Here is a 72,089-nt window from a genome sequence, read left to right on the forward strand (position 1 = left end):
TCATTTTGTTGTGTTGAGATGTGACACTGAGGAGAAAGTTTATGAGATGTGGCATTGAAGAAGGTTGTAAGTTGTAAGGGTCTGTATTAGCTTCAGCTTCTTGCTACTTGACTAATTTACTATTATTGGGATGATCCATTTTTGATGAATAAACTCTTTAATCTATCCAACATCACTATTGAAGTCCATCATCTATACATACATACATACATACATATGTATGTATATATGTATGTATATATGTATGTATATATGTATGTATATATGTATGTATATATGTATGTATATATGTATGTATATATGTATGTATATATGTATATATGTATGTATGTATGTATGTATGTATGTAGGAGAACGTACGAAAAAAAACAACAACAGACGAGGACAGGTGGTGTAAACAACAAAAGGATGTATTAGTATGACGCTCGGGAATACGGAAAGTCTTTAACGTTTCGAGCTATGCTCTTCAACAGAAAGAATACGGAGACAAGGAGAAAAACACGAGAAAAAAAATTGAATGGTGTTGGTCAATGGTCAATCATAGCTTGTGAAACAGTTCATAGCCTGCTTCCAATCCAATTGATGACAGGAAATGAGAAATTTTGCATAGCTTGGCCAATGTTGCAAACTCATGCAGGCATGCATAGCAGTCTGCTTGCCTGAATGTCTGTCTGCTTGCTTGTCTGGTTGCCTCTCTGTCCATCTGCCTATCTGCTGCTTGTCTTTCTGTCTCTTTATCTGCCTCTCTACCTGTCTCCCGCCTGTCTGTCTGTCTCTCTGGCTGCCTGTCTGTCTTTCCGTCTCTGTCTACCTCTCCACCTGTCTGTCTGTCTGTCTGCCTGCCTAACTTCCTAAGCCTTCTTCCCTTCCTCTCCCCCCAGTATAGTACCCTCCCCCCACTCTTCACTATATCAATATTACACACATGTTATCTTCGTCTGTTGATGTCACATAGAATGCACTGGTGCTGGTGCCATACAAAAAAGCATCCAATACAGTCTGTAGAGTGGCTGATGTTAGGAAGGGCGTTCCAGCTGTGGAAACCAAGCCAGAATAGGCAATGGAGCCTGGTGCTGCCCCTGGCCTTTACCAGCTCTGGTCAAACCATCCACTCCATTTCAGCATGGAAAAACGGACGCTAAATGAAGACGACGATCAGTCTGAACCTTTTATTAACATCTTTAGTTTCCACCTTTCATTGGCCATTCTGTAATCTTCTGTTATCCATAATGGATTAATAGTGGATTAATGATTTTCTCTTTTTTTTTCCCATAACTCCATCCAGATCTTTCAGTCTTTCATTGATATTTGCAATCTTCCTCCTCATTTTCAAGTTTCTTCATCATCATTTTGGTTACTAATGAAGGTCATGTGACTGAAGACCAACAAAGTATCTCTCAGCAGAATCTCTTACTCCCCACACACTGTGTCCTCTCACTGCCTGTTCTATATCTACTACAATGACCTCTGTTGCTCAGAATTAACACCTCCTAAGCCAACCTCAAGTACTCATCTCTTCTGCTCTGTCCCACTTCACAAACCACTCAGTCCAATCCTTCCTCTATTTCCTCCCACCTAATTTTTTACTCCTGACATATTACCACAAGAGTCTGTGCAGTCTTGGAGGTTACAGTGTATTTTCCTGACCAATTTCTGTCCCTACCATCCAGCCACAGTGAGGTCACTTTCTGTTATTGGTTATGTTTGTGGAAAATCTACAGAAACGACTCCTTCATCACAATTCCACCATTTTATCTTTATCCTACTGGCCACACCACTTAGTTCTTCAGTTCTCGCCACCACCACGTCTTAAGGATCTTACCTTATCATAACATTGTCTTCATCAAGGATACAACATATTACCAGTCGAGGAATTGAACCTGCAATCTTAGGATTGTAAGCTTAACACTCTAACCACAAAACCTATGTTCCTTTATCCTGAAGTAAGAACTTACAGTCCAAGTCAGTTCCTTTTGAGAGCCACTATTCTCATAGACTGGGACTTTTACATGTCTGTTTTGGCATAGTTCCTATGACCAGATGCCCTTCCTATCACCAACCACTTTACAGAGTGGTATGGCTGCATTTTCTTGTGGTGCCAGCACTAGAGAGGTTGACAGGCTTCTGTATACTTTGTCAACCAAATTTCACTGCCAAGGTTTTCTTCAACTTGATAGGGTTTTTATGATAGAAACCCTTGACCCCAATGGCACCCACTGGGATTGAACTTGGAATCGCTTTGATGTCTTGCTTGTCTCTGTATAGTGTCATAAACCCATTTCTTGTTTGATGTTAATGTCCTTGTGAAAGAAATGACTTGGCTTTCATAGTATCTATTTTTCTGATTTTAAAACCTCCAACTTCACACCTGTACAAATAATCGCAGACAGCCATCAGAAAATTGATTTTCTAAATAAAAGAATAAACAAACAAATAAGTTAAAAACGTCTTTTTTTGAATTTTTTTGTGTTTCAGTTTTCTAGTCCATTGTTTGAGAACAATTTCAATTGTGAGAATTCTTACCCGTTACCTGCTGTCTCCGATAATCTGCCAGTTGGTAGCATCCATGGCATTTTCAATATGTTTATTTATATTGGTAAGACTTTCATACATTTTATTACATTGTATTACAATATTTCTTTAACTCTTCAACTATCAAAGTTGTCTTTTGTTTTGTTTGTTTGTTTGTTTTTTCTTCCGGTTTTTGTATTTGTCTTGCAAGTGACTTGATCTGAGATCTTGGATTAACCCTGAGCAAACTGCATCATGGAAGAACCATTTCAGCCATTTAATAACATATAAAACTCTTAAAGACACTTTAGATTTAAATATATCATCATCATCACCATCATCATTTAACATCTGTTTTCCATGCTGGCATGGGTTGGACAGTTTGACAGGAGCTAGCAAGTCTGAGAGCTGCCCCAGGCTCCACTTGTCCGTTTTGGCATGTTGCAAAATTGCTAGAATGGCTCTTCCACGCAATAAATGTTATCTTTGCTGCTGCTGCTGCTGCTGCTGCTCCCATTGATCCTCAGTATCATCATTCACACCACTACCACCACCATCACCAACAGAAGCAGTGTGCTTACCTTTGCATTGTGCCAGATGGAAGGACTAGACTGCTACAGACATTAATTCCTTCTAATTGTTAACACAGAGTAGTAATGGTGTGTGTGACTGAAGACTACAGTGACATCTACCAGAAGTATATCAAATCTAATAAGAGTACTGCACCACATACTGTACTCTACTTTACAAAACTGTTACTGAAGTACATTCCATTCCACTGGAAATACCTTGCTGCACTCTGCTATACACTGTGGCCCTACACTGTATGACAACAGACTGAATGGCACCACATTGCATATGTCATCGTCATCATCTGTCCATTTTCCATGGGTTGGATGGTTTGACCAGAGCTGGCAGGGCCAGGGGCCACAGCAGGTTCCATCCATTGTCTCACACTGTATAACACTTCACTACACCACTCTAATAAAATGTATTATACTAAACTACATCACACGACACTGCTTCATACCACTTCACCAGATCTATGTCACACCATTTGGCATTTTCCCAGACCAATTTACACTTCATTACTGATTCCTTCTCTATTGTCTGGAAGAAAGGGACATTGGGTGTGACCTTTTATGGCCCCTTCAAGGTATGGTGCAGTTAGTTCTGAGATAAGGAGATAGTGACCCTCAGTATTTCACTGGTACCTTATACATTGTTTTTGGGAGGATGTAAGGCAGTGTTGACCTTGGAGAGATTTGAACTCAGAATGTTGAGAACAAGAACAAGAAGCCAGGTTGAGCAGAACCACTGAGATGGGTTTCATTGGACACTGTCTGAATTGCAGTAGCAAATCCATTTCCTGCCTATTTCAGCCCATTTGTTTCTCTTCAGGATTGCTCTTTGCCAAATGTCTGAGATGGTGGTTGTGTTTATTGTGAAAAAATTGCTGCTAACAGCAAATCCCATCAGTTTGCAAAGCATGAGACACTGACAAAGATTTGTTTGACTTTCTCACAAGTCTACATATGGATTGCTTTTATAATTAAATTAGTGTCGACATATTTAATTCAGTGATTATACAAAGCTAACAAGAAATAGTGTTGTATTAATTAACTGACTAATAACAATGTTACATTAATTAGCTACCAAATAATAATGTTATGTTAATTAGCTAACTAGAAATAAATTTTGCAATGTTGGTATTTGTGTTCTTGAGGCAGACATGGAATATATGCAAAGTATTATTTTGAGATTGAGTCACTATTAGAGATGCTAGTTTCACATGATGAACTTTTGGTAATCAGCCTGATGGAGCCCAGTCTCCACTTCCAGCTTTTTCCCCACTGGTGGAGACAAACCCAGTAGAAGAGATAAAATGTTACTGCTCACCATTTTAATGTCCACTTTTCCGTGTTTGCAAAGGATCGACACGATTTATTGAGGCAGATTTTTCTATGGTTGGATGTCCTTTCTGTCACCAACACTCCCTTTTCTGTTTCCAATCAAGGCACTATTTCCCCTCCATGGCCATATAGGTCTGTGCAGAATATTGGAGATAAATGACATTGCTCAGATGATGGTGACAACCATTTTACATGATGTCATGGCAAGGGGACACTCACACCCACACCCACACACCCACCCACACACACACATTTTAGTTTCCCTTGTACCAAATCCACTCATCAGGCTTTGCGCTCTAGTAGAAGACCCTTGGCCAAAGTGCTACACAGTGGGATTGAACCTGGAACCCTGTGGTTGGAAAGCAAACTTCTTAACCACACAGCCACATCTGTGCCCATTGTTACAGTAATAAGCTGTTACCTTGTGCAACCCATTTACAGCCATATGGACTGGGCTGTGTCATGTGATGTCCTGTTCTCTCTCAGTTGATTGTCCAATAATCTTACTCCTTTTTGTTACCATGTTTCTGCTGAAATATTTCCTCTTTATTTCAGTTTATTTAAAAAATAATGAAGGATGGAATCAAATGCCTTTGTCGTTATTTAAGCTGGTGTCTGGAGCATAAAGGAACCCCAGGTTTTCCTGGGAACTTTTAATATTGATCCCTTTCAAACAGGAAGTTTGTATCATAGAATTAGGGGTGGCTTTGGGCAGGTTAGTATCAAACAGGTTCAAGTGAAACAAGGAATAAAAACCAGGTCATGGGGTCCATTTCTGTTCTGTGATGCTTCCTTGTTTAATTAGGAACCTGTTATTTATGCCACCACCACCATGACCACCTCCACCATGACCATCTCCTCTACCACAATGACCACCTCCTCTACCACCATGATCACCTCCACCACCACTGCAAATGCTCTTTGTAAAATGTATTTAGTAAAAGTAAAGAAAGTTGACTTTAACATAATCTTTTTTTTTATATTTATTAAATTTTTTTTTTTGTCTTTTTAGCTCGTTATGTGTACCATATCCCAGAATGGTTCCATCATCTACTTATTATGTTCCGAATGCTGTTGAAACGCACCATAGAGAGTTATGTACAGTATTATATTCAACAGAAATGTTTCCAGATCTGTCAGGAGCATCGGTTGGCTTATTATATCAACATTATTAAAAGTAGGTCTATTGATTACAGTTTTACACAGAGAAATTGTCAAATTACTCTCTCATATACTATTTAATTATATACCATTGTATTAATCAAGTTTCGAAATATAGCAGCCATATTTATTTATTAGGATTATTTTTTTTGTTTATTGTTTTTCTTTTTATCTTTTATTGTTTTCATTTTCTTGTTTTTTTTTTTTTTTTTTTGTTCTTTCCATTAGTTTTGTTTCGAGAACATCTTCGGTTTCTGCAGGAAATCAATATAAATGGATAGATTTAATGACAACTTAGTCTTATCTCTAATGAATGTGGTAAATAAGAAACTAGACTTGTCATTTCTATATTATGTATGAAGAAGATGAAGAAGAAGAAGAAGAAGAAGCTGTGTATATATTTTGTAATTGTAGTCGATAGATATAAAGGAATTGTAACGGTCGAGTGAGGAAGGTGTTGTTTGCTTCTGGCCTGAACACAAGTCACTTTTCTACCATTATTGGCACTTAGCTGCATCTTCTTCTTCTTTAAGTACAACATTGATCTCCATTGATCTCCATTGATCTCCACCACACCAGACCCTTACTCCCCACTTCAGAACAACCAACAAAAGAGCTCACTGGGCGGGGCATTCCACTCTTTGGAACTTACTGTGTACTTCTGTAGTTTGTTGTGGCTTAATGGAATCTTCTCAAATGATTTGGATAATTTCTTTTGAATAAACCCAAGGTCAAAATGTTGCAGGGAAATTAAAAAAAGAACTATTTTTATATCCTGCAACATTCACAGCCAGGAATTGGACACCTTTGTTCTGCCGATGCTGGTTCCCTGCTTTCATAGAGGATTAGTTAATTGTGTGCACTTGTGCACATGCATGTTTTTGTGTGTGTGTGTGTGTGTGTGTGTGTGTTTTCTTTTGTTTTTAAGTTTCTTAATTCTTCCCTTGAGAAAGGAACTGGTTTCTAACAAAGATATAAAGCTCCATCATTGGAATGGGGATAACAAAAACATCACATTTTAAACCTGAGAAAAGTCTTGCATATATTTACTGTTCCACTTACAAATTGTATTTGTAATGTGTGAGTTAGTTGGCTGATTTCCTTTTCCTGAAGATCCAAGCTTATCCAGATTGTCACTGAGGCATTTGCTCACAAAACCAAGCACAACAATCATTATTGGTTTAAATGTGAATTTATAATCTGGACTGCCAAATCAGATTGGAGCCTGGTGCAGCCTTCTGGCTTGCCAGTTCTCAGTCAAATCATCCAACCCATGCTAGCATGGAAAGCAGATGTTAAACGACGATGATGATGATGATGATGATACAGAAACTGGAGGTTTTGAAACAGTTGTCCATAGTTGTCCTCTTTCTCTTTCATTTTCAAAGAGATATTTACATGAGTTGGGCATCTGACATCTAAGGCAGTTCATACTTTTCCTCCTCTTTCCCAAACAACAATATCCAACCTGTTATATTCACACTTGACCAATATTCCTTGTGCTGATATTTGTGTATATATCCAATAATAGTGGGGATTCTCTGTATTTATTCCAGGACAGTTTTTTTTTCTGAATGATATTGTATATTGTTTTTGCAAGAAAGAACTGTCAACAGTCCAGGGTAAGCAGCAGTTCACTGTGACCTATTGGCAGAGAGCGTTTAACCCAATGTAACAGGAATTGTATTGCATCTTATGAATACTTTCTTTCGCCCTGCCTCGTTAAATTATTTATTGAACACCAGAATATAAAAGGTTACATCTTGGTGTACCAAGGGCTTCACTGTCTCGTTTGTTTGTTGTGTGTACGTATGTGTTTATATTGATACATGTCTATGTTTCCTTTCTTCCAGATCTTTTGTTCTTCGACACTGATCCACCGAGGTAAGCCACATTCATATATTTACTTTACATATTTCAATAAAACAATATCACTAAACACAGCATCAGAGAAATGGTTTAATTAAAGGATTATAGAATTAGGGTACTCTCTCCACAGATCCTTTGGTACTCAGTTATTTGTTGGCAAGAAAACTTGATAAATTCACAGTGCTGGTCTGTTGGTCTCAAAAGTCATTTAGGCCACAGCTCTGATATTATTATCTCTGAAGATTAAAAAATCAAATTCTAAAATGTCAACAATATTATCTACTATTTTTAGCAGATGGCATGAAACCTTAACAGTTTTATGTAAAGAATTTCAGTTAGAGATGCTATCAGATATAATCAGAACTACAGTCTCTCTTTCCAGCTCTGGTAGCCATATATCTCTCCTACCGCAAGGCCCCTGTCCTTCGATCATGCATTAACTTCTCAACTCCTGGCATAAAGCCATCTCCCCACCCCCTCTGCTACAGCCCCATTCACTTGGTCTTTTCCTTTGTCTTGTGAGTTACTTGCTGATCTCACTAGTGTCAGTGCCATGAAAAATGCACACAGCACACTTTGTAAAATGGTTGGCTTCAAGAAATGCATCCAGCTGTAAAAACTGAAACCGAAAGTGGAGCTCGATGTAGTCATCTGGTTTGTTGAATCCTCTTGAACTGTCCAAACCAGAAGACGGACATTAAATGATGGATGACCAATCAGAGACAGCTTGAGGTTTTGATTTTTCAAGCCCTTTGAAAGATGAAATCTTAACTAAATTCTGGCAAGATTTGAACCAAGAACTACAAAGACTGAAACTAAACACCGTGAACTTGATGTTCACATTAATGGTTTTAGTATTTACCACCAATTGTTCCTAAAGTTCGTCAATATTTCATTGAAAAATTCTCATTATTCTGTAGCAGTAATTAAGCTGAGGCAGCAACAATAAATTATAAGTTGAATTAAATTAACGATTTATGTTTCTAGACTTATTGTTAAAGAAATCTCTCTAGACTGATAAATACTGAAAGGAAATTTTTAAAAGTAATTTCAATAGTTTCAGACCTGTGTTTCTAGTCTTCAGCACGACCATTTATTCTGTGATTATTTCTCTGGGTTTTAACAATTCTTTTAAACTCAAATGTATTGAAATTGCCACAAATATGGAATGGCTGATTAATTACTTTCAGTATTTAATTTCATGCTTTATAGATCTTAGTTTTGTTCTCATTATCATCACCATTGTTATTTAATGTCTACTTTTCCATGCTTGTATGGGTCAGACAGAATTTATTCAGGAAAATATTCTGCCTCTGGATACCCGGCCTGTCATCAACCCTTATCTGTTTCCGAGCAAAATAACTTTTTTCTTTCGCCAGACATGTTTTTCACGGAAGACTGGAAATGAGTCACATTGTTTAGATCAGGGGTTTTCAAACTGTGGTCCGTGGACCACAGGGGGTCCGCAAAGACAAGACTGGGGGTCTGTAGACAGCAAATACTTTTTATGGGCAATTTGATTTTATATAATGTTTTTTAATCGAAATCTTTTAATTGACAATAAACCTATTTGTTAAATACTGTTAAATAAATAAATGTTAAAATATGTTATTTTAAGCAAATATTTATGTATAAATTTCATAAGTGTTTATAAGGAAATCAGACTAAAAAACAGGTGTAACACTAATGGACAAATAGTAAACAGTATGCTAATGTTAATCGAAGTAATTATTTTCTTTTAAGGGTGATGATACACCATCATCATTGTAATCTGTTTTAAGTACGTCTGCTCCATTATCTCTTCTGTATAATTCTTTAGGGAGTTCAAAGAATAATGGTGCTGTGTGGGGACCAGCATGTCAAAGAATTGATCCAACGTTTCCTTTGTATGTTGTAAAAGGTGACCAAAAGGGGTTGAAGTATGATTTGCACTCTGACCTCTTGTAAATTCCCTCATCAGCAATGACCACCCCCAAACACACCCATGGATTGGAGGCTTGTGGCCTGAGTGGTGCAAAGGTGTCATCCACCCGGGGTGGTGACTCACCAACTAATGGTGGATGCAGTGATGTCATTCATGTGCCATGCCGTCAGTCATCTACTATACCATCACTCATTACTATACCATCACTCATTACAATAGCATCAGTCAATCGTAGTCACTCTCCTTTCTTCTCAATATTGGACCATTCATTCACCATTGTTGTTGCCATCATTGTTTTTACATTCACCTTTCCATGTTGTCATGTGATTGACATCTATTTAATGGAGCATCTCACCACATGTTGTAGTCCTTCTTGGATTCCATCTTTGTGACATCAAACATCACTGCTTCTTCTTAACTTTCTTCTTGCTTCCTCTTAACTTTCTTCTTGCTTCCTCTTCTGCAGGCTCCTCCTCCTCCTCTCAGTTTCATTGGTTCACATTTTTTCATCCCTCCATCATCATACTACTACTACTACTACTACTACTACTACTACTACTACTACTACTACTACTACTGTCATGGCAAGTTAACAATAGTGGTGGGGGAAGAGGGTTTTATGTGTGTCATTATGTAAATCAGAGGACAAGATACCAAATGAGAAATCAATAGATCAGATGAAACAATTGAGGAATTTTTCCTTTCATTTGTGACACTATTCTTGCTATCCACCCCACCCCTTTCTCAATCCCTAATTCTTTGTCCTCCTGCTTTATCTGTCTCCTTCTCTCAACTTCCTTTCTCACTATCCTTTCTTCTTTCTATTCTGATATCCTCCTCCCCCTACACCCCACAGCTCTTCTTTCCTTCATCAATGGCTAATGATGATATTTAAAATTCTTCATTTCCCATTTTCTCTTCCTGCATCAGACACACACTCTTTACTTCCTTTTTTGTCTTGCATTGTTTCAACCATAAAAGAAGTCCACAAGCTGGCAGAATCTTTGGCACATTGGACAAAGGGCTTAGCAGCATTTCTTCTGACTCACTCAAATACTGCTGAGGTCAGTTTTGCTGGTCATCCTTATGGGGTCACTAAAATAAGTACTAGTGAAGTTACTGGGGGTTTATATTTGGTGTATGCAATTGAAACCACATAAAATGAAATTGCCATCTGTGTATCATACTAAACGTATACACACTATTAAAGGGAATGATGCTGTGGAATTGCTTGAGATAAAAATCTCTTCATGGACTCGTTCTGCCAAAAAACGCAATATATATGTGGGAGTGGGATGAACATCATTGCTTCAATGCCTCACCAAGAACAACAGATGCATTTCGTATTCCTTGAGGCTTCTCAGTGCTATCAACTTAGAGATTTTTTTTCTACTGTCTGGCAAGCTTCTGTAATACCAGTGAATTCTTTATTCATTATATCCTACATATATTCTTTTCTAGTCTAGGCACAAGGCCTGAAATTTTGGGGGAGAAAGCCAGTCAATTAGATCGTTCCCAGTACGCAACTGGTACTTAATTTATTGACCCTGAAAAGACAAAATGCAAAGTCGACTTCGGCGGAATTTGAACTCAGAACATAAAGACAGATGAAATATCACTAAACATTTCTCCCAGTGTGCTAACGTTTCTTATTTCTTTATTGCCCACAAGGGGCTAAACATAGAGGGGACAAACAAGGACAGACAAAGAGGTTAAGTTGATTACATTGACTCCAGTGCGTAACTGTTACTTAATTTATCAACCCCGAAAAGGCGAAATGCAAAGTCGACTTTGGCGGAACTTGAACTCAGAACGTAAAGACAGATGAAATACCGCTAAGCATTTCGCCCAGTGTGCTAACGTTTCTGCCAGTTCGCCACTTTGTATGTTCCATGAGTCTTGTGGAAAGCGCTGTTGGATGGAATGTCATTTCTTAAATGTTTTTTCCTTCATTTTAAATCAACTGATTAAATTTCACCGTTGCTAGTTGACATAGGGTGATGAAACTATTGCCAGCAGAATATATCCTACATATATTGAAGCATGAAATTCATTGAAGCAGACGACAATCGAGTGCACGGCATTGACAAGCCTCAAGAAGAACAAAAATGCCTCTGTTGTTCTCATGATTCAATGCAACAATGATGTTTGTCTGGCTTTGATATATGTTGTGCTTTTAGCAATGAAAGTCTATGAAGGAATTTTATCACAGACAATTCTACAGCATCATGCCTTTAAATGGTGTGTATACATTTAGTATGATGCACAGGTGATGAAGAGCACACACACACACACACCTACACATACATAAATTCACAATATTTGCAATACTTAATTCTTTTGGCACCAACCTGCTCAACACCATCTTTTTTTATGATAAAAGAAAAAAAAAATTTCCCATAAAATTATTTCTATTTAAATTAAAACTTCCCATTATAATTTTGTGCAAGAACATCTTTGTTAAATTATTCTCCAAACACCTGATTAATAATGGAAAAGTTAATTATTTGACTAAATCTTGAGTATTTTCAAATTTAATTTCAGCATGTAGCCAGTTTATTTGATTAGAAATATATTGTAAGAGTTATAATGTACTCAGAGAATAGCATCAATAATTGTTGCATAGCCATCTCAATTGTCTTTGAGTTCTTATTGGAGAGTTTTAAGTAATTCTAACAACAGCAATGGTAGTAGTAGTAGTAGTAGTTGGTGTTGTAGCCATGAAAACAGTGACAGAAATGGTAGAAGTGCCACACTAAAGTCTTTGAATTATTTTCATCCTTTCGCCCATCATCTCTTCAGAATTAAGTACCAGTTATATAATAGTGTTGATTCGGTCAGTTATATTCCTGCCAAGTTAGCAAATCAGTGAATAGGTCACTAAATAAATAAACATTATTGTTGTTGTTGTTGATGTTATTAAGATGGTGAGCTGGCAGAATCATTAGCATGTTGGACGAGATGCTTAGTGGTATTTCACCCGTCACTATGTTCTGAGTTCGAATTCCATTGAGGTCGACTTTGCCTTTCATCCTTTCAGGGTCAATGAATTAAGTACCAGTGAAAAACTGGGGTCGATATAAGCGACTAATCCGCTCCTGACAAATTTGAGACCTTGTGCCTCCAGTAGAAGGGATTATTATTATTATTATCATTATTATCATTATTATTATTATTATGAAGGCAAGTTGACAGAATCATTTGTACACCGGGCAAAATGTTTAGTGGTATTTTGTCCGTCTTAACATTCTGAGTTCATATCTTGCTAAGGTCAACTTTGTCTTTTATCCTTTCAGGGTCAATAAAATAAGTACCAGTTGAGCACAGGGGTCGATGTAATCGACTAGTCCCTTTCCCCCAAATTTCAGACCTTGTGTCTTCAGTAGAAAGTATTATTATTATTATTATTATTATTATTATTATTGTTGTTGTTGTTGTTCTTGTTGTTATTATAGATGTCGCACAGTATACAATATCGTGATGTTGATTGAAGATATTGTGTCTACCGGGGGTGTTTGTACTGTTTGTCAAGTCACAACAAGGATCTCAGACAGACAGTACTTTACGCAATATGTGTGCAATTCCAAGTAACGTTGACTTTTGCAATACACGTCGATTTTTAGGGTATTTCTAAGCTTTCTAGATTGGGTGGTATTGAACTCAATGCTCCGATGACAATAGGGATAACCTTTATGTTTGACTCTTGTAGCTGCCACATCTTAGCGATCTCAATTCTCAGGTCTCCATATTTATCCACTTTTTCTCTTTCTTTCATGATATGTTGACTACTACTACTACTACTACTATTATTATTAGGGTGGCAAGCTGGCAGAATCGTTAGCATGCTGGACGAAATGCTTAGTGATCTTTCATCTGTCTTTATGTTCTGAGTTCAAATCCTGCTGAGGTTGACTTTGCCTTTCATCCTTTTGGGGTTAATGAACTGTATAGAGCTGTAGATGCCATTAGTAAGGTAAGGGTTAACAATGAGTATAGCAAAGACTTCCGGGTAGAAGTAGGGATTCACCAAGGATCAACCCTCAGCTCCCTCTTATTCATCAAAGTCCTTCAGGCAATAACAGAAGAATTCAAGACAGGCTGCCCCTGGGAGCTCCTCTATGCTGATGTGGAAGCAAGGTTTAGAATTGGAGGGCCTTAGAGTCAATGTTCCAAAATCCAAAGTCCTAGTAAGTAGGAAGGCGAACACATCACAAACCCCTTCAGGTAGATGGCCCTGCTCAATCTGTAGAAAAGGTGTAGGTAGAAACCCCATAAGATGTACCCAGTGTAAGCTATGGACACATAAGAGGTGCAGCAACATCAAAAGAAGGTTAATCAGGAAGATAGCTTTTGTGTGCAGATGCACAGGGGCAATAAACACCACAGATGCTCAGAAGACTGATTCCATCACATACCAGAAGGGAGAAAATAGAAGTAGTTGATAACTTCTGCTACCTAAGTGGCCAAGTCTGTAATTGGGGTAGATGCTCAGAGAGCATTGCCACTAGAATAAGAATAGCCTGGGCAAAGTTCAGAAAGCTTCTACCCCTATTGGTGACAAAGGGCCTCTTGCTCAGCGTGAAAGGTAGATTGTATGATGCATGTGTGCAAACTGTCATGCTACACAGCAGTAAAACATGGACCATGACTGCTGAAGACATGCGTCAGATGTGGCGTGCAAGAGATGACTGTGCTGGTATGGTCATGTGTTGCATATGGATGAGAAGAGCTGTGTGAAGAAATGTCACTCCTTAACAGTGGATGGACCCCGTGGAAGAGGGAAACCCAGGAAGACATGAAGCATGACCTCTGAATGTTGGGCCTCACAGAGGCAATGGCAAAAGACCGAGATATGCTTTGATTGAGAAGACCCGGCAAGGAGGGTGAGATCACAGCCATAGCCTAAATCAGTGTCACGTAACCAGCCCATTTAAAAGGTACCTTTGAATCGTTGGGTGACATTCCGTGCTTGAGGAGACTTATTGAGTCAAGTAAATCAAAATCAAATCAAATCACAATCAAATGGAAATTGTAGCTGTGGCCAATGCCAGTGCTGCCTGACTGGCTCCCATGCTGGTGGCATGCAATAAGCACCATTCATGCATGGTTTGTTGCCAGAATCACCTGACTGGATCCTTGTGCCAACAGCACGTAAAAAGCACCCACTACACTCTCAGAGTGGTTGGCATTAGGAAGGGCACCCAGCTGTAGAAACATTGCCAGATCGGATTGGAGCCTGGTGCAGCCATCTGGTTCACCAGTCCTTAGTCAAACTGTTCAACCCATGCTAGCATGGAAAGCGGACGTTAAACGATGATGAAATAAGTACCAGTTGAACACTGGGGTCAATGTAATCTTCTTAGTCCCCTCACCACAAATTCCAGGCCTTGTGCCTAAAAGTAGAGAGGGTTGTTATTATTATTATTATTATTATTATTATTATTATTATACCCTATGACTGGTGTAGCAGCATCATAGTCAACTGCTACAAAGGTAAAGGGGATGCTTTAGATACAAATAATTACAGAGGCATCAAGCTGTTAGATCAGGTTATGAAAGTTACAGAGAGGGTCATAGCCCAACTAATTAGGGAGCGAATCAATTTAGATGAGATGCAGTTTGGGTTCGTGCCAGGTAAAAGCACTACTGATGCCTTATTCCTAGTGAGACAGTTGCAGGAGAAATACCTAGCTAAGGATAAACCTCTGTACCTGGCTTTCGTTGACATGGAGAAAGCCTTTGACAGGGTCCCCCGATCCCTTATCTAGTGGTCAATGAGGAAACTTGGGATAGAAGAATGGTTAGTGAGAGCTGTGCGAGCCATGTACAGAGATGCTGCCAGTAAGGTGAGGGTTGGAAATGAGTACAGCAATGAATTCCGGGTAGAGGTAGGGGTCCACCAAGGTTCCGTCCTCAGCCCCCTATTATTTACCATAGTCCTCCAGGCAATCACAGAGGAGTTCAAGACAGGTTGCCCCTGGGAGCTCCTCTATGCTGATGACCTTGCCCTAATTGCGGAGTCACTATCAGAACTAGAGGAGAAGTTTCAGGTGTGGAAGCAAGGTCTAGAATTGAAGGGCCTTAGAGTCAACCTAGCTAAAACCAAAATCCTAATAAGTAGGAATGTAGATAAAACACAAACCCCTTCAGGTAGATGGCCCTGCTCAGTATGTAGAAAAGGAGTAGGTAGTAACTCTATAAGATGTACCCGGTGCAAGCTATGGACACATAAGAGGTGCAGCAACATCAAAGGCAGGTTAACTAGCAAGCTAGTTTTTGTTTGTGGCAGATGTTCAGGTGCAATAAAGACTGCAAACAAACAGGAAACAACTTCTATCTCATTCCAGGGTGAAAAACTAGAGGTAGTCGATAGCTTCCGCTATCTGGGCGACCAAGTTAGTAGTAGGGGTGGGTGCGCTGAAAGTGTAGCTGCTAGAATAAGAATAGCCTGGGCAAAGTTTAGAGAGCTCTTACCCCTGCTGGCGACAAAGGGACTCTCACTCAGAGTAAAAGGCAGACTGTATGACGCATGCGTACGAACAGCCATGCTACATGGCAGTGAAACATGGGCTGTAACTGCTGAGGACATACGTAAGCTCGCAAGGAAGGAAGCCAGTATGCTCCGTTGGATGTGTAATGTCAATGTGAATACCCGTCAGAGTGTAAGTATCTTGAGAGAAAAGCTGAACATTAGAAGCATCAGTTGTGGCGTGCAAGAGAGACGATTGCGCTGGTATGGACATGTGGTGAGAATGGAGGAGGATAGCTGCGTGAAAAAGTGCCACACCCTAACAGTTGAGGGAACCCGTGGAAGAGGTAGGCCCAGGAAGACCTGGGCTGAGGTGGTGAGGCAAGACCTTCGTACATTGGGCCTCACCGAGGCGATGACTACGGACCGAGACCTTTGGAAATGGGCTGTGCGTGAGAAGACCCGGCAAGCCAAGTAAGATCGTTGCCAGTGCCCCTGGACTGGTTCTTGTGCGGGTGGCACATGAGATGCACCATTTTGAGCGTGGCCGTTGCCAGTACCGCCTGACTGGCTCCTGTAGGATTTTCGAGCGAGATCGTTGCCAGTGCCCCTGGACTGGCTTGTGCGGGTGGCACATAAAAGACACCATTTCGAGCGTGGCCGTTTTCGTGCGGGTGACACGTAAAAGCACCCACTACACTCTCTGAGTGGTTGGCGTTAGGAAGGGCATCCAGCTGTAGAAACTCTGCCAAATCGGACTGGAGCCTGGTGTTGCCATCCGGTTTCACCAGTCCTCAGTCAAATCGTCCAACCCATGCTAGCATGGAAAGCGGACGTTAAACGATGATGATGATGATGATGATTGGTAGTGGTATTAAGGGTGTTATGGTTGCCAACGATAGATTGCGTGGGAAGAAAACCAGATTCTGAGAATTAGGTTTCTTTTATGTTTGTAATATTTTTAGTTTTGAAGGAGTTTAAAAGATTCAGATATTCTCAGGTTGACACTGTTTTAATAAGGATATGGGCTGGGCCCATGAGAACAATCTTTTGCAGTTCTGATTCCTTTGGTTTTCGTAGTCTTTAGCCGCAGTGTTTAAGATTTGCTTAATCAGACAAAAACAGGATTAACAATTGATTGTTTTGGTTTATCCATGATTAAGATATTAACCCGCACAATTTTTATGGATTATCAATCCATTTCTGTATAGGCGCAGCCATGGCTGTGTGGTAAGAAGCTTGCTTCCCAACCACATTGTTCCAGGTTCAGTCCCACTGCATGACACCATGAGCAAGTGTCTTCTACAATAGCCTTGGGCCGACCAAAGCCTTATGAGTGGATTTGGTAGACAGAAAATGTAAGAAGCCCATCGTGTATATGTGTGTGTGTGTATGTGTGTGTCTGTCTGTCTGTCTGTTCCCCCATCGCTTGACAACCCATGTTGGCGTTTTTACATTCCTGTAACTTTGTGCTATGGCAAACAAGACTGATAGAATAAGTATTAGGCTTACAAAGAATAAGTCATGGGTCGATATGTTTGACTAAAAGCGGTGCTCCAGCATGGCCACAGTCAAATGACTGAAACAAGAAAAAAGAATAGAAGAATAAAAGAACATGTGAACACAGTTCCTCATGCCTTTTCCTTCTCTTTATTATTTAACCCTGACCTTAAACTTTACCCTAAACTGCAATTCAAAACTGATTCCACCTTCAACTCCTCCATCCTGTACCCGGCCCCTGTTAATTCTAATCCAAACCCTAAATTCTTTTATTTCTCTCATCTTCTTCCTCTTGATATTTTATTCAATAATCTATGATTGTTTTGTTTTTCTTTTTCTGAATATCATCTTATAACTTGTTGTTATCTATATATATACATATATATATATATATATATATATATATATATATACATATATATACATATATATATATATATACATATATATATATATATATATATATATGTATGTGTATATATATATGTATGTGTATATATAATGCTACTTTATTATTTGTTTTTCGTTGTTAACAGTGATGCTGCTCTGTTTTTAGATATGGTATTGACAGTCCAAGACGACTCCACTCTATTTTTCCAATGTTTCTCCACCCTATAATAACCATATTGTGCTGCTTCCTACCAATTCCAACTGTTTCGCTCCAACATTAGTGCCATTAATGCATCATTTTCTGCCTACCCCCCCCCCCCCACACACTTAACTCCAGACAAACACTTTAAAGCCAAAGAGCATACAACAAACACCCTCTCACTCTCACACACTCTCTTCCTCTTTCTTTCTCTCTCACACATTTCCTTTCTTGCTCTCTCTCTCTCTCTCTCTCTCTCTCTCTCTCTCTCTCTCTCACATATATACACATCCTCTCGCTCTCCCACCTCTCTCTCTCTCTCTGTACATATATCTGTCTTTCTGTAGCTCCATCCAGTCTCTTCATACAATCTGTATGTCTCTAAAAAAAATCTACTTCCCTTCTTCTTATCTTCTGTCTCATTCCTGTTTCACTCATTCACTTTTCCCCATATTAATGGTAGAACTGGTTTTTCTAGAATCTATATTACAGCCTGACTAAAAATGACTTCTGTTGAAACTGTTAACCATTTCTCTTTTCTTCTAACAATTTGTTTTTGCTTTACAGTTTTGTTGTTGTTGTTTGATCTGGAGGTTGTTGGTTTTGTGCAGTTAATAGCATCAGTTCTATAAAAGCTGTTCTGCCCAATATTCTTTGTTTGGAGTTCAGTCCATCCTTAGTTTCATGAGTGAGCCCTTTTATCTTCTGTGATGGTGGGCAGGAAATGGCAACAAAAAAGATACCAGTAATATTCTGGGCTCAGTTCTATTAACTGTAACCCTCCACCACCCCCATCCCCACTGAAAGGTTTGTTTCATACTGTATCATGATGAATTATTATTTCATATACACACAACAGATTAGGCCATTGGAAAAGAAAAATTCCTAACATTAGGCTACAACAAGTAACCTTAGTTGCTGAGAACCCTCCTAAGTAACTTAGTTGTCCCTAATAACACAATTTTCTGCAGCTGCACTAATCTGGGTTTTGTGTCTCTTTCCTCTCTCCATCTTTTCAGATCTTTAGTCCCTTCCCCACAAATGTTAGGCCTTGTACCTTTGGTAGAAAAGATTTTTACTATTGTTATTGTGAAGGTGCATGGCTCAGTGGTTAGGGTGTTGGGCGCACAATTATGAGGTAGTGAGTTTGATTCCAGGACCAGGTTGTGTGTTGTGTTCTTGAGCAAGGCACTTTATCTCACATTGCTCCAGTTTACTCATCTGTAGAAATGAGTTGTACCAAGCTGTATCGGCCCCTTTGCCTTTTCCTTGGATAACATTGGTGGCGTGGAGAGGGGAGGCCGGTATGCATGGGCGAATGCTGGTCTTCCATAAACAGCCTTTCCCAGACTTGTGCCTCAGAGCGTAACTTACTGGTCGCAGTCCCATGGTCATTCATGACTGAAAGGAGTCCAAACCAAATTATTATTATGATTGCATTTGCTGCCATTCATTGTTTCCAAGCTTCCATGGATGAATCGATGTAGATTTGGAAATTTGCATAGAACTGGAACCACAGATGTTACTGTCGGATGTCCATATTGTTAACAGGTCAACTGCAGCAAGTTTGGGCTCTGTGAAGGGGTCAACTCCTAAAACTTATTGAACAGATCTCTTGACAATTCCCTCTGGAAGTCCATTATTTGCCGTTGTAACAACCAAGGCAGTGTTTCAGGTTGGCTGAGGACCAAATTGATGCTTTATTCTTTTGCTAAAGACATTGACACTTTTGGTTACTGCCAAGTGTTTCCTCCCCCCGTGCCCCCCCCCCCCCCCCCCAGCTTAGCTGTTAGGTCATTTATATTTCATCTTACCAATGATAATCATAATCATCATCATTATCGTCATCACCACATTCATCATCATCATAACTGTTACTTCCACCACCACCACCACCATCATTATTTAACATCTGTTTTCCATGTTGGCTTGGGCTGGACAGTTTGAAAAGAGCTGAAGAGTCAGAGGACTTGGCCAAGCCCCGATGACTGCTTTAGCATGGTTTCCATGCTTGGATGCTCTTCCGAATGCTGACCACTTTACAGAATGTACCGAGTGCTTTTTATGTGGCATCAGCACCTGCAAGATCAGTGAGTAACTTGCAAAACAAGACCCCCTCAACTGAGTCAGGGAGATTGATATCGAGGGAGGTGGGTTAATGCAAGGTGGTGAGGGGGCAGCATTTATATAGTGTCAAGGGGGTGAGCTGGCAGAATCCCTTGCAATGTGGCCTAAATGCTTAACAGCATTTCATCTGTCTTTTTATGTTCTGAGTTCAAATTCCACTGAGATTTATCTCTCCTTTTGTCCTTTTGAGGTCGATTAAAAAAGTATCAGTTGAACACTGGGGCTGAGGTAACCGACTTCCCTGGCCCCTAAAAGTTGCTGGCCTTGTGCCAAAATTTGAAACCACTACTTATATAGTGTTGTGTTTAATGGTAAACAGTATTGTCCAGAGAGCATGGAACCTTCTTCTGTCACAAGACAAAGGAATTAATACAATTTCTCTTTGCTTCTGTTCCACACCCATTTCCCAGTCTGAATAGAAAGGGTTTTCTGAGAGGGTACTTCTTACAACAAGGTGTCTTTTTATTAAAAGCCTTAAATATTCATTTGGAAGCCATCTTAGCAATGTCTCTATAGAAATGTGAATGTGTAGATGTTGACATAGTTAAGAAGTTCACTTCTCAGCCATGTGACTTTGGGTGTAGTCCCATTGTGTGGCACCTTGCACAAGTATTTTCTACTAAAGCCCTGGTCCAATCAAAGCCTTGTGAATGAACTTGGTTGAAGGAAACTGAAAGATGTCACTTTTCTTTCTTTGCTTGCATGGGTCAAAACCTCACTCATTCCAGACAACGTGATGGTTGGATATATTCTCACAGAAAATGGCAAAGGAATGACATTACATGTTTACAATTAACATGTGATGTCAAACACAAGGAGACACAACTGCTCTCCTATCACACACATGAGTGGTGCAGCAAGAACAAGCTTTGAGCTGGGTAGAAACATCTGGCCCAGAGTTGCAACATCTGATTCAACAAAGCTGGTGATGTTGTGTGGAAGCTTTGATGTTTACCCTGAAGGGTGGCTCTGGGTGGCTCTGCTGTTGCAATGGAAGAGACTCAAACACCCATAGAACTTCCTCACCTGACTGATCAGGCATCAACTCTTGCATTCAGAGATTGAGTACAGCAGCACCCACAGCGCACAAGGTTTGACATAAAAGTGTGTGTGTGTGTGTGTGTGATTATTCAGTTATTTCAAGATTTCTTGCCAATAGAGAAAGAACCGGTTTCTAACCTAGATCCAAGGCTCCTTCATTGGAATTTCAACATCAACAACAGGGTATTTTTGTTTGTTTGTATGTATGTATGTATGTATGTATGTTTTATGTATGTATTTTTATGCATATAACTACATATCTAGACTTGCTCATATATATCTAGATGATAAACTTCTGGAAAGTTTTGCAGATTTTTACAGTTCCACTAATGGATTGAATCTGTATTCTTTGAATCAGCTTTCTCCTTTCTGGTTTTGAGAAACTTAATTTCTCAATATTAGTATTTAGGCTGTGTGTGTGTGTGTGTGTGTGTGTGTGTGTATGTGTGTGTGTGTGTGTGTGTCTGTGCCTCCTTGTCTTGACATTACATGGCAGTTGTAAATGAGTGCTACTGTGATACAAGCAGTGTTATTCATTTCCAATACTCTGCTAAAAAAAAAAAAACCTCTGGCTATGGGGGTTGGGTGGGAAATATTAACTTGCTTGGAATCAGGTGAGGGTTGGCAAGAAGGACGTCTGACCTGAGAAAATCTGCTTCCATTAAACTCTGTCTGACCCAGGCAAGCATTGAAAAAGCAGATGTTAAAATGATGAAGATGTGAAATGCATGTGTGACAGTTGTGGCAGGACCATTTCACCAGAAGGATGCAAACATCATTTCCCCTGCTTTTTCAGTGGTGAATCTATTTCTCTTATCGCTGACAGATATCAGTAACTGTGAAGCACCAAGGGAGTAGCTTTAATTATAACCTTTTCATTTATTTATTGTCTTAATGCTACAAACTTGTTTAAGAAACCAACGGAAGAGAAATGAGAATGGGTTGTGTTTTGGTTTTTCTTTGTTTTTGTTTTTTTTTTCCAGCCTTGGTTTTCAGCCTTTGTTAAGAATTTGGTTGCTATCCAAGTTATTTGCTCTATGATTACTCTTAGTCTAGCAAGTGTTCTTCTATTTCCATATTTTATAGATTTAATTGTTTTTAATGTGTTTTTCTCATGAGTAAATAAAGAAACTGCACTACGAGACCCAGAGTTTTTTCTGGCTGAGAATGCAGAGAGATCAAAAAAGAGATTATGTCAGATGAATTCCTTTTGCTGAACGCTTCTAAAATGACTGGGTCACCCTTTCAGTTTACCAATGAACAAAGAAAACAGGGCTAATCCCTTCATACTCTTCAATGCCTAATGAGCTTTAGTTCTCAGTAATTATATTTTCTTTTCCTTTCATATCTTGTGACAATGGTTCCATTTTCTTTTAGTGTTGAAACATCAGCAGACTTTGTTTCCATATCGGATAATATTCTCTTTTAGCAAGTTAAGTGCATCTCTCTCTCTCTCTCTCACACACACTATTTCTAATCATGTGTTGCATTAGATGTACAAATATAACGGTTAGTTATGTATATAACTAATTATATTGTGCATTAGGTGTATGTATATGTGTATATATATATATATATATATATATATATATATATATATATACACATAACATGTTTACATACACATCTAGATATCTGTACACAGTTAGTTAAAATTCCTCTTAAGCTACGTGTATTCCATTTGTTTATTTATTTTATAGGGAGAAAAAGGAGGGTTTCAGCTGATCTTTGCTTTGAATCCTACTGCTCGACTGCAGAAGGAAAGTAGCTGACATAAGTACAATGAAAAAAATGGTGGAAAATATAAGATTGAAAATTCTTTATTGAGAAAAAAATAATTTCAGCAGATAGATTGTTGTTAAGTCTGGCATATTAACTAGGGTAAAGTCCAAGAAATAATTCTAATAGGTTGTGAAAAATACACACTTTTTTTGTTTTTTTACCTGTGATCTCTGCAAATGTATGTCTGCAGTTTAGGGGTTAATGTGTGTTATACGGCAGAGTATCCAGAGGTAGTGTGTTGTGTGAAATAATGTTACTTAGTTTTTATTGATATTTTCAGTTTGGAAGATAGGTGTGAGAAAAGAGATAGATTAAAGGTGACATTAGTTTAGACATATTCATATAGAGTGTTAATATATGCTTATTTGAATGTGTTTTGCTTATTGAAGCAGTGAATGTAGAAATGCATAGAGGTAACGTCTGGAAACAGAGGAAGAAGTTGCTTTTATTCGTATGTGCACACATGCACACACTTATGTATGTGTGTGTAAATGTATATGTGTATATTGTTTGTGTAAATATGTGTGTGTGTATATATATTTGTGTAAATATATATGTGTGTGTATATATATATGTGTGTGTGTGTATAAGTGTGTGTGTATATATATATGTATGTGTGTGTATATATGTTTGTGTGTGTGTATACATACATATATTTTTTACTTGTTTCAGTTATTTGACTGTGGCCATGCTGGGGCACTGTCTTGAAGGGTTTTTTGTTGAACCCTAGGACTTCTCTTTTTTTCAAAGCCTGGTACTTCTATCAGTCTCTTTTACTGAACCACTAAGTTGTGGATATGTTCACATACCAACACTGCTTGTCAAGTGGTGGTGGGGGACAAACACAGACACACACGCACACATCTACATGATGGGCTTCTTTCAGTTTCCGTCTGCCAAATCCACTCACAAGGCTTTGGTCAGCCTGAGGCTATAGTAGAAGTTACTCAGCCAAGGTGCCATGCAGTGGGACTGAACCCAGAACCATATACGCACACACACACACACACACACACACACACATATATATATATATATATGTATATGTGTGTGTGTGTGTGTATATGTATGTGTATAAGAATACATATGCTTATACATACATGTGTATATTATATGCATGTACACACAGACACACAGACACACAGACACACACAGAGTGTCGACTAAATATTCAAATGACCGAAACTGTTAATAGACTTCCAGCCCAGCAAGTCATAATAAATCTTTGGTGCTGTGAACCAGTTGACAGTAAAATTGGTAAATTCTTTAGAGTTTAGCATTTGAAGAAGTACAGTGTGTTCTAGAAACAAATATTACAAGAATACTAAATGCGAACCTGTTTCTCGGTGAAGAAGTTTAATGTAAACATGTTTTGTAAACGACCTCTGCAATGTTCAAGGTGAACCACACTTTGGGGAGAATTGTATGAGACTCTGAACACATGTTGCTTAAGAATTCATCCATTCTGACTTTGTTCTTTGGTGATTATTCATAGAAATTATCAATATTAGATGCGGGCATTGCTGTGTGGTAAGAAGCTTGCTTCCCATCCATATGGTTCTGTGTTCAGTCCCACTGTGTGGCACCTTGGGTAAGTATCTTTTACTATAGCCTCAGGCTGACCAAAGTCTTGTGAGTGGATTTGGTAGATGGAAACTGAAAGAAGCTCGTCGTGTGTGTATATATATATATATATATATAAAAGCAACACGGATTTTCAAGGTTATTGCAGTACGCACGTTTCCTGCAACTCCATTTATTTAAGTAATGCAAGCATTACATTAAATGTAAAATGCAGAGCAATCTTCAGCTGCACAAGGCTACAGAAAATTTACTGAAATTTCATTTCAGCAGAATGGACATATTTCTGTTGTGACAACATTTAAACAATCCAAGTGGGAAAGAAGAATACAAAACAACCGTCTTGACATAGCCAAGGCTAGCAGGCTAGTAATTAATTTTAGGCAGAATTTTAACTGTCCCTGATTTTATTTGTTTTTTTATCTAGTGATTTAAAGTTTAAGGGAGCAGCCAGCCTTTTTCCTATAAGGAAAGGAGGGGGTAAACATTATACATGGATATGGTTATAAAGATTCCTCTGGTTATAGTGGCAACACAATTTTAGGTTGGTTTTTTTTTACTACTATCAGACCAATTCATAATGTAGTAGGGGAAATTTAACATTAAGCATCTAGGTCAACAGGAATCATTAAACGCAATGGCACCATCATCCATGCGGACATATTTCTCTCCTATGACATCACGATTTTCTCTCACACTCTGTCTTGCAATCCAAAATACTTCAGTTCTTTGGTCCTCACGTTACTCAACACTGGCAAACTTCTTCTTTTCTGCTACTCCCTTGGCTATATATATATATATATATACCTGTCTCCTAGCTTCCCTACTGGTTATCTGATATAATTCCCTGCTACTCCCACTGTTCCAGTCCTTCCAGACCCATTTCTTTGCTCTAATGGCCCTCTCTATTGCATCATTCCACCACCACATTACTCTAGGTCTGGTTGGGACTTTGCACCACCCACAGATTTGGTCCGTGGAATTCAGCAAGCTGTCCCTGCAGGAATTCCCAGTTGCCCTCTGTGTCACAAGTTTGTAGCTCCTCCTGCCTCTCATCAAATTTCTCAATTAGGATGTCCTTAAATCTCTCAGCACATGAAGGATCCTTAAGCTTCCAAATCCTTCTTTTCCAGATTGGTCTGCTTCTTGGCATCCTTCTGGTCTGGAATCTAAAATCACTAACAACTAGTCTATGCTGGGGGTGGGGTACATTCTTCACCAGGGAGGGTCTTTGTATTTAAGAGCAACCATTCTTCCCGCTGCCTGTTGAGAATGTAATCGACCTGGCTGGTGTAGCCACGTGTTTGATAGGTTATCAGGTGGCTGGTCTGCTTCCTGAAGTTGGTGTTGCAGATCACTGAACTCCAGTAGCCTTGTCCCCTCTTTGTTTCAGGAACCAATTCCATGGCCCCCATGCACACCATGGAAAATACCTGGCTGCCATCCAACATGTTCATTGAAGTCCCTAGCCACGAAGATGAGATCCTTGTCACTCGTCTTAGAGGTAGCCTGCAGAAGAATATCATAAAAATGGTCCTTCTGTTCATTTGGTAGGCCCACTTGTGGGGCACAGAGATTGGTGCTATGCTATTCCGCAAGACTAGCCTGAACTTAAGCCCTCTATCACACACTCTGACTACCTCTGTGACCTTTGTATGACAAGAATGCATACAAATTTTAGAGAACAATGGCGAAAACATAATGAAACAGGGATGGAGAACTAAGATTTTAGGGAATTTCAGTTTGAAGGTTGTTTGAAGAATTAAATAGTTACCAGTTACAATAGTACGTGTTAGTATTATGGGTTAGATGAGTGAATGAATGAATGAGGCAATTAAAAAGAACAAGAGAAAACTTCTTAGCTTCGCTATGCATATCACAAAACAGCAGTGAATCAAGCAGCGTGAAAGTCTAAGAAAACATGTGCTAAAGATCCTTTATAAGAACCACAGCCGGAAGCGGTCAAATAAGACTGCCAAAAACATATACATGTATGCTCACCCACATTTGCATATATATATATATATATATATATATATTTCTTTTCTTCTTCCACTTGTCTCATCCACCTGACTGCAGCCATGCTGGAGCACTGTCTTTAGTTGAACAAATCCAATCTTGAACTTATGCTTTGTAAGCCTAATACTTATTCTATCGGGTTCTTTTTGCTGAACTGCTAGGTTATGGAGACGTAAACACACCAACATCGGTTGTCAAGTGATGGTGGGGGGGACAAACACAGACATACATACGCACATATATGACAGGCTTCTTTCAGTTTCCATCTATCAAATACACTCACAAGGCTTTGGTCAGCCTGAGCCTATAGTAGAAGACACTTGCCCAAGGTGCCACGCGGGGGGACTGAACCTGGAACCATGTGGTTGGTAAGCAAGCTACTTACCACACAGCGATGCCTGTGCCTCTCTCTCTCTCTCTCTCTCTCTCTCTCTCTCTCTCTCTCTCTCTCTCTATCTCTCTCTCTCTCTCTCTCTCTCTCTCTCTCTCTCTCTCTCTGTATGCATAGAAGCTGTCTTGCAGCAATGTAGTCAACTGAAGCAATGAAACTGTGTAGCTTCCATGGGAGGCAATGGAATTGCAAGGCAACAATTCTATGGAGAAATATGTTCTGGGAAAAGACATCCATGACCTTCATAGACCCTCAAGATTGAAAATAAAAACATCATTTAGTGAGCAGAGTCTTTCAAGCATTCAATAGAACTTGAGAAAATTCTATGCTTGCCTTGAAGAAGAAATATGAAATAATGGTTTTCTCTGTTGACAGTAACCTTGTGTAGGCGTAACCCAAACTGTACTAATGGTTTGCGAGTTTCATAAACGAGCAGGATATATGTGAAAGAGAAGGATGCTAATGATGGAGAGGGATGTAAGTGATGGAAGAGGAAGTAAAAGACAGAAAAGGAGGTAAAAGTAATTATATAAATGGTCCAAATAGCAGAGCCATACTGTGGTCACCACTGGGTAAATGTATTTCAGACCCTTGATTGGTTTAATGGACAGTTTTTATTGCAGATGGTGAAGCTAAAGTTCCAGGAAGCATTGATCCTCACTGGGTTGCCTGTCACAAGACAGATTTTTACCAGAACAATCCTTCACAAAATGTACCCTGATCATAACTCACTCAACCTTATATATCTGTGCTCCTGTAGTGTGAACGAGGGGATGTTGTATGAAGAAGTATGGCAGCAACGAAGGCCTGTATATGACCTCTCCATGTGTTTTTTGTCAAAACCCTTTGCTTCACCTCTCCAGAAGTTTTCTTCATTTTAAACACTTGACACATTAAACCTCTGCCATTACTTCTGTCTCTTCTGCCCTCAATTGTACATTGAGTCACTGTGGTCCTCAGTGGCCGAGGAAAATGTCACTCACATTATATATAATGTACACACACACACACACACACACACGCACTATTGATTAATTGATTGCTTGTATTGATCACAGAATACATTTGTATGTCGTTTAAACTAATTGTACAGAGTAAAGTAACAAAAACAACAACAACAGAAATTGTTTTGGGTGGGATTTTGTGTCAGACTCTTTGCTTTGTCTCTCTTATTGTATCTTTTTCTATTTGTGGCCACATTGTGCTTACATAGAGAAGTGTGAGGGGGAGGATATATATATATATATATATATATATATATATATATATATATATATACATACATAAAAGTATGAATGTTAGGATGTAAATACATACATTTGTATATATATATATATATGTGTGTGTGTGTGTATGTAAATATCTACATGTATGTTCATGCATACACACACACACACACACATGATTTTATATTTATAGTTTATTATTCTTTACAAGAATATTATTGACAACGACTTGGATGTTTCGGCGAGTTAAGCCATCATCAGACTGCAAAAGTATTGAGTAACCCATCAATCATCATCATCATCATTTAACGTCCGTTTTCCTTGCTGGCATGGGTTGGATGGTTTGATTGAGGACTGGCAAACACCAGGCTCCAATCTGATCTAACAGAGTTTCTACAGCTGGATGCCCTTCTTAATACCAACCACTCTGAGAGTGTAGTGGGTGCTTTTTACGTCCCACCAGTATAGGAGCCAATCAGGAGGTACTGGCATCGACCCACGCTTGAATGGTGCTTATTACGTGCCACCAGCATGGGTGCCAGTCAGGCGACACTGGCATCGGCCACAACTACAATTTCCATTTTAATTTCAATTTTGATTTGATTTGGGTTTTACTTGACTCAATAAGTCTTCTCAAGCGCAATGTATCGCCTGGTGATTCAAGGCTACTTTTAAATGGGCTGGTTATGCGACAATGGTATAAGCTATGGTTGTGATCTCACTTTTCTTGCCAGGTCTTCTCAATCACAGCATATCTCTAGAGGTCTTGGTCTTTTGTCATTGCCTCTGTGAGGCCCAACGTTTGGAGGTCATGCTTCATGTTTTCCTGGGTCTCTCTCTTCCACATGTTCCCTCTACTGTTAGGGAGTGACACTTCTTCATACATACCAGTACAGTCATCTCTTCTACACCACATCTGATGCTTCTTATCTCCAACATCTCTCTCAGGGTACTTACACTCTGTTGTGTGTGCTCACTGACATTACACATCCAGCAGATCATACTAGCTTCATTTCTTTCAAGCCTACACATGTCCTCAACAGTCATGGCCCATGTTTCACTGCTGTGTAGCATGGCTGTTCGCACACATGCATCATACAGTCTACCTTTCACTGAGTGAGGGGCCCTTTGTCACCAGCAGAAGTAGGAGCTTTCTGAACTTTGCCCAGGCTATTCTTATTCTAGTGGCAACACTCTCAGGGGCATCCACTCCACTACAGACTTGGTCATCTAGGTAGAGGAAGTTATCAACTACTTCTAGTTTCTCTCCTCGGCATGTGATGGAATCTGTTTGCTGAACATCTTTGGTGTTTATTGTCCCTGTGCATCTGCTGCGCACAAAAACTATCAAATTAATGTAAAACTGATTTTTATGATAAATGAACATAAAAACAAACATTAGCATTGTTTGTGTTTGTGTGTGTGTGTGTGTGTGAGAGAGAGATATCATCATTTAACATCCTACTTCCTTTCTAATCTGGATTGGACAGTTTAAAAGGACTCAATGAGCCAGAGGCCTGCATCAAGTGCCAATATCTGTTTTGGTGTATATTCTATAGCTGGATGTCATTTATAACACCAACCACTTTACAGAGTGTGGACGGGGTGCTTTTTTCATGGCATTGGTATTAGTGAGGTCACCAAGTAACTAGTAAGACAAGACCCCCCCCCCCACCTTAACTGAGTGGAGAGTCTAGTAGAGTGAAAGGTAGTTTTATGCCGGGTGTTGAGGGGCTAAAGTATGATAGAGGGACAGGTGTCTTGTTATAAGGCTTTAGGGTTCTTTTTTATATTTCCAACTGCCCAGGTTTCTATTTCATAGGAAAGCCTGAGTTTATTTTTAGTCTATAAAAGGGCCTTTTTAAGATGACATTTCTTGCTCTCATTAAGTTGTTTATTTAAACAATTTGAGACAATCCTGGAATTTTGATAGAATTATACATGTTTTTCATTTTTCTATCCATCCACCCAAACACACAGACACAAACACACACACATGCGTGCATATGTATTATTTATACACACACACACACACATATATTCATGTATACTAAAATGCATGTATCTAGATATATATGTATGACATATTTATATAATGCCTAACAGTATTGAGTACTTACATTTAATTGCATTTTACACCAATGTGATATAACTATCTATTGCACACACACTCACACCTACATATATATATATATACATCCACCCACAAACACACATACATGCGTATATATATATATATATATATTATTATAATTGTTGCTGCAATAAAGTATCTTCAATGCATTGATTTTGAGCTCTATCCTTTAAGAGACATGTATACATATATATATATATATATATATATATATATATATATATATATATATATATATATATATATATATATATATATATATATATATGTGCATAGATGTTATGTCAGGAATTAAAAAAAAAAGGAGGAAAGTGAATTTCTGCCAGTTGTTCCTGTTGCTAATGCTGGTGCCACACATTGCAGATAGCATGTATAAATATATTCGAGGAAAGCTTTCTTCAATTGCAAAGGAACATCTTAAAAGTGTTGAAAGCTTTCTCAAATTCCACGTTGATAGGATCAGCATTGCTTCAAGACATCCAATATTTTAACTCTGATCGAGTTTATTCTAGCATCTGCACATTCACACTTGTTCATTCTTCATTATCTCTTGCATCAGATATTGTATAATAGTCTCTCTCTCACTCTTCCTCTCGCTCTCTTCCCCTCACTCTTTCTCTCTCTCTCTCTCTCTCTCTCTCCTGTTTGTGTTCTGTGTCAGTTTTCTCTCTTAAATGCAATTTCATTGTGATACTGCTACCACCACCACCACCACCACCACCAACACCACCACCACCATCACCCAGTGTTATTTATTATTTATTATTATTGCTAAGATCTGTGTATTTCTTGTTCTTTCTGTTATTGATACTACTCTTACTACTACTACTGACTTATTATTGATGTTGCTATTGTTATTTCTAATTCTAATTATTATTATTATTATTATTATTATTATTATTATTATTAAGGCGATGAGCTGGCAAAATTGTTTGCATGCCAGACGAAGTGCTTAGCATCATTTTGTCTGTCTTTATGTTCTAATCTCAAAATCCACAGAAATTGACTTTGCCTTTCATCCTTTTGGGGTCAAAATAAGTAGCATTTGAGCACTGGGGGGTCATTGTAATCAACTTAATTCCTTCTTTGCAATTGCTAGCCTTGTGCCAACATTGGGAGCCATTATTATTATTATTATTATTATTGAGTGAGAGAGCAGTGCATGCCACCAAAGTGACACTGGGATACAGATATACGAAGCCCATTATACCCATCATGACTACCCGTCTGATAAGGGTACACCAGGCACATGCATCACAACCATATGTGCGCAGCATGGTGATCTCATATCAAAATTAACAGCACATGACTTCGCAGGTGGGGCCCAGTTAGAATTTTCTTCAGGCCGAGTAGCCCATCCCATTCAAAATGTCCCTGAATAATGTTTGTCTGAGGATGATGAACAAAACACCCATGTTTCCAGAGGTGAACTATTCAAACCCCAAAGAATTCCTCTCAACGCATGGTTATGATGCAACCTCACTACTCCTGCTCATGATCAAAGATGTGTATATCATCAGCCACCAAGGGACATTCTCAACTTGTTATGGTCAAGCAACTGCTAAGGAAATCTGAGTAGAATATTTACTGTAGCCCATCTTTTTGTACCAAAACAAAACACATATTAACACTTCCATTCATTTAAGCTGAGAAGCCATGAGAACCGCTGCCTGGTACTGCATCAGAGCATTTATTAATACAGAAGACGTTGAACAGCATCCAATATTGTGATGTTGTAGAATGAAGATATTGTGTCTACCGGGGGTTTGTACTGTTTGTCAAGTCACAACAAGGGCCTCAGACAGACAGTATTTTTACGCAATATGCATGCAGTTCCAAGCAAAGCCAATTTTTGCATTACACCAAGATTGTAGAGTATTTCTAAAGTGTCCAGATGTTTCTTCAGGTTGGGTGGTATTGAACCCAAAGCTCCAATGACAACAAGTTTTATATTTGACTCTTGTAGCTGCCACATCTTGGTGATCTCAATTCTCTGATCTCCATATTTATCAACTTTTCCTCTTTCTTTCATGATGATATGTTGATCTCCAGGCACTTTCATGTCAATTATTAGGCACTCTTGTTTGTTCCTCCTAAAGGTTACTATATCTGGCCTTTGGTGCTCTAACATTGTCTGTCTGGAAGTCAAAGCCCCAGAAGATTTTTGCCTTCCCCTTTTTGTCCATTACCTTTTCTGGTGTATGTTGGCACCAAGCACTCCGTTACCTTGTATCCATATTTCTGTCATAGCAGCCAGTGAATGTTTTGTGTTACCTTGTCGTGTCTGCACTTGTTCTCTTTCTGTGCAAGACTTTCACAAGCACTAACAATGTGAGTCACACTTTTGACCCTCTTCCCACACATTCTGCAGAGGTTCTTTGCACTTCTGTGGTATTCAATGCCTGACCCTGGACAGCGATGATTAGGCCTTCAGTCTCCTCTTTTTTAGGTCACCCATGCTGAACCACTTCTATGATGCTTCCTGATCTTTTAAGTGGAACTGACCATGTCATTCCATGCAAAGTAGAATTTCTTCTCTCTCATTAGCTATTCACGATTGGAATTCATTAGCACTCTCAAATCCATTTTTGGTAAATCCTTCTACATTAGCAGCATACTATAGCAGGTTTTGTTTACTGTTTACCAAATACTCTGCCATGTTTCTTCTTTCACTGCTGATGCACACCTGTACGCTAATCAGCCCACGTCCACCTTTAACTCTCTTCATGTAGAGCTTGTATACATTTGCCTTAGGATGGAGGGCGCCACACATTGTCATTGTCTTTCAGGCAGTGTGATTGAGTTGGTCAATCTCCGCTTGTGTCCATTTCAGAATGGGTCTACTATTATTGCACACTACAGTAACAGTCCATATGTTGATGACAGTCACAAGCTTCCGATTATTATTATTATTATTTTTAAGCACATTGGACAAAATGCTTAGCAGCCTTTCGTCCACCTTTATATTCAGGGTTCAAATTCTTTACCTTTCATTCTTTTGGGGGTCGATAAAATAAGTAGCAGTCAATTACTGGGGGGGGGGGGGGTCGTTGTAATTGATGATCCCTTTCCCCATAAATTTCAGGTCTTGTGCCTCTCCTAGAAAGGGTTGTTATTATTATTATTGACATTGTTCCTGTTGTATTATTTGTTCAGGGCTGAAGAACAAAAGAAAGAAAGATATGCCAAGACAATGGCAGAGATGAAGAAGTTTATTCCAAGTAAGAAAATACCATTTATTCATTTATTTTTGAAAATGAGTTTTATTTATGTGTGTATGTGTTTGTGTTGATTCTGTTTGATATTTACAATGTTGTAGAAGTAATAGTAATAATAATAATAATAATAATGATTATGATAGTAATAATAATGATGGCTATGATAATAATGATAAATTGGTGAATAATATTTTTCAAGAAAATATGCATGGAGCAATTATTTTGAGAAAAAATAAAAAGTAATTACATGCAAAATGTTCTATAATTAAATTTCTGTTATGATATATATTTTATAATGATAGCAAACGAGCCTGCTCTGAGCATGTGCATGTAGATTGAGGGAGGGAGGGAGGGAAGGGGGGGGATGGTGGAGAGGGCACTTGCCCTAGGTGTCAGGGTGACCGTGACTTTATGGGGTTTCCAGGAGCAGCCTTTGGAAGTCTCCCCCACGATGGGGAATTTTCTTGTTTGTATTGTTTTTGTTCCTTTGTTATTTTACTGTTTACATACGTTCATGTAACTCCACATCATATTGTACTGTATCATTTCTCCACCATCTTTGATTTGTTTGTAAAGCCTTAGTAATTTCTAAAGACATCATCATCGTCATCATCAAATCATAATAATAATAATAATAATATGGACAGATAGATTATAATGTATATGTATGTATTCTTTTATTCTTTTACTTGTTTCAGTCATTTGACTGCGACCATGCTGGAGTACTGCCTTTAGTCAAAAGAGTCGACCCCAGGACTTATTCTTTGTAAGCCTAGTACTTCTGTGGGTGTTACTTGAGTGTCACATTGGGAGAGGCTTTGTCTTCGCTCTGAGCCTTGTCCCATATAGAAATGGTGTGTCGTTTGTTTGCCATTGTCTGCTAAAGTATATCTAGGCTTTCAGTGTTTTGATAGTGGTGGATGGGTGGAAATATTTCATTATTTGAAAACAGTTAGGGGTTGGTGACAGGAAGAGCATCTGATTCTAAAAAAAATTCTACCACGCCAAAATCTTGTGGAACTCATGCAAGCATGGTAAAATAGATGCCAAAACAATGGTGGTGATGGTGGTGGTAATAACAAAGATGTATTAACGACATTAGAGAAATTATTGAGGGGTGCTTTGACTAATACGGTAATGATGTTGAACCATTATGAAGGGATGTTCCTGGCTGGGTTGGTTGTTATGTGCAGTTGTTGTTGAAACATCATATTGAATAATTGATTCAAGACTTTAACTTGATCCACAAACTGCCACCAACTGAAATAGTCACATAAAAAACAAACTAGTTTTCAATCGTTAACCTGAAATTTGTTGCCATTTGGTTTCTTTCTCTTTTCTTTATTCATGAATCTAAGGACTAATTCTTCTTTCTGTTCTTAATCTACAACTGTCTGGAGACCATTAACATTCATCTATTCCAATCATCATCATGATAATGAGGTATATAATCACCACCACCACCCCAACCACCACCATTAGCTTCACAATGAAAATTATGATCATCACCACCACCACCACCACCTCCTCCTCCTCCTCCTCCCCCTATAATCCTGATCAATATTATCACCATCATCTATTTAATGTCCGCTATTCTAGTCAGGCTGGCTTGGATGGGTCTCTGATACACTTGACCTACAAAGTTCAAGGACAATGTCCATTCTTATTGAAACAATATCATGTCCCATGCCCCCGGATCACTGCAGCTCTGGCATCCAACAACCTAATGAAACAAACAAAAAAAAGTCATTAAATATTTTTCTCTCTCTGAATATTTCATTGTGTTTAAGTTTTTATTTTCATTGCTCCATTTATTGAAAACCCTGACCCCCACTCATGTAGCTGGCATTGCTGTATATGTTGGATAGGTCGGTGCAGACATAGCTGTGTGGCTTCCCAACCCTGTAGTCTTTGGGTTCAGTTCCACTGCTCAGCACTTTGGTATCTTTTACTATTCTAGCCTTGAGCTAACTAAATCCTTGTAAGTGAATTTGGTAGACAGAAACTTATATGATGGGATTCTTTCAGTTCCTGTCTACCAGATTCACTAATAAGGCTTTGGTTGGTTTGGAGTGATAGAAGAAGACACATGCCCAAGGTGTCACACAGTAGGACTGAACCCAGAACCATGTGGTTGAGAAAGAAATTTGTTAACCATACAACCAAATCTGCATCTGTAATCTGTGTAACAAATCCTCTTTTGATTTGGTTTAGCTTTTAATCTTCTGCCAATTCTGTTACCATTTCCCCAGAATATTTCCCCTTCCAGTATTCTTCCACCATATCCACCATATCACTTCAGTTCACCAGTGATCCTATTAAATAGGTTGGCAGCAGATATTCTATCGCAACAGAAGTTGATATTCTTCAACATTTGACTCCTGTCTGCTAATGTGTTAAGTGTGCCATGGCTGTTGCGATAACTGCATTTAAGCAGAAGGGGAAGAAATAAAAAAGAGGGAGTAGAATATAATTAATTCTGTTTTGTGATTGAGAACTTTAAATGGAAATTAAATGGAAATTAAAAAAAGATGTCAGTTTTAATGTGGGCAAACATGGATTTGAATAACGGTGCAACTGTGTGCTGGAAATAACAAGTGAGCATTAGAAACATTAGGCAAATGTATGTCAGAGTGAAGGTCAGTGGAGTTAGTATGGACGTGTAGTGTAAATGGAGAGCGGCTGCTGTGAAATGGTGCAAATATTTGGTGGGTTTGAAAGTGGACAATGGTGTTAACAGGTTAAGGAAGACTTGGTGAAGAAATGGCAAGATTTAATCTGAGAATATTAGTTCTGACAGACAAGATATTAGTTGTATTTTGGAGAAGAGGGGAGGAATGGTGGATGTTGTGTTGCAGACATGTTTGGCATATAACAACATCAAAAAAAACAAAAAAACCAACTCAGTGCTAAAATGATGCCAATTAAATGTACATCTGTATTCTTGAAAGACTGTTTAATAGAAGCAAACATAGGTTTATATGCCAAACTTTCAGTAAACATCTATTTAATTCTTTGTTCTTTTAACAATTAAAATCCTAAGAGAGAGTCATTGCTGGCATCACCTTCATCATCACCATCATCACAACCACCACCACCATCACCACCCATTTATTATTCAGTGTTTCTGTTGAATCAGTCTTCTCTTCTCCGGTGCCTCTCTCTCTTGTTCTAGGCCATCATCGTCATCTCCTTCAGAAAGTTCAGCCTCTTGTGATCAGCTTTCACCATATGTTCATTGTCTCCCTGGGGCTTCCTCTTCTGCAGGTCTTTTCCACTGGGATTACTTTCTTTCTCTTTTTACCATTTAGTCTGTGATAAAAAAAAACCGGCACCCTTGACCCTTTACATTTCAAGACTCTAAAACAAGTAGGAGGCCCAGTTGCAACAGAGTGGACTAAAGACCACTTGGTAAGGTCAAACAAGGTGACTCATTCTTCATACAGATCATCAACTCAGTCTCTTTTCTCATTTCCTATCCCATTCCTCTCACACTCACTTCTTCTCTCAGCTCAGTTACATTCTGTCACTCTATTATGATGTGGTGTTTTCCACATCTATAATGTGCGGCCACTGTTGTGACTGTAGTTGTTGTATCTACTCTAGTAGTCAAGATATTTTCTTGGTCTCAGATACAGTGTATCTCTTCTCTACTGGAACGGTAATATATCGCTTTGTCTATCGTGCTTTCGCTGATAGCTCTGCAAGACACCGAATTTGAACCGTCTACCTTGACTGTGACTCAAACTCGAGTCATACTTTAACCTCTTGACACCTGAGTAAAAGCCCCACCCTCCACTCAATACCACCATCCCCCACTCGGTCTTGGAGTCTTGTCTTGCAAGTTACTTGATGACCTCGCTAGTGCTGGTGCCATGTAAAAAGCCCCCACTGTACCCTCTGAAGTGGTTGACATTTGGAAAAACGTCCGTGTATCCATCCATAAAAAGCATACTAAAGCAGACAATGGAATCTAGTACAGTCCTCTAACTCATTTGATCCTGTTTCACTGGCAGCATAGCAGATGGCCATTAAATGCTACCACTGATGATAGTAGGAATAAATATTACCTTTTGGTATTAATATTGCCTCTGTTGCTAATATATATATATATATATATATATATATATGGGAGTACCAACAATTCATCGCCTGACAATTCAGCACCTGCCAATTCAGTGCATGGAATTGGTTGTATGTCTAAAACACATGCAACCAACAAACACAGCAGTCATCGAATAGATTAACTCTACACAAACAAAAAACATACATATACATGAAACAAACACCAGCAAATGAATGTAAACATATATATACACACACACACACCCATGTTTTTACATAAATAATTATCTTTTATATACATCTATAATGAATATAATTTAACATTTTAAATTCTTTTTCAATTTTTTATCTTTACATGTTTTTAAATAAATAATTGAAATTTTTCCTCTTCTTTTGTCATATCCCCAAAATAACCTTTACCTACATTCAATAAGATGTCCTGCACAGAATTGTTTATGTGCTGAATTGTTGCATCATGGATATAAGATAAGATTTAGTTGTTGCTGTAGAGCAGGAAGAGAGGGAATGAACTTTGGTCAGTTCTACTCAACACATGAACCAATCAAATGCTTAAAATTACTCCAAAGACCAGTGATTTCCTTTATAGAAATATAAAATATCCAATGTATCAACTTGTACCTGAATCTTACTTACATTGTAACCTGGGTGGTGTTAGAAATGAGTGTCTTAGCTTTATGAACCCCAAACCATGTTATTCTAGGAATGTAGTTCAAAGCACATAGCATCCATTTTTAATTTGGGTTTTTTTTCATCCAATTCTGGCCATTTTATTGATCGCAGTCATTCACTACATAATCTCTTTCTCTCTCTCTCTGTATTCCTGGTTGCCTCTTTCTCACTTGCTCTGTCTGTCTGTATGTCTGTCTCTGTCTGTCTGTCTGTCTGTCTGTCTGTCTCCCTCTTCCTGCTTGCCCCCTCTCTCTCTTTCCTTCTCTATCACTGTCTCTCTCTCTCACTCACTTGCTCTCTGTTTTGTCAGTCTATTTGTCTGTCTCTCTCTGTGTCTCTCTCTCTCTCTCTGTGTCTATGTTTCTCTGTCTTTCCTCTATCATTCTGTCAAAGTACCCCCCCTCTCTTTCCCTTACTCCTTCTCGTTATCTTTTTGCCTTTCTCTCTTGTTATACATTCCTGGCAATACCATCTGTTAGACCGACTCTCAAAGAACTTCTTTCAGCCTCCTGTGGTCAAAAAAAGAAAACAAAACAACTCCTCTCCACCCACTTCACCCATCCACTTTCTTTCCTGCCTGCCAGAATATGAAGAAGACAAGGATGCAAGGGAGAGGAATCAACCGTTACCAATATTTGCTGACATTGTTTAGTGTTTGTCTGACAAAAATGTGCCAGGTTTTTGATTCTTCTCGCCTCACTTCTGTATCCCATTCACTGCTAACGATGCATCATTGTTGTCATCGTTAGTGGAGTCACTTAATTTTGATTGCCTGAAGGCTGTATTCCTAATTAAAAAAATAATTATACAATTTCTCCTTTCCTATCAGATAACGAATAATTTATTCTCTGACGTAGAATATAGCAGTTAATTGTTACATCATAACGAAGGCATGCATCCACACATACATATATGTCGTATATAAATGTAAGTATTTATACACGCACCTATGTGCACATATATATATATATATATATATATATATATACAATTATACATGCACATTGAATAGATTACCATTTTGACTAAGAATAGATTATTCGAATTGTGTACAAGGGATACATAGGTATATGTATATTTGTATGTGTATATAGATGAGTGTGTCTGTATGTGCATACGCACACATCTGAGTTATTTAACAGGAAGCAGATTCTACATGTGTGTGTGTGTGTATAATATCATCATCATCATCATCATCGTTTAATGTCCGCTTTCCATGCTGGCATGGGTTGGACAGTTTGACTGGGGACTAGTGAGCCAGATGGCTACACCAGGCTCCAATCTGATCTGGCAGAGTTTCTACAGCTGGATGCCCTCCCTAATGCGGACCACTCCAAGAGTGTAGTGGGTGCTTTTTACGTGCCACTCAGATGGTACTGGCAACGACCATGCTCAAATGGTGCTTTTACGTGTCACCTGCACAGGAGTCAGTCCAGCGGCACTGGCAACGCCCTTGCTCGAATGTTGTTTTCTACGTACCACCGCCCAAGTGCCTGTAAGGTGACACTGGTAACGATCACGCTCGAATGGTGCTTTTTTCGTGCCACTGGCATGGGGGCCACACAGCGGCCCTGGATGATGCTCTTAGCGCTCTACTGGTGCAGATGCCAGTCATGTGGTGCTGTCATGGAATTTGATTCCGATTTCACTTGCCTCAACAGGTCTTCACAAACAGAGTTTAGTGTCCAATGAAAGACAGGTACGCCTAAATGGGCTGGTTAGACCACTAACATAGGCCAACAGGTTATGGTCTCACTTGGCCTGCTGGGTCTTCTCAAGCACAGCATATTTTCAAAGGTCTCGGTCACGAGTCATTGCCTCGGTGAGGCTTAATGTTTGAAGGTCGTGATTCACTACCTCATCCCAGGTCTACCTCTTCCGAAGCTTGCTTCCCAACCACATGGTTCCGGGTTCATTCCCACTGAGTGGCACCTTGGACAAGTCTTACTGTAGCAGCTGTCTGGCTTCCATGCCGGTGGCACGTAAATAGCACCATTTGAGCCTGATCGTTACCAACGTCACCTTCCTGGCACTTGTGCTGGTGGCACGTGTAAAGACATTCGAGTGAGATCGTTGCCAGTACCGCATGACTGGCCTTCATGCCGATGGCACGTAAAAGCACCCACAGTTTACTGGATGTGTTTTATTGTGGTGGCAGCCATTGGCGAGGTTGGTTTGGATGTTGTTTAGAGGAGAGAGTTCTCAATACTATGCGATGATGATGATGATGATGCCAGACAATGTGATCAAAAGTGTGAAAAGGAGGGAGAGCGAGGAGAGCAGAAGAACTAGGGTAAGAAGAGGATGATGGTAGAAACAGGGTGGTTGGGGTAGTAAATGAGTGGGAGAGAAGTACAATCGCAGCAGACTTTGGAAACTTTCTGTTTGTGTATGTGTGTGTTCGTGTCTCTCCCTCCTCCTCCTTCTGCTCCTCCTCCTTCTGCTCCTCCTCCTTCTGCTCCTCCTCCTCCTCCTCCACTTTTATCGACCAATGTTGGTTTGTTTATATTTCTGCAACTTAATGGTTTGGTAAAAAGAGACCAAATAGAATAAGTACCAGACTTAAGAAATACCTAAACAAATCCTGTGGTCAATTTGTTTGACTAAATCCTCCAAGGCAGTGCTCCAGTATGGCTACAGACTGAAACATTTAAAAGACAGACATTCTGCTCTTCTCAGTAAATTGTCAAGTCATGTGATAAACTCTGCATAAACTTTCTAATGTCAAACATGGTTTTTCCAAAGAACAGTTTTGCATCCATTTTGTGTGTGTTTCCTCTTTCACACTTTGATCTAACAAATGTTTTTATTCCAAGAATTTCACAAACTGTTTGAGAAAACTGCTTGGCTAAAAGGCAGCAATTGATAAATTGCCTGCAATATTGACTGGAACACACTTAATAAGGTTCCATGCGTAAAAGTGCAATGTAATAAGGAGAAGAATTTGACAACTGAATGTTCAGTTGCAGAACAATCCAGTTCCTTAACTCGTTATTGATTCTCTGATTTATTTGGAATGGTTTGTTTTAGTGTTAGTTTTTGTAATTAAATAGACTCCAGGTGGCCAGATTCAGTTGACCTTATTACCTTCTCTAGGTCTCTTGTAAAATCGATCAATGTGTATGAAAATATCTGGAGTTGTTGGCAATTGCTTGAAATAATAATGATAATAATAATAATAATAATAATCAATAAATAACAGTTATTAGTTATACTAGTTTTTCTATAAATATCAGCCAAACCATTTAATGCTGCTATCTTTAGAGACCTGAGTTGTTTTTGTTTCATTGATTACTAACAAGTTGTTAGTTTATTTAATATCTCAGACATACTGTTTAACTGTATCAATACACATTTACACACACACACACACACACACACACATGTATATATGTACACATGTATATGATATACATATGAAATGTATACACATATGTATATATACATATATACAATGTATAATATATATATATATATATATATATGATGTATGTATATGTGTGTATGTCAATATAGAACCATAGTTTGCTTGTTGTCAAGGTTATTCGTATATGTAATTTCTCTCTCTGTTTCTCTGCTGCCAGTTATCGGAATAACTGTCGACAGGTAGACATGGATTTTCACAGCTTTTTGTGTTATTTAAAAAAATTAAAAAAATTTTTTTGTTACAATTGGATATGATTCTTGCTATTTATACTCTGCCATTAAAATGTCAATGCAAGATTTCTATCACGTTAAAAGATGATAAAAGGCATAAGGTTCTGGAAGTAGATTGATAGAGTTAATAGAAAGTTTGAAATATTGGTGATAAGAAAGGGAGTATTAGAGGGCAAGGACAGAAACACAGTATGAATAGTGACAACTAGAAGGGATTCAGGTTTTTTTTTTTTTTAATTTCTTGAGTGAAATATTAGTCATAAGTTTTAGAGAATCAAGTTGGTTAGAGTAATTTTAGAGAGAGAAAGATAATCATGTGTGATCAGAGATGAAATGTTATAAAGAGGACAGATACATCATTGATCTGATTGATGGCTTCTATTAAATATAGCTAAGAATGACTATGCTTGAAGGATGTATGTTTTTCTTGATAGGAATGTTGCTTAGCTTCAGGTCAACTCAGTAATATCAAATATATGTATATTCCACCTATGGCCATCCCATGTGTTATATTTCTTGTGTATATGTAGAACAACAAAATTGTCCAGTCATAATTGGTCTGATGAAATATTTCATCAACTCAAATTCAATATAAGTATAACCGTTTGTATCTATTTCCTGATTTGTTTTACAATGTCAACAATGTCAAGCCAGTGTAGAAATCGTCCTGATGTGTTTTGTTATGTCTGTGGACAATTTATTGTGAAAGATCAAAAACGTACAATAACACCAGAGATCAAGAAGATTTATAAGCTATACTTTGACTGTCCTCTTGGAGATCAGGACAAGTTATGGGCACCACATTTTATCTGCTCAGCTTGCTCAAATGGCTTGCGTAACTCACAATGGAAGTCTGCCAGTTCCAATTCTACCAGATGATGGTATTGAAACATCAGATGACGATGCTGACTGTCACGATAGTGCTGCTGAGGAAGATTACGTGGCTGATGGCGACAGCTTTGAACCTCAGAAATGTTCCCAAGCTGAACTGAATGACCTTGTCACAGACCCGTCCCTCTCTAAAGACAAAGCAGAACTGTTGGCACCAAGACCGAAGGAGAAGTATCTGCCAGAGCACGGTGTTTGAATAACTTACTTTCAGCAGAGAAATGTAGTTTTACAAACGATTTTTTTCTGTTGAAGGCCTGCTTTGCTTTTGCAATAACATCGATGGACGTTTCGAATGTTTAGCACCAAATCATAATCCTGCAGAGTGGCATTTGTTTATTGACTCTTCAGAACGAAGTTTAAAAGCTGTACTTCTCCATAATGGTAATTTGAAGCCCTCCATTCCTATTGCACATTCCGTTCATCTTCATGAATCATATGAATCGAGATCGTTGCCAGTGCCCCTGGACTGGCTCTTGTGCGGGTGGCACATAAAATACACCATTTCGAGCGTGGTCGTTGCCAGTACCACCTGACTGGCCTTCGTGCCAGTGGCACGTAAAAGCACCCACTACACTCTCTGAGTGGTTGGCGTTAGGAAGGGCATCCAGCTGTAGAAACTCTGCCAAATCAGATTGGAGCCTGGTGTAGCCACCTGGTTTGCCAATCCTCAGTCAAATCGTCCAACCCATGCTAGCATGGAAAGCAGACGTTAAACGATGATGATGATGATGATATATATATATATATATATATACACACACACACACACACACACAAGGTATGACGGGTAAATTGTTGCCATTTAATATTTTTAATTTTGAGCATGCGCATTGTTTATTTTTGATTATGTCAACTATACAGTATAGTAGGGTCAGTTGGGCACTGTCTGTGAGAAAAACAGCACCATGACGCAACTCACTCTACCAGAAATTTGGGAGTGACATGATGTGCTGCTTGGCATTCATGCCAGAAGCTTCAATATAAACATTTGAGAGTGTTTGAGTGTCAATCTGAGAACAGTGCAGAGAATTTGGAAAGAGTTAGAGGAGTTTAATGGTGATTACAAAGGTATGGCAGCTTGGAAAACTCACTCTGATCGTTCTGATTAAAAAAGAATTCTTGAATTTGTTTGTGAGATCCAGGCCATGATTGACATGGAAGTGTCCGAGTTTCTTATCAGGCAGGTGGTGCATGAAGACATTCAGTATTCCTCATACAAGATGAGAAAGGGCCAATTTTTACTCCAAGCTATCAAAGACAAGAGGAAAGACCACACTATGAAGCTTTTGAACAAATTCAAGCATCCCCTCCAACTGAACATGCTTTGGTTTTTCTCAGACGAGAAAATTTCTGCCAGGATCAGATGGTGAACCCACAGAATAACCAATTTGGTGTTTGGAGTGATCACCAGTGATTGTGATGTTATGCCTCCATTCATCTTCCCACATGGACTTAGGCTCAACACAGAGGCCTACATCAAGTGCCTGGAGGAGGTAATGCTGCCCTGGGTCAAGAAAGTGGCTGCTGGAAGACCCTATGTCTGGCAACAGGACTCTGTACCATGTTACACAAGCAGGAGAACTCAGTCATGGCTGTCAGACAATTTCTGCGACCACATCACCCCTAACATCTTCCAAGACTGCAGTCCCCTTGATTATTATGTGTGGGGCGCATTTGACTGAGAGACCAACAAAACTCCTTGCAACACCAAAGATGAACTGAAGGCAAGGATTATGGCAGCATTCACCAACTTAAACAAGGAGACCGTCGAGAAGAGCTGCAGGAGATTCCAAAGTCGTCTGGAGACCATGGTGGAAGCCAATGGCAATTTTATTGAATAAATTTACTCTTTAGTACTTCAAGATAATTTTATGTAATTTTGGTAAAATATATCTGTTAAAATGAGATGTCAGTGTTATTTTCATTTTTGCATACTTTAGACAACAATTTATTCACTGCACCTTGTATGTGTGTGTGTGCGTGTGTGTATATATATATATGTATATCTGTGTGTGTGTGTGTGTGTATATATATATATATATATATATATGAGAGAGAGAGAGAGAGATAGATAGATAGATAGATAGCTTGATAGAGGTTAACTAAACTACTTTTCCAGTTTCCTGATAGTAATCTAATGCTTTTAGAGCTGAAAAGTTGACATTGGCGACACTCACATCTAATAGGATTATTTCCACCACACAGATATTGGACATATCATTAGAGATAAAACAATAGCCTCCATCAATAGCCGTCATATCTGTGTGTATGTATGTATGTATGTATGTATGTATGTATGTATGTATGTATGTATGAAGAGTTAACTTCATTTGTTGTTGTTTCACCAAAGAATATTGAGTGATAGTCTCTCTCTTTAATCTAATTTTCTATTTAATCATTGTTTCACTTCTTTATCTTTATGTAATTATATTGTTTTCCCCAAATATTTCACTCATTTCTATGTGTGTCAGTGGGGTTAGGGTTATAATACCAGATAGAATTCTTGAGATAAAAGGAATTCTGCTTTGATGTTAGGGGTTCAAACTTCAGCTGTGTCAGCGGGCCAGTGAAGGCCATGGTCACAGTAGCTTTGAGCCAGTGATAGGATATTCTACACCCTGGGCCTGTTGTGCAGCACCTCTTCCCCCCCCCCCCCCCCAATGTGTGTCCCCTTTTCCCAGGCTACGATATGTGTGTGTCCCTTCTTATGCTAGCCTTTACATCGTGCAGCCTCACCTTTAACATTTTCTTGCTACAAACTCCTCCTCCCATCATTCTCTTTACATTGTCTGGAAAATCATTATCAACAACAAACCTATATCATCATTATCATCATCATTATTGTCATCATCATCATCATCATCTAAAGTGGTGGGAAGATTCATTACTGGACGGGTCAAGATGCTTTGTGGCATTTCTTTCAACAATTTAAATTCTGATTTCAAGGTCAACTTTGCCTTTTATACTTTGAGGGTCGACGAAATAAAAAGTACCGGTCAAGTCCTGGGGTCAATGTAATTGACTTACACCCCTCTCCCCCAAGCTTATTAAACTTGTAGCAAGATTAGGAAAAATTATTATTATTGATAGATTTTGCTTATTCTGTGCACCATTTACGAAATTTCTCTTGTTTAGATCATTCTTTTCTATGTTAACTTCCACACACATCATCCCCCTTATGCATTGCCCTGGTGGTAAATTAAAGAATATATCATCATCATGGTCATCATCATTATTATTATTATTATTATTGTTCAGTAGTTTTATTTTTATAACATGCTTTCACTACACTACTGAGCGCAGCTCTGTGTGCCTTGGGTATGTGCTGTGGTTTGCTGTGGTGCTCTTATGGTTACTGTATTGAAAGTGTTTTGCGTAGGATGTGTGCAGTACCCAGTAGTGCAATTTTCTGTATGTTATATATATTTGTAAGTCCTGGTGTTTTTTTTTATGTATTTGTCTGAATATTTTTTTATTATACCTAAGGTATTATACCTACTATCATAGGAATTGTTTCTGTTTTTAGACTCCACATTCGAGTTACCTCTATTTCCAGGTCTTTGTATTTTATTATTATTATTATTATTATTCATTATTATTAAGACAGCAAAAGCTGGCATTATCATCAGCCTGTTGGACAAAATGCTCATTAGCTTTTCGTCCAGCCTCCAGTTCCTTCTGTTTGTCTCCTCTGTTGATATCTCATCTTTTCTACTCAGCTTCTTGTACGTTGACAATGAGTAAAAGGGAGACTATAGACAGCCACCATCTTTATCTCCATCACAGCTACTCCCATCCACCCTCACACAGTGTGGGGGGTATCCATGTATCTCCTTTGTATCAAGACACCTATGCTTGTCCCTCGATCATATTTAAGACCCTCAATATCTGGCATAAAGCTACCACTTTGCCATCTCCCAAATGCATTCCTTTTCCTTTCCTTTGTCTTTCAAGTTTCTCGGTGACCTCACTGGTGCTGGTGATAGGAAACAAATTACCCATTACGTACTGGAAAGTGGTTGGCATTAGGAAGGGCATCCAGCCGTAGAAATCGTGCCACAACAGACAGATGGAGTAGAATGCAGTCCTCAACTCATTGGATCCTTGTCAGATCATTCAACCTATGCCAACAAGGAATAACATTATCATCACCTTTAACATCTGTTTTCCATGCTGTCATGGGTTGGATGGTTTTTACCAGAGCTGGCAAGTTGGAGAGCTGCATCAGGGTCCAAATCTGATTTGGCCTCGTTTCTACAGTTGGGTGCCCTTCCTAAAGCCAACCACTTTATACACTGTATTAGGTGTTCTTAATGTGACACTGGCATGAGTGCTCTTATGTGACACTGGCACACAAGTGCTTTTTATGTGGCACCAGCACAGGGGTCTTACTGGCCAATACTCTTCATCAGGGGGAGTGGCCATAACACTTCTACTGTGGAGGGTGGGTCTTCTTGAGAACAGCAAGGTACCAGATATCTTGGTCCTTTGTCATCTCTTCTGAAAGGCTCAGAGATGTGAGGTCATCCTTCAGCACATTAAATGTGGATGATGTTATCTATACATATATATATATATATATATATATATATATATATATATATATATATTTGAGTACCTGTGAGGGGGTACCCAAAAGTAACTGGAAATGTTTTCTGTGAGACAAGCCTATTGTAGTTCAGGCTTCTGCTGCTGCTAGAAGCTACTTGATGCGACCCTCAGGCATCAGTTTGCTGACTGGCATCATCGTGTGGAGTTGTACTGTCACGTGGTGTGTCTTTGTTTTGCAGTGCTTCTCTTTTGTTCATTGATTTTTTTGTGATGGTTGAAATGAAGGAGCAGTGAACTTCCATGAAATTCTGTTTCCTGCTGGGGAAAACAGCAGCTGAAACTGTTGTCATGCTTCAAACAGTTCACAAGGACACTGCCATGAGCAAAACACAAGTTTATGAGTGGTTTCCATGCTTTAGGAATGGTCACTTGTCACTTTAAGACCAACCTTGTTCACAGTGACTGTCAACCTCTTGAATGAATGAAAACATCACAAAAATTCATGAACTGATCTTGGAGGACCAAACAGTTGATGAACTTGTTGATATGACTGGTGTGTCCTGGAGCTCCTGCCAATGAATATTGAATGAGGAATTGCAAATGAAAAGAGTTTGCAGCAAAACTTGTGCCTTGCCTGCTCATGGCAGATCAAAGCATGACTGAATGCATGTCGGGAACTGAAAGAGCAGCTGGAAGTTGATGCAGACCTTTTATTCGAAGGTCATCACTAGAAACAAAAGCTGGTTGCTATGGCTACGACCCGGAAATGAAACAGCAGTCAAGTCAACGGAAGCATTTGATGTCACCACGCCCCACAAAAAAAGAGTGCCAAGTGAAGTCCAATGTCAAGACGAAGCATCTTTTGTTTTATTGATGTGAAAGGAATTGTTCACATAGAATTTGTTCCTCCTGGTCAAACTGTTAACCAGACATTTTACTTGGCAGTTCTGAAGCATTTGTGAAATGCGGTGAAATGAAAATGCCCCAACCTGTGGCAAAGAGGAGGGTGGTGGTTTCATCACAACAATGCGCCTGCACATATCACCCTGACAGTTTTCAACTAAAAAGGGCATGACCCCCCACTTATCCACCTTGTTCCCTGTGATATATTTTATTCCCCCGAATGAAAAAAGTCCTTAACGGAAAACGTTTTACAGATGTGGAAGCGATGAAGAAAAATGACAGAAGCCTTAAACGGCATCACTTTTTGAACAGTGAAAAACGCACCTGGACCGATTCCTTCAAATGGAGAAGACTTTGAAGGCAATTAAAGTATAAAAAAAGGTAAAACTAAGTGAATGAAATAATATTGCAAAATTCCAGTTTCTTATTTCTTTATTGCCCACAAGGGGCTAAACATAGAGGGGACAAACAAGGACAGACAAACGGATTAAGTTGACCCCTAAAGGATGAAAGGCAAAGTCGACCTCGATCGAATTTGAACTCAGAACGTAAGGACAGACGAAATACCGCTAAGCATTTCGGCCGGCGTGCTAACATTTCTGCCAGCTCACCACCTTCATTCCAGTTTCTTTTGGGTACCTCCCCGTATGTTCACTGAGTTTTGTTTAGCCCCAGGTCCAACCACATTGAACAGACCTGTGATCAAAGGCATTCCAGCCATGACCCCAATTGTTTTATGTATATATATAAAGAATTATATTGAAGGGTGTGATTTTATGGAGATTTGGCTGTTATGTCTAGCAGGTCAGCAGTAACATAGCAGCACCCTTGGTTGTATTGTGATGTTTCTGCTTTTTGCTGTCCTTGTGTCAAATAAATTGTTGTTCAGTGTATTTTTATCAAATTCATTTATATTTCCTGTATCCTGTACTCACCCTCACCACCCCTAGCCATCCATGGCCACTCTTTAAAACTCTTCGAAACTGTCCCAGGTGGGTCACACCTAATTAGTTATCGTTTGTAATGCTTTGTTAATCCAATAATCACTCAATAATTCCGTCGTCTTCATATTGAATATATTCTGTGTGTGAGTTTTGTTGCTGTTGCCGCCAAATCCCTGATTTCCTGCTCTGTTTCTTCCAAAATCATCTCACTTCATCTTCTTTGCCTGTTTTTCTCTTAGTTCTATGACACAATTGACATTGGATAAATTCCAATCAAAGTAACAGACGTGTGTCTTGTTATTGTTATTTTGCTGTAAGAGAAGGACAGAAAGCCAGCCAGCTGGCCTGGTCAGCGAGCTTTGTGTGACCAGCCTGTGTAATGAGCACGGCCATTGCTGTCAACATGGCCAGGAAGGTTAGCATGGCTAAGCCTTATATTAGATAGACTGTGCCTACAACACAACTCCGCTTCCGTTTTCCTCATCTCCCATACTTACCTCTTCTGCCATCTTTGATTTATCAATGAAGGTCATCCAGGGAATTACTGAAGATTTTCATGAATATTTGGTGAGGTGGTGGCTGATTGGGTAAAGGTTTGGAGAGTTTCTGTTAAAGTTTTTTTTCCAAAAGTTATTAAAGAAGCAACTTTGATATTTTATTCTTATTGTATCTTTCTGCATGATTGTCCACCTCTCGTTGTCTCCCTCACCTGGCCACTGGCTCATTCACAAATCTGATGATGATTAATTAGGTATAAGTAAGTGAAGTGCTGTTTAATAAGATTTAAGCCTTTGGGATAGAGGAATTAAATTCTTACACATTCAATAAATTCAATAGCTTCTGAAATTCAATAAAGAATTCATTCCTGTCACTAAAAACCAAGCTTTCTCTTGGGAAATTTTCTAAAGTACCAAGGTAAAACTGAAAATCGAACTAATGGGAAAAGATAGAATTCAAAACAAAAACAAGCCAAAAAATCATTTCACAGTCTGTTTTTAAAAGTCTTCTTTAAATTCCATTTATCTTCATTAGTTAAATCTTCATGGTCTCCATAAAAATCGTTATCAGTGTGTTTAAATAGATTCCAATATGCATCTACTCTTCATGCTTCTGTGTAAACACACAGTTCTGTCGTCATTTTACAGCTACACATGCATATATCTGTGCGTGCGCGTGTGTGTGTGTGTGTGTAGATAATCCTTTAAGCAGCCAGCTTCAATTGAAAACTTAATAAACACCATGGTTTCTCAATATATTCATTTTTATTAATTACATAAAATATAATGCTTCATAGACACTGTCTTCTAGAATCAAAAATCTCTCTCTCTGTTTATGTTTATATGTGTGTGTGTGTGTGTGTGTGTGTGTGTGTGTGTGTGTGCATTTGTATATATATCTATATGTTCACAGCTAATATTTCATGCAACCCATTAATCTCCTTTCAATGAAACCTAATTCATTAATTCCTAAAACACCTTCTTCACGCAAATGAAAGAGTTTAATGAAATATGAATTTCCAAGATCTTTGAAAACTTTTCTAAAAGTTGGAAATTTCTTGAAGTCAAGTTTGAAGAAAGGAAGGCAACATGGGATGGTATTGTGACGGGTACTGTTTCACTGACCTGTGGTACATGAGTACCACATGAGTACTACAAGTCAGACTAAGGACAATTTACACCTGAATTACTCCATGTATATAATTTGATGATAGATTAGCTGGCAAAGGGAGAATTTGAACTCAGAACATAAAAACAGATGCCACTAAGTGTTCTGCCTGGCATTTTAATGATTCTGCCATCTTGCTTTGTTTGTTTTTGTTTTTCCAAACTGATGTTCTGATGGATTCTGTGTGAATGATTAAAATGTTTGATTCTCCTTTCAGGTCTGCTTGTGTTTGCAATCGGTGAGCAAAACCATCACGAAGGAACCAAGTTAATTCTTGACTTGTTGCAACTACCAAAACTCAACAAACAGGTAACATTTCTTTAAATGCTAAATGTTGTGTGCTGCAAGTTTGTTGCCTGTAAGCACGTAAACACAGTTCAGTTTTCACTTGACCCCCGGTCATCTCTTATTCAGTTTTCACTTGACCCCCGGTCATCTCTTATATTGCGTTGGAAGTGATCCTCTCTTCATTCAGTGTGTGTGGCCTTTTCAGTTGACAAGAGAGGATTCCTTGCTGAAAAATTGTTACCTTTTTATTAGATTAACACCTGTCAATGATAACCACTCACATCATTTATTGTTGCAGAGGAGAGAGGTAATTGTGTGGTGGATGAAGCAGTGACTTATTTAATGAGAATCTTATTTCATTGATGTATGAAATATTACTAACATAACTCAATTAACTCAGTCATAACTCTCTTTCCTTATGTTGTGCTTTATGTGCATCAAACCATTTCTGTGTGCGAAATTTCCCCAGTGACAAAGAAAGGCTTTGCATTCTGAGTGCATATAAATCCGAAAATATCCTCATAATTATGGTGTACGTCTCAAAGGTTATTGAAATTTGCATATTATTTCTAATCTTGAATAGTCACAAACAGTTAGCAGTGCACTAAATGTGTGTATCTGTTGCCCTGAGTTTATACACCTTGGACCTGTTCTTAACAAATGTATTCAGTTTTTGCTTGCAATTTAATTTAGGTTTTGCATACTGGTTGCAGAACATTGCACATGCTCATATGCAGGTCTTGATTGATATGTACCGGAAGAGTTGTTGGAATTTCCAAGGAATAAAAATATTTCTGGTTGAATTGATTAAAATTAATGAAGCCAGCTTAGGTAACAGGGTAACTGATTCAGTCTGAAACTGAACCATGAATTCATTCTTAATTAACTCAATGTATTTATCTTACTAAACATGTTTAATTTCTGTGAGGGGGGTCAGGATAATTCATTCTTCCCAACCGTCCATGTTTTTGTTTATTTTCACTTGAGGTTCATTTCTTTCTTGCATTATGATGTGGGACTGCTGCACAGTCCAGCAAACTAGCAGTAATATCTTAGGGGAGTTGATAGAACTACATAAGGCAAACCTTACTTGTTTCACAAATATGGGTGCTCTTCCTGTCACCAATCTTTACTTGTTTTACCAGCCAGGCTTTTCTTTCTTATTTTGTATTCCACAAGTATTCGAAAGCTCAGAGTGATTGGTCATAGTGTCATCAAGGAATGTCATCATCATCATCATCATTGTCAGGTGTAGAATATCAATATTCATGCACACACACACTCCCACACATATACACATATGTATATACTTATATATATGTGTGTGTGTATGTGTGTTGAGTGTGTAAATGTATATATGCTTATATATGTGTAGGAGGCGATGACAAGTGATGAAGACTTCTGGTGATTTGCTGTGCTTGAGAAGACATGCCAAGTGAAATTGTAGCCATGGCCAGTGCTGGTGACATGTAAAAGGCACCTCTGCCAGTGACACGTAAAAGGCACCTCTGCTAGTGATCTGTAAGAGGCACCCGTGCCACTGAAATGTGAAAAGGCACCCAGTCTACACTGTATAACGGTTGGCAGTAGGAAGGGTATCTAGTCGTAGAAACCAAGCCAAAACAGACTGGAGCCTGGTGTAGTTCACCAGCTTTCCCAGCTCTGGTCAAACCATCTAAACCATGCTAACATGGAAAATGGACATTAAATGATGACGATGATGATGATGATGATGATGATGATGATGTGTACACGCGCAACAAGCTTCCTGCAATTTTCATTTATCAAATCAGGATTATAGTAGAAGGCAATTGGCCAAGAGGCTGCGCAGAGAGATTGAACCCATAATCTCTGTGATTAGAAAGCAAATTTCTTAACCATCCAGCCATGTCTGTTGCCTATTTTTTTTTTTATCTCCAAAAGTGATTTGGTCAGCCTCCATGTTTTGTTTAATTTAATGAACAATGAGAAAACTGAGTACAGAGGACTGGCTTCTGAAGACACCATGAGAGAGCAGCAGCAGGGTAGGGGGGAGTGTTGAGGTGTTTGTTTAAGGATGTGACATAGCCATGGTCCAGCACTTCAACTTCTATCTTTAGTTTGTCCCTCTTTTTGTAGCTAATCAAAGCAAAGTTTCTAATTGGATGACCGTTGGAATCGATATGTGCCAACATCCTGGGGCTTTCTTCCCAAAATACATAAAAGAGAGAATTTCATTGGTGGAGTTTGAGGAATATAATGGAGGCTATGATCCTAGTTGTCATTGGTGTTTTTATCCCCAGGTCATCCCTCTCCCAGAAACTTAGGGTCAAAAGGTTTAAAGCATTTCAGCCATGACTGACCCTTCAGATGTCTTTGATTACATTATTCAATGTATTTCCTTTTTGTAAGACAGTAAAATGTAATTTCAAGGAGAGTTGACTGCTATTTTTAACAAGTCAATCAGCTATTAAAGCAAAATTAATAAAAGATTATGAACTGAGAATGTGGAAACTGTATTGTACAGTTAGTGGAAATGTTGTGGAAGTTTAGGAGGGAGAATGTGGGAAACTGTAGAATTGTGTAGTTAACATCAGAAGCCTAGAGAGTGTGTTTGAGAATTTGTTGGAAATAATTATTTAAATGTGTTATTCAGTGATTGTTGTTGGTGCACATGTTCGGTTTTTTATGAGAAAACAAATATTAACAGAATTAATTGGTTTTAAAAAAAATGGTCAACAAAGATATTGATATAGAAGTGGAATGATAACTTCTTTGCATCATCCAGGTACACGTGAAACGTATGATGCATGTGGGGAAAGAACTACCTTGGATTGATACAGATGCAAATGAATGAAGTAGAATCGAAAATGCTGAACTATAAAAGTAATTCATTTATAAACCTAATTGGTATCAGTGCAGAAAAGTGCTTATCAGATTACTAATAACAATGACGATGGTGGTGGTGGTAGTGGTGGTGGTGGCAGTGGTGGTGGCATTTAAGATCTACAAATAGATATTTAAAAAAAAAAAAACTATACCTTCTTCATCATTTTTAAGATAACTGATGTATATCTTTTCTTTCTTTTTCGTTTCTTTTTCCTTTCAGTTAAGTTATGTCTTGCTTGACATCATCATTGTGGAGTTGTTTCCTGAACTGAAAGAAAATTACAGCCCAGATGTTCGACTTAACAATTCTAATGGTTAATCTATTTCGAAAATAAGACTTTAGAACTTTCCTTTGTTTGTGATGCCATCAGTTGAATGTAAACAATACAGTATTATTGCTGTGTTGGATGTTGTTCTATTCCCGGAGGATAAGATATGACTTACTAACAAACAATACAGTTGAACATTCCCACAGTTTTAAGAAATAAATTGCAAAGCAACAAGCAACAAACAACAACAATAAAGAAAAGACGAAAGACAATAAAGCAGCCACAGATGCAAATAATAGAAGACAATACAAAAGGCATTAAATGAAATATTTGAATTCCTTTGAAATCAGATAAATAAACTAAAATCAGATAAATAAACTATCTTTGATGTTAGTACATGTTAAATATTTTCTCAGTTTTAATTCAATAGACAAATATGAACGAAAACAAACAAACATTTTATTGTTTAGACTTTCATTTCTATAAAAATGTTGTCTGTTTCTCCCACTGTATAAAGATATATATCATATTTATTGGTGTCACCACTTCTTCTTCGTCTTCTTCTTCTATGTTAAATATATATGCATTAATATTTATGTATTCACAGATATAATAATATGTAACAATATATACCCAGCTATTTTTACTGACTTACACTAATTGCTTGTTAATCTATCATAAAACAAGAAAAACTTTAGATTCCATATCAGAGTTAGATGAAAAATTCCAGGTGTGGAAGAAAATCCTGGTATTGAAGGGCTTTAAGGTTAACTTAGCAAAGACTAAGGTCCTAGTAAGCAAGAAAACTGACGGAATCTTACCCACCTCAGATAGGTGACCCTGTTCAATTTGTAGAAAAGGTGTTGGCAGGAACTCCATTGTATCCAGAGATGCAATGGGTTAACTGAAAGGTTATCAGAGATGATAGCTTCCATATGTGGAAGATGCATAGGATCCATAAAGCCTTTAGAGACTTAGGAAAATGATTCTCTCAGATGCCCTGGTGACTCATTAGAGATGGTAGATAACTTCTGCTATGTAGGAGACCGAATTAGTGGTGGTGGGGGATGTATGGAGAGTGTAATAGCTAGAATAATAATAAGATGGAGGAAATTCAGAGAGCTGTTACTTCTTTTGGCCACGAAAGGTTTCTCTGATTGAAAGGAAGATTGTATGATGAATGCATACGGACAGCAATTCTACATGGTAGTGAGACGTGGGCCCTGAATGCAGAAGACATGCAAAGGTTAGAAAGGAATGAGGCTAGTATGCTCCACTGGATGTGCAATGTAAGGGTACAAGTTCAACAGAGTGCCAGTGTTCTGAGAGAAAAGTTAGGCATAAGAGGAATTGGTTGCTGTGTGCAAGAGAGAAGACTGTGCTGGTTTGGTCATGTGATGTGGATGGATGTCGACAGCTCCATAAAGAAGTGCTGATCTCTTAAAGCGGATGGAACACATGGAAGTGGAGACCCTGAAAGACATGAGTTGAAGTACTGAAGAATGACCTCAGGATGCTGAACCTTTCAGATGACAAAGGACCAAGTTACCTGGTGCCTGGCCATACTCAAGACTTGTACTCCACAGTAGAAGTGCTAAGGCCAATTCTTTAGGTGGTGTAAAGCACTCATGATGGTTCTATGTAAAAGTGCCATACCTGAGTAGCAAAACATAAAAGTGCATGTGCAGTGCTATGTAAAAGTACCCCTGTGGTGCCATGTAAAAGCACTCTGTAGAGTGGTTGGTGTTAGGAAGGGCATCCGGTCATAGAAGCCATGCCAAAGCAGACTGGAATCTTGTGCAGCCCCCAGGTTGCCAGCTCTGGTCACAAACCCATGGACAATGGATGTTAAATGATATGTACGATGAAGTATTGAAGGCTGATCTCAAACTGCTGAACCTTCTGAGGGAAATGATGGAGGACTGGGATATGTGGTGCAATAGTCTACTTGAGTAATGAAGACTTTTCCTCCTCCATTTTCTAGAGAGGGCCACTTGCTAGAGAGGCCACAGGCCAATGGTCATTACGGTCTGAAGAAATGCTGTAAATGTTTGTGTTAATGAGCCACCAAAAATTGTGACCTATGACAATTCAGTGAAAAGATTACATAAATATATAGAAAGCTGAATTCGAGGAATTTAGAAATGGTAGGAGTGTATATTGAAGCCAGCAACCATTCACAGCCATTAATTTCACATGTAAGACAGATTCATTGTATGAATTCTTCGAGTGGGGAGTGATCAGAACATTAGTTCCTTAAATCAGAAATTAATCAAAAAGAATTATTTCTTACCTTAGACGTGGCTCAGTTATAAAATCGAGCAATCTTTATCAATAAGGTCACTTGTGGATTTTCAAACTAACGTGATTAGTGGCTCTATTCATATGTGTATCCTCGTTGTACTTATCTAGAAACAGTTTACTTAGCTTATGATGATTAATAGCAGCAATGTTATTTGCTAAATTGGGTGTGGTTAAATAAGAGAGTTTTATAAAGTGTTTATTAAAGCTTCTTATATTTGCCAGAGGGAAGAGCATCATTTCCATCCTTGCAAAAGCACCCACAACACTAACAGTTATAGCGATAGTCATCGTCGTAGGAGTAATAATAATAACAGCAATATTGAGAACAATGGTAATTGTAAAAATAATGATAATGGTGAAAATAATAATGCTAATAATCGTGCTGGTAGCTATAGTAACAACAACAATAATAATAACCATAATGATTACATTAATAATTACAGTAGTAGTAATAACTGTAAGGTTAATAGTAACCACAACAATAATAATAACCATAATGATTACATTAATAATTACAGTAGTAGTAATAACTGTAAGGTTAATAGTAACCACAACAATAATGTAATTTATGCTAGTGTTAATCATATTTGTGAAAATTTGACTACGAACCCACCTCCTATCAATACGGTACTTATTACTGTTAACTTAAGCTATGCTAATAATAACAGCCACAGACGTGTTAAAAATACTGATAATTTAGCCCATATTAATATACTATCAAGAATTAAGTAATTGTGCAACTGTAGAAGATAAAATGAATGTCCACGAAGTAATAGATGTTTAACTAAAACTGTTATGTATAAATGCTTTGTTACAACTAAAAATCAGATCTTTATAAACATAGGTGCTTCTGAAAATAGCTTTAAATCTAGATTATGCATCCATTTACATTCCTTTAGGTGGGAAGATAATGTTTATTCAACCTCACTGACAGCTAAAGTATGGAAATTGAAGAAACTGCTCACTGATTACAAAATCTCTCAGAACATTATCAGATATGTCAAACCTTACATCGTTAGTGGTACCTTTTTTGAATGGAAATCTTCGAGATTTCGCAGTGTGGAAAAAATAAACCTTATCGACAAATTTAATGACCTAAGAGTAAGATGGCCGCACTCCATCCATAGAACTTTCCTATATAATAAACCTGTTCACTGATCGTACCCTGTGGCCCAGTTGCACTTAGGTGAAAATTTATCGCCTGTTTATACTTAATGTTATAACAATTTGTAGATTATATCGTTACTAAACTACCCAGCATTAGTAATCACTGTGTGACTGTGAATGTATGTATCTGCATCTGCATTTATAATAATCAACAACTAGGTTGGTAAGTTAAAATTAATAGATTTATAATAGTATTACTAATCTCATTAAGGAATTACTTTCTCGATTCTGAATGTTTAATTTTACTTTGAAATCTAATTAAACTACTTGGAGTGAATATCTTTTAAAATGACCTTTGATCCAGTTTGTATTATAGCCAGACCTTCACTTGCCTCGCCCGAACTGATATTATCTTCAAGGAAATATCTATATAAAAAAATATAATCGCATTTCTTGTCCGAATTAAATATCTGTAAGAATTTGTTTAACGTTACACCTCATTTTTCTTCAAATACTAAGAACTGTTTATTTTCTCCAAGTTTATCCTATCGTCGATGAATTTTCCGTCTCCCATTTAGACAAATTTAAATACTTTAAAAAATATTAATACGAAAAAAAAACTAATTTCTAACTTAATCTTTCTCCGAGCATCTGCCTGCATCTTCACGTGTGTCATCATACTGCTGTTTAATATATACAAACAAGAATAATCTCCACACCCATTAAAACACTGAAACACTGTCCCCCACCCCCCAGTTTAATATTCTAGTGATAGACTAATATTTTCTTTGATACCAGTTTTTCTGGTTTCATGTTAGTTTGAAAACCCACAGGTGATTTTCATTAATAAAGATTGCTAAATCGTGTAATTGACCCTCGTCTAAGGTAAGAAATAATTCTTTCACTGTAATTAATTTCTGATTTAAGGAACTAATATTCTGATCACTCCTCACTCGAAGAATACATACAATGAATCTGTCTTACATGTGAAATTAATCGCTATGAATGGTTGCTGGCGTAAATATACACTCTTATCATTTCTAAATTCCTCGAATTCAGCTTTCTATATATTTATGTAATCTTTTCATTGAATTGTCATAGGTCACAATTTTTGGTGGCTCATCAACACAAACATTCAAAGATATTATCCGAAGAAGTGGCACTTTATGAAAACACGAACTTATATGATATTACATATTGTTAGATGTCAAGTTATATAATGAAGCCGTGCTCCAAATAAAACTGTTATGGAAACGTAGTAACCAAAACCACCCATTCAGTTCATCCGTAATACTATGGTTACATCGCGTCCCATGAATCAATTACTCCTTTGGTACAAGCTTGGATTTTCAAGATATCTGATACCAGTAATCTGCCCCGTTAATTGATCAGTTGACCACTGATTTCAAGAGTTTATTTACCTGCAATATTGTCTTGCCAAAACACATTGTTTGCTGCTTCGTTGTTGATTTGCTTTCATCTAATTTAATCGCCCCGCTCTTTTTTTTACTACTACTACTACTACTACTACTACTACTACTACTACTACTACTACTACCGCGGACACACACACACACACACAAAAACACTCAGTCACGCACAATATATTGTTGATTCACCAAATGACAAATTTTAGAACTCAATACCTAAAGATGTTGTTTTGACTGAATGTTTCTAAAATGCGACTACTATGAACTTAGTATGTTAACTCTTCCAGCTGGCAGTTTCATCCCATTGCCTCTGAAATCATTGAATGTTTGAATATATTTTAAAATATATAAAAGATATTGAGAAACGCTTGTTTCAGTACTTTTTAAAAAAGGCATTTAACTGTTTCAAGATGACATTTACATCTCTTTTCTGGCTGTTGTGGAAAAGCAAAAATTATAAATTTATATTATATAGGAATTATCGAAACGTCTTTTCATGTTTTTTTTTAATTATCGTTGCATCTAGAGTCCAACATCGTACAAGATTGGCTACTCTAAAGCTGTTCTCGAATGAAATTCTACTCCTTTAAAAACAATTTTACACTTTTGACAATATTTAATAGAAGAGAATTGTAACTTCGAAAGAAATGACTTTTGCAGAACGAGGTCGACAATCAAGGGGACTGGTATTTAGAAAAAAACGGAACAAAAATGCATTCCATTCGACCCTAAACTTCAATATACCGCAAAAACACAAAAACGAGAAAACTTCTCATTAATAACACACCACAAGCATGTAAATATGAGAAGAAGCTATTTTAATAGCCGATGAGATAAATTTGACAGGGAAAACTGAAAGTTGTAAACTTCAGGACTCCTGCTGTTACATTGGACATATTAGCACGAAACTCTCCCGTAGGCTTACTATATATACAATAACAAGAAGAAGCTGTTGCAAAACACTATATCCGACACTACAAATCAAAATTAGGTAAACCCGAAAACAATGACCAGTGTGATTTATAAATTTGACAAACTGAAAGTTGTAAACTTCAGGACTCCTGCTGTTACATTGGACATATAAGCACAAAACTCCCCCGTAGGCTTACATTTACAAGAAGTTATTGCAAAGCATTATATCTGGTACACAAATCAAAATTAGATCGGAAATACTAGCAGATAATTCTTTTCTTTTATTTGTTTACTTGTTTCAGGCATTTGACATGCTGGAGCACCGCCTTTAGCCGAGCTAATCGACCACAGGACTTATTCTTTGTGAGCCTAGTACTTATTCTATCGTTCTCTTTTGCCGAACTGCTAAGTTGCAGGGACGTAAACACACCAACATGGGTTGTCAAGCGATGGTGGTAGTGGTGGGACAAATGCAGACACACAAAGATATATATATATATATATATATATATATATATATATACACGATGAGCTTCTTTCAGTTTCCACCTACGACATCCACTCAGCGCTTTGGTCGGCCCGAAGATATAGTAGAAGACACTTGCTCAAGGTGCCACGTAGTAGGACTGAACCTAGAACCATGTTGTTGGGCAGCAAGCTTCTAACCACACAGCCACGCCTGCGCTTATATTTATATTCTTTATAAAACTCTCTACCAAAAATAGAAGATAAATTATGGAAACCATATTCATATCGCATTACAATGACTAAATAAACAAAACACACACACATTTAAGAAATAAACTCGTGGCTACTAGCATGAAAACCTAACGGCCAAAAATTTGGCTGCAACAAACAAGTCACCACTTGGCTGCTGACGTATGAGCCTAACGGACAAAAAATTTTATCGAAAATATCTCCATGGATCTAGTCATAATATTTGAAACAAGAAAGACAACAAATATATTCAATTCCAGGTATATATATATATATATATATATATAACGTGAGAGAGTTAGGGGTTGGGAGTTCAACCCACTAAGGGATAGTATCTATCCAGTTTACTGCTGGGAGGGTACCCAATTATTGCTACACTAGTGCTATACTAGGTGCAATCAATGGGAGCGGGTAAAAGTGGAGGTCTTACCCAAAATTTGTGTAACAATTAGAAAATGGAGGATAATATGCTGAACCCAACTACTTGCAGACGGTGTATCCCGTTGAATTCATTAATTTAATTCATAGCAAAAGTGACAAAAAAAAGAAAGAAAAAGAAATCTTTTTCTTTCTTTTTTTGTCACTTTTGCTATGAATTAAATTAATGAATTCAACGGGATACACCGTCTGCAAGTAGTTGGGTTCAGCATATTATCCTCCATTTTCTAATTGTTATATATATATATATATATATATATATATATATATATATATATATATATATATATATATATATATATATATACCAGGAAGATAGCATCAAACGAACAGCCGAGCTCTTGGGAGAGACTGAAAGAGTTACAACCCGACTCGCTGGAGCAAGGACGGGAGAGATATACAGTGACTCACTTATGACATTGGAAGTTATACCAGTCTTCGAACTGGACGTCACTGCACTGTTCCAAAGGTCCCACCCATCTCGTCTAGAGTGTGGACCATGTACTGCAATAATTTGGTACTCAAAGTCCACAGCTATTTAATATCTTGCCAGAACATTTAAGAGATCTACATGGAGCAAGGGTAGATGTTTCCACGAAACAAGTTAAGTTCCTGCTGTCGCAGATGAACCGATATCAAGGCAAGAAATTCAAGAGGGTAGCAATATCGAACTCCCACCTTCACCAAAAACCAATCATAAAGAATTGCCATTGAAAGGTGTTCATACTGGCGGTGCCCCTGCATAGCCATTGTCTTTCGACTGAAAAGTACAAAAGAATAAAAAGAGTGGTTGTGTGGTAAGAAGCTTGCTTAGCATCCACATGGTCCTGTGTTCCGTCCCACTGCGTGGCACCTTGGACAAGTGTCTTCTACTATAACCTGAGGCCCTGTGTGTGGATTTGGTAGACGGAAACTGTTTGTCCTCCACAACCACTTGACAGCTGGCGTTGGTGTGTTTACGTCCCTGTAACTTGGTAGTAAAAGGGACCGACAGAATAAGTCCCAGGTTTAAAAAAGAAAATAAAAGTATTGGGTTCGATTTATTCGGCTAAAATTTTTTCAAAGCGGTGCCTCAGCATTGCCGCCGTCTAACGACTGAGAAAGGTAGGCTGTTACTTCACATTTATTCACTCGTAACAGCATATACATCCCAGTCGAAATATATTCATACCCCAAACCATGTATTGAGTACTTTTTCCTTGTTCATTACAAATCCTTGCAAACAACACATGTCGACAGCGAGATATTGAGACTCTTCGCTGCACCATCGTCTTCACCTTCGCCCGGTTTACTATTAATAGGCCTTTGTTCTTTTATTACAACCTTTACAGAAATTCTTGATTACATTCACATCTGTCAGGTAAGTCTTAGTTCACCCACCTCTCAACCCTCCTCCTCTCCTCGTCTCTCTTTCTCTCTCTGTCTCATCACGCAGACATATTATCTGGTTCTGCCATTAGTTCGAAGTCTGTAAATGAAAGAGTTCCCACTCAGACAAAGAAGGGTCCCCGCCCCGCCGAGGACTTGATGGGGCGGGGGAGGGGGTCAGACTGTACTTAACTGAACTACCCTTCCCCCCTCCCACCGATCACTAATCACTAATCCAACACACGAAACCTGAAGACACATCTACTAATTAATTGGCTCTGATTGAAATACAAAGCCAGTCTCACACTTGCTTAATGACTTCACACACACACACACACATACACACACACACACACATACACACACACACACATACACACACACACACTCTTTGCTTAAACATACTGATACACACGCACACACTGAGACTGAAACCAACCCTCTTCAGTGCTTCACTTTCTTGCTCTCTCTCTCCACACACACACACACACACACACACACACACAATAAAACTGAACAATGACGTACATGCATAAGTGTGTGAATGCGTGTACTTATACGCACACATACATACGCATTCACCCATACACCCACACAATCACAGAAAATGTGTGCTTCTGTATGTACGTGTGTCGGTATATGTATGTATGTATATGTGTGTGTATATTATATGTATAATGTGTGTGTGTGTTTGTGGATGTATGTATATATGTATGTACACAACACACACATACATATATGCACACACACACATATGTACATATATATGTATATATGTATATGTGTGCGTGTGTGTCTATATATATATATATGTATATATATATTTGTATATATATGTATATGTGTGTGTGTGTGTCTATATATACACACACACACACATATATGGCTGCATATAACACATTCTGACATACAAAAACCCACACTATATGTACAGATATATTTAAATATATGCACGTATATATCTGCATATATATATATATATATATATATATATATATATATATATATATATATAAAAGATAATAAGAGTGAAAAACTACAGAAGGCTTGTGTTACATGGTTAAAGTATATATTAAAATTATGTCAGAAAAATGTAAGAAAAATGTTAGAAAAATGTTATAAAATCTTTTTGGTATATAAACATTGTATTTTGAGAAATAACCGGTTTCGTGTTGTCTTTTCAAATTTCTCTACTTCATTGTAACGTGTTTGCTCCAGTCTGAGAAAGAAGAGTTCTAGATAGGGGGAGGTAATTAGGGATTTCTTCCGGTATAGGGGAGACAACCAAGGAGATTGATTTTCTAACAAACTTCAAATGCAAGCCCAGCCTTTTCTATGGTCTGCCAAAAATACACAAAAGCCAGATCATAAATGAAGCCATCCCCCTATCTAGAACTCTTCTTTCTCAGACTGGAGCAAACACGTTACAATGAAGTAGAGAAATTTGAAAAGACAACACGAAACCGGCTATTTCTCAAAATACAATGTTTATATACCAAAAAGATTTTGTAACATTTTTCTAACATTTTTCTCACATTTTTCTGACATAATTTAAATATATACTTTAACCATGTAACACAAGCCTTCTGTAGTTTTTTCACTCTTATTATCTTTTTTATATATATATATATATATATATATATATATATATATATATATATATATATATATATATATATGCGTGTGTGTAGGTATGTAATGTCCGTGTGTGTGTGTAGGTATGTAAGTAATGTCCGTGTGTGTGGGTGGGTGGGTATGTATGTAATGTGTGTGTGTGTGTAGATATGTATGCAATATCCATGTGTGTATGCAAGTACAAAAAGTGATTGTATGAAATGACGTACCTACAAGCCAGAGGTCTATTTTCTTCGGGTGCACATTTATAATTTACAATGAACTTTACTTGTTCAGGGAAGTTCTAAAACAGCGTAGGTCTCACTGCAATTATTATTATTATTATTATTATTATTATTAGTAATAGTATTGTTGTTGTTAATATCATCATTCTATAGCTGTTTGTGAATATGCTTGTGTGTATATGAGTGTGTATGTATATTTAAAATCTGCTTGCATATGTCTATGTATGAAAGCATGTGTGAACATGTACGTGTGTGTGTGTGTGTGTGTGTGTGTGTGTGTGTGTGTGTGTGTGTGTGTGTGTGTGTGTGTGGTAATTAGTGTTGTACTTGTGTCGCTCAGTATTTACACATGAAGCTGCCACAAAAGAGAAAAAGCCATTGATTTATCATCTAGTTCTTCATTCAATGATTAGCTTTGGGGTATGTCTGTAGTTGTTCCACGTATTCAACTGATGCTAAACCAAGGTCGTCTTTCTTTTATTCGAATACACAGTCTAAAGAATGCAACTAAAAACCTATCAATTATCAAACTGGTTCGCGTCGTTGATTGGCCAGTTTAGCTTGATATTGAAATGAACATAAAAGAGAGAAGGAAAAAGAAGAAAGGAAAAAGAAAAAAGGAAAAATATGTGATAAAGAAGAAACGGAATGAATCGAAGGGGAAGTTCTCCGAGGTGTATTTAGTCCTTCGCATTGTGATGGTCTTCCCTTAGTTTCGTAGCGTGGAAACGCAGTAAATACAGCCTGGAGAAGATTGGCTAAGTTTTAAGCTCTCTAATAATATCAGATCAGTAGTTACAGCCAGGTATATGATACAGTAACAAAAATGAAATAGTGTGTGTGTGTGTGTATGCATGCATGTGTGTGTATGCATGCATGCATGCGCGCGCGCGCGCGTGTGTATGTATGTATTAAGCAATAAGCAGAAGACAACATGGGATGGGGAGAATTTTAATAAATAAATTTAATGCTTAAAAAGAAGGGAATCAGTCGTGACATTTCGGAAGTTAATCCTTCTTCAGAAAAGAAAAAAGAATGGGGAAGATAGTCAGAAAAACTAAAGAAGAATAAAAAAACTGTGGTTGTGAAAAGTTAGAGGCAGGTGAGAATTCGGTTCTTATTCGGGGCGATTTCAAAAGGGGAAATGGATGGTGTGCATTGGTATAGGAAAGAAGGTATCTGTATGTAGAATAGGATGAAGAGTACTAAATCAAAGTAGTCATCTATATTTCATAATGTATATACATCGTCGACAGGTAGGTTGCTACGGTTTTCGCCTGAGATGAAATCTGGTACGGGCGTGTTGTGTTTAAAAGTAAAATATTTATCGAAGCGACAGAAAAAATCGTTCGGGCCAGCGGTTAACTAGAACGCCAGATGCATTTCAGCCTTGTTAGGCATCATCACATCATTGACTGTTCATGTCATGTGTGATATGTTTGTCTGGAGAGAGGAAAGAGATGTTAAGAAGGTGGGTTGGCTACAAGAAACCTAGAACATTGTTTGTGCATTAACCAAAAACAGTTTGAATGACAAGACACGTGAGATTGTGGTCCCAAAGGATAGAAAAGCTTATCCTATTCATACACTTACCCAATGGAAATATAAACTTAAATTGTTTAGCGTTGGCAGAAAGAAAACTGATACACCCTCCCCCAAACAATGCTACACATCTGGTGAAAAACTGTTGGCCAGTTGCATTCCAGAATAAAATATCCACAATCTGTCTGAATCTGTTCGTCGACGATCATTGTGATAGTAAAAATATCACAGCTGAATCGAAGGCAATTTCGGGATTTACTGAATGACTCTTAGCAGTCATTCAGTGATGTCAGAAATGCGGTGGCGTAGGAGGGACTTGGTTACTGTCTGATTAGATTACGAAAAAAATAAAAGAAAGAAAAAGCATTCCCTTTGTTCTTTTTTCTCTGACATTGTCCAATCCTATGACATATCCATACCAACGCAGTTATCAGTTCTCTACATTTCGCCCGATGCATTTAGTGTTTATTCGACAACTCAGCTGTGTTCCGTTATTTTTGTTTTTGTTTTCCTGCAGATTAACATTAAACAGAGGATTATGTCCACTTAATTTATCCACGACTCTTACACCCTTAATGCCCAAATTTTCCCAGCCTTAAACATTATGCAGTTTTCCTGATAAAAGGGGGACCTATTTTAATTGCCAGCATGGTGAACAAACCTCTGATGTTTATCTCTTTCAAACTCTAACAATTATGCTTTTGTTACTGTCATCTCTTGCATTAATTGGATCACATAATTAGTTGTAACTAAGTACAAATCATTGATCCCCTAGCTTCTTCCTTCCTATCTATCAATCATGTTTACTTCCTAAATGGTACCAAGATTTCGAATTCTCTTCTGCGAACCGGATCGCATTTATAACTAGATTTCGACTAATATATATATATATATATATATATATATATATATATATATATATATATATATATATATATATATATATATATATATATATATATATATATATATATATATATATATATATATATATATATATATATATATATATATATATATATATATATATATTGGAGTACTTGGCTATGTGATTATCTATCCTAGGCCCAATCTTGAGAAGCTGGGCTTCACAAAACCATAAAGAACAAATCAACTTTTAAAATAGAAACAGCTTTGAAATCTTGTGTGAAAGGTTCTAGAAGTGGATAAGGCCTGAGTCTTCGTACTTCAACTTGCCACCAAATATAACGCTGCTAACAGCTTTTTTATACATGTCTTATACGGCTGCCATGAGCAATTCATGTCGTCTTAGTATCCTCAGAGCTTATTGGGTAATAGAGAAGAGGGGTGATTGAAGGTTAGTCCTAGGCCTTTTAACCAGTCCTCGGCTCTGTTGATTGTGCATAGCGAAGGTCCTATTTTGCAGTCGTCTCATTAGAAATATAGCATCTGTAGTTCCACAGCTTGACAAAGCTCAAACTACATTTTATTGAGGCCCACTAAATACTCTACATTTGTGAGGCCTAACTAATCGAGCCTCGTCTGGTGTGCATTCTTTAGATTTTTAAAACGTTTCTTTATTAGTTCCATATAATTTGGTACCTCTTTATTCCAATCATACTTCACCACATTCAACAATCTTTCACCATAAACACTTCAGTGCCACTCTCCTCTCACTGAGAATAATTTCTCCTTGCGCAAGCTAATTAACTAAGTAATTAGCTAACATAATGGAAATTAACATAACCTAAAATCGTGAACTTGCAGTGACTCTTCTTGCCAAATCTGCAGTTACCCACCCGTTCAACACCATAGCTTAACTCTTCATACTAAAATCCACCTCAATTGCTGGTTATTAGTCCCACTTAATTCACGAGGTACTATCGACTACATCAGGTCATACTCCTCAATCAGCGATTTCTCGTGACTCCTGAGAGCATGTGTACCTGTGTTGTTACAGTTACACCTCTCTCTCTCCCCCTCTCTCTCTCCCCCTCTCTCTCTCCCCCTCTCTCTCTCCCCCTCTCTCTCTCCCCCTCTCTCTCTCCCCCTCTCTCTCTCCCCCTCTCTCTCTCCCCCTCTCTCTCTCCCCCTCTCTCTCTCCCCCTCTCTCTCTCCCCCTCTCTCTCTCCCCCTCTCTCTCTCCCCCTCTCTCTCTCCCCCTCTCTCTCTCCCCCTCTCTCTCTCCCCCTCTCTCTCTCCCCCTCTCTCTCTCCCCCTCTCTCTCTCCCCCTCTCTCTCTCCCCCTCTCTCTCTCCCCCTCTCTCTCTCCCCCTCTCTCTCCCCCTCTCTCTCTCCCCCTCTCTCTCTCCCCCTCTCTCTCTCCCCCTCTCCCCCCCTCTCCCCCTCTCTCTCTCCCCCTCTCTCTCTCCCCCCTCTCTCCCCCTCTCTCTCTCCCCCCTCTCTCCCCCCCCCCCCCCACCCCTCTCCCCCCTCTCTCTTCCCCTCCCCCTCTCCCCTAGCTCCCCCTCTCCCCCTCCCCCCTTCTCTTCCCCTCTCTCTTCCCCTCTCTCTTCCCCTCTCTCTTCCCCTCTCCCCTCCCCCCCCTCTCGCTCTCGCTCTCTAATATACTCATTCATATCAACTTACTGTCATGTAATTGAAGCGAATTACCGCCTCCTTTTACATCGCCACTACAGAACATTAGCAAACCCCTTACTCTCCACTCAAAAATATAAACTCATTGATCTTGCTTCTCAACTAACAATCTGTCATTGAATCTGTCTACTTTATTCTTTCATTTCTTCTAGATTCGCTATTTATATATTGTTTATAGGCCTACAATGTACAAATCTCATTTTGTTGAAGGAATTCACAGCAATACGTCCTTAGCGAAAGCCTCAAATTGTATTTACTGTCAAGATAAAGAGCCTTGTTCAAAGAACTCAGATGATGTCCATTCAATAAGATAGAAGATAATGGACCTGTGAGAAAGGGTTCGTGTCCTTAACATCTAAAGATCCTATTAGATTATGAAGGTTCATATCCTATTTTAACTGTTGAAAATGTATGATTGGATAAAATCCGAATCGAGAAGGAATTGTAAAGTGAAATAATTCTGGAAGAAAATGTTGATTGCATTACTCTTCTCACAATGAGTAAAAAACGAGCTAAGACGATGATTGAAGGCTAAGACGTTGATGGTAAAAAGAGGGCAGATGAAACATTGTGAAAACCACTTCATTTTAAATTTGCAATTTTGATTTGTTCATCCGTTAAGTCTGAGCTTAGGAAATAAAAGTCAGATTCATACAGACACAGCTTTCATATGTTAACGGAACGATTCCGATATCGTATGAGGCACCGTCGGCGACATGGTGATGGCGGAGGAGGAGGTGGTAGCAGAAATATCAGAGATAATTCTATTAAAAAAGGAGGAAGACAGTACAATAATTTCAGTGGATTTGAAATTGAGTGGTTGACAATCTTTGATGTTTGAAGTTAAATCTCGAAACACAACAACTGCAGCAGCAGCACCACCACCATCACCATCACCACCAATTATAACAGTAACGTCTTAGTTAAAAGCCACCACGAAAGTTTGTAATGTAGATAATGTGATGTAGTTTTTACAATATATTTATGTATGTTTGAAAAAAAAAAAAAGAACTCAAATGTTTGTGTAGAGAAAAAGCTATCAAAGAAAGTTTGAAAATTTTTCCATTCATTGCCAAAAAATGAAAAACCATTTATCGATCAAAAATGTATAGAAGAAATCTTCAGCAGTTCGAAAGTTAGGTCCTATGTGTGTTGCCAAATAATAATATGATCATCTCCTACAAATTCTACACGTGGTTTTTTGTTTATTTGTTCGTTTTGAAATAGTTTCTAGATCAGAGTAAGGGTGTATACGAGAACAGCGACGTGGTAAGGAGACTATAGTCTTGTTCCAAATGAACTTCAATGAAGTGCACTGAATACAGCAGTAATTTGTTTTTAAAGATGGAACTCGAAGTAGATAAAGCTATAAATAACAATAGTGTACGTATTTGGTTAAAATAAAACTTTTGGATAGAAAATGTTGAATGCTGTCCGTCGGGATGGAACCCACATGTGTAAATGTGACAAACGTTCTTCCAAAGCACCGGCGTAAGCCTCCGAATTTCTCACTTCTTCATTTTAGAAGGTTTATTCTTAGCAGCGAAAATTTTATACTGTTTATGTCATAAGAATGTAAAAACTTCGAGAGAACGTGAAATAATTCATTTTTAAAGGTGGAATTTCTTATTACGCTAGCAACAATTTTTATCGATAAAAGAAATATTGCTTAAATGAAGGACCTTATTGTTTGTAAGAGTAAATAACTTCCTGTTTGCATCCTTTGATGAAACAACGCTAAGAAGCACCGTTAAATAGTGGTGACCTTCCAGTTAGTTACATCTAGATTTCACTTTCATTTACACCCCGCTAAATTCACTCCATTCCTTGGCCCACAGACACACTGTCTTCTCACTATGATTTTTACCACCATTACTGGTACCGCTACAGGGCAAAGGCACCCTTCGGTCACGAATGACCCTGGGATCGCACCTAGAAAGTTGCCCTCTGAGGAACAAGTCCGAGCGAGCTTGTTTATGGAAGACCAGCAGTCGCCCGTCCATGCCAACCTCCTCCCGTCTCCACACCACTGATGTTATCCAAGGGAAAGGCAAAGGGGTTGATACAGCTTGGCACCAGTGACATCACAACTCATTTCTACAGCTGAGTGAACTGGAGCAACGTGAAATAAAGTGTCTTGCGCAAGAACACACTACACAACCCTGTCCGGGAATCGAACTCACTACCTCACGATTGTGAGCTCGACGTTCTAACCACTGAACCATGAAGGCGCATGGCTGTGATTAGAGCGTCTTTACTACTGGAGCCTCTGTTCCTTGAAGCTGGCTGATCCCGTGCATTTTCCACTCAGGCCCACATGATGACTCACTCTTCTCTACTTCCTTTGTAACACGTATTGCCTTCACCAATCGAGACCCAGTATTTAGCACATTCCCATTCTTCCTACAACCTCAGGCCACTAGATTTCCTTACTTTCTGCAGAAAATAGAACATTAACCACATCGATCTTACCAACCAAGGAAAGCATAAGAGGATAAAGTCCCTTCTCCCAGTAAACTCATCAAAGTCAGAAGATCCATGATGGGCATGGATAAAATTCCTCCCAGTGTTCGTATTGGTGTCAGAGAGCCTGAGGGCCATAACATGGTCCCTTCCTTCGAATGATATAATTGCCTTTGAGGGTGATGGACACATTTTCTTCCTCCTGTAACATCGTGAATGTGAGAAGGCCTGCGATGGCTATAGACACAGTCCAGCCTCACCAATAATCTCATCGGTGTGAGAGGGTCAATGAGGGACAAAGTCACAGTCTCTTTTTCTGGTGATTTTATTGGTGTTGTAGGGCCTGTGACAGCCATGACTTAATCTCCTGATTAAGCCATTAAAATTTAAACTCTCTTCGCTAACTACCTATACACTCCCCTTTTGACCAGCTTTACAAAATCTGGTGACTTACACTTATTACTCTGTCTAACACGAATTTTGTCCTTGGGTAGCGATTGTTATTTTCCTATTTGTTTACCCCTAGAAACTATGGAAAAAATTAATATTTCCTTCAATCTTCGCTTTTGTTACATTTATTCAAACCCCAAAGAATTCCTCTCAACACATGCCTGTGATGCTCCCCCCCTACTACTTCTGCTCGTGATCAGAGATGCACATATCGTCAGCCACTAAGGGACATACTCAACTGGTTATGGTCAAACAACTGACAAGCAAATCTGTGGTATTAAGCAGAAGATTTGCTGTAGGCCATCTTTTTATACCAAGACAAAACAATGTACATGATAACACTTCCAATCAAGAGCAGAAGTCATGAGAGCCACTGCCTGGTACTGCATCCGGGCATTATTTATTATTATTATTGTTATTATTATTATTATTATTATTATTATTATTATTATTATTATTGAGTAAAAGAGCAGTGCATGTCATCAAAGTGACACTGGGGTAAAATATACGAAACCCAGTATACCTATCTGATAAAGGTACACCAGGCACATTCATCACAACCACATATGCGTGACATGGTGATCTCATATCAAGATAAACAGCGCATGACCTTGCAGGCGGGGGTCCAGATAGGATTTTCGTCAGGTCGACTGGCACATCCTGCTCAAAAGGTCCCTGAAAAAGGTTTGTCTAA

The 72,089-nt window shown here is 38.4% G+C and overlaps 1 protein-coding gene across 1 annotated transcript; it reads left to right on the top strand.

Moving 5' to 3' along the window:
• The first annotated feature begins 1,150 nt into the window (after window positions 1-1,150).
• On the top strand, window positions 1,151-54,775 carry LOC149135858 (sorting nexin-14-like). The gene is made up of 6 exons (XM_089350130.1): window positions 1,151-2,596; window positions 5,437-5,601; window positions 7,439-7,469; window positions 33,394-33,458; window positions 51,039-51,130; window positions 54,198-54,775. Exons 1-6 carry the CDS (start codon window positions 2,581-2,583, stop codon window positions 54,294-54,296), a joined length of 468 nt encoding a protein of 155 aa, XP_089206256.1. The 5' UTR covers window positions 1,151-2,580; the 3' UTR covers window positions 54,297-54,775.
• The last annotated feature ends 17,314 nt before the right edge of the window (window positions 54,776-72,089 follow it).

This window comes from Octopus bimaculoides, chromosome 4 (genome assembly GCF_046866305.1).
Source record: "Octopus bimaculoides isolate indiv1 chromosome 4, ASM4686630v1, whole genome shotgun sequence".
Lineage (NCBI taxonomy): Eukaryota > Metazoa > Mollusca > Cephalopoda > Octopoda > Octopodidae > Octopus > Octopus bimaculoides.

Bases quoted from the DNA above. Each gene is read 5' to 3' on its own strand.
- LOC149135858 (XM_089350130.1), top strand. The intron at 5,602-7,438 runs GTAGGTCTATTG...CCTTTCTTCCAG, and splicing joins TTATATCAACATTATTAAAA to ATCTTTTGTTCTTCGACACT. The intron at 51,131-54,197 runs GTAACATTTCTT...TTTTCCTTTCAG, and splicing joins TACCAAAACTCAACAAACAG to TTAAGTTATGTCTTGCTTGA.